The 72,089-nt window shown below is 46.9% G+C and overlaps 1 protein-coding gene across 2 annotated transcripts; it reads left to right on the plus strand.

Annotated features, from left to right (window-relative positions):
• Nucleotides 1–3,224: 3,224 nt before the first annotated feature.
• Nucleotides 3,225–50,358, plus strand: hira (histone cell cycle regulator a). 2 transcript variants are annotated; one of them, XM_031817043.1, is made up of 26 exons: nucleotides 3,246–3,496; nucleotides 4,023–4,085; nucleotides 4,299–4,409; nucleotides 4,874–4,964; nucleotides 5,239–5,333; nucleotides 9,162–9,257; nucleotides 9,339–9,499; nucleotides 10,368–10,535; nucleotides 11,872–11,985; nucleotides 12,750–12,820; nucleotides 13,291–13,396; nucleotides 13,735–13,944; nucleotides 15,957–16,042; nucleotides 24,398–24,556; nucleotides 24,760–24,939; nucleotides 25,868–25,970; nucleotides 26,016–26,171; nucleotides 33,763–33,864; nucleotides 33,993–34,141; nucleotides 38,123–38,284; nucleotides 41,291–41,349; nucleotides 45,672–45,777; nucleotides 45,911–46,033; nucleotides 47,924–48,087; nucleotides 48,463–48,551; nucleotides 49,423–50,358. In XM_031817043.1, exons 1-26 carry the CDS (start codon nucleotides 3,460–3,462, stop codon nucleotides 49,537–49,539), a joined length of 3,078 nt encoding a protein of 1,025 aa, XP_031672903.1. In that variant the 5' UTR covers nucleotides 3,246–3,459; the 3' UTR covers nucleotides 49,540–50,358. The 2 variants fall into 2 exon arrangements, with proteins under 2 accessions (XP_031672901.1, XP_031672903.1); XM_031817041.1 differs by having other exon boundaries at nucleotides 3,225–3,496; nucleotides 25,868–26,171.
• Nucleotides 50,359–72,089: the final 21,731 nt, after the last annotated feature.

Raw genomic sequence — 72,089 nt, forward strand, 5'->3', positions numbered from 1 at the left:
GTAGGCAAGCTGAGAACAAGTTCTCATTTACAATTGCGACCTGGCCAAGATAAAGCAAAGCAGTTCGACAGATAAAACGACACAGAGTTACACATGGAGTAAAAACAAACATACAGTCAATAATGCAGTATAAACAAGTCTATATACAATGTGAGCAAATGAGGTGAGAAGGGAGGTAAAGGCAAAAAAGGCCATGATGGCAAAGTAAATACAATATAGCAAGTAAAATACTGGAATGGTAGTTTTGCAATGGAAGAATGTGCAAAGTAGAAATAAAAAATAATGGGGTGCAAAGGAGCAAAATTAATTAATTAATTAAAATTAAATACAGTTGGGAAAGAGGTAGTTGTTTGGGCTAAATTATAGGTGGGCTATGTACAGGTGCAGTAATCTGTGAGCTGCTCTGACAGTTGGTGCTTAAAGCTAGTGAGGGAGATGTTTCCAGTTTCAGAGATTTTTGTAGTTCGTTCCAGTCATTGGCAGCAGAGAACTGGAAGGAGAGGCGGCCAAAGAAAGAATTGGTTTTGGGGGTGACTAGAGAGATATACCTGCTGGAGCGTGTGCTACAGGTGGGAGATGCTATGGTGACCAGCGAGCTGAGATAAGGGGGGACTTTACCTAGCAGGGTCTTGTAGATGACATGGAGCCAATTTTCATGGAAATTTTTACCCATGAGGAAGACAAGTAAAGAAAATCTCCCTTTTTTTCTGATTACAAGTATCAGCTGCTGAATGCAACTGACCAGTGTGATAGATGAACCACCAAACCTTCCCAATTTAACATATCCAGGTAGTAAACACAACCCATATGTTAGGCCGTACATTTAATTCCACATGGACTCTGGACCACCACCATTCTAAAACGGAGGTTCCTTCCTGCTGACAAACCGTTTATATTTCCAATATTTCATTTCTTCCCCTCTGTTTCTGGAATGACATTTATGACCATTAAAACACAATCATTAAAAAGTATTGTCTTGCATTATTGCCAGTGAATTCCCAGGGTCTTGTAGATGACATGGAGCCAGTGGGTTTGGCGACGAGTATGAAGCGAGGGCCAGCCAACGAGAGCGTACAGGTCGCAATGGAGGGTAGTATATGGGGCTTTGGTGATAAAACGGATTGCACTGTGATAGACTGCATCCAATTTGTTGAGTAGGGTATTGGAGGCTATTTTGTAAATGACATCGCCAAAGTCGAGGATTGGTAGGATGGTCAGTTTTACAAGGGTATGTTTGGCAGCATGAGTGAAGGATGCTTTGTTGCGAAATAGGAAGCCAATTATAGATTTAACTTTGGATTGGAGATGTTTGATATGGGTCTGGAAGGAGAGTTTACAGTCTAACCAGACACCTAAGTATTTGTAGTTGTCCACGTATTCTAAGTCAGAGCCGTCCAGAGTAGTGATGTTGGACAGGCGGGTAGGTGCAGGTAGCGATCGGTTGAAGAGCATGCATTTAGTTTTACTTGTATTTAAGAGCAATTGGAGGCCACGGAAGGAGAGTTGTATGGCATTGAAGCTTGCCTGGAGGGTTGTTAACACAGTGTCCAAAGAAGGGCCGGAAGTATACAGAATGGTGTCGTCTGCGTAGAGGTGGATCAGGGACTCACCAGCAGCAAGAGCGACCTCATTGATGTTACAATTACATAAGGACCTTAAGGGACATGCATATACTTACAACTCTAACAGATTTTTTGTTAGTAGAGCATTTAACCGTCTTAAAATACAGTTCAATTTATTTTTGTAGGGTACGAAAATGTGGATTTCTGTTTGTAAATTTACATATGTGTATATGAAATTTGGCCAAAAGAATAATGAAATGAATTACATAAAAATGTTTCAGCTTATTTATATTGTATGTAAAGAATCCAAACAGTACATCTCTCCACAATAGTGTAAAATCTTCATAAAGGTGTTCAATTATAAACCTACTGATGTCTTGCCACAGTTTTCTTACATGCATACAATGGCAAAAAAGATGCAACACTGTTTCTGGGTGGTCATTACAAAAGGAGCAATTTGAGTTGATGTTTTCCTTAAACTTCTTCATATAGTGGTTGGCAGGATAATATTTATGAATCATTTTAAAGGAAACTTCCTTAATTTTGTTAAGACCTTGTAAAGTGATAAGAATTATTTATGACTGAGTAAAAGACCCTCTGCATTTACCAGTTGGCTCACCAATAGGATATTATTTCGGAACCAATATTCTAAAAACAAAGAGGTATTTTTATACAATATATCCCGATTATTCCATATATAATATCTGTGTGGAGAAAAATTGTGTTTATAAATTAAGCACCATGACAAGAAAACCTGCCGATGAAAAGCAGAAAGTTTCACTGGAACTTTGTCAATATTATAATTGCAAAACAACATGAAGTTAAGGCCACCAAAAGTAGAGAAGACACGATGAGGAATAAAATTCCAGATAGAAGTGGGTCTTCTTAGGAATTGTTTTATCCAACTGATCTTAAAAGTATTATTTAAAGTAGTAAAGTCCAGAAAATTCAGTCCACCATTCTCGTAAGTGTTCATTACAACAGTTTTCCTAATGTAATGGGTACGGTTTCTCCACAGAAAGTTGAAAAGCATCTGGTCTATCTCCTTGCTTATTTTACGGTCAAGATATAAAGATAGAGCACCATATATTAGTCTAGAGATACCTTCAGCCTTGGTTATTAGGACTCTACCTTTTAAAGATAAGTCCCTCTGTAGCCATTGATTTAGTTTCTTCTGGGTTTTTTAAATAAGAGGGTTAAAATGTAGCAAGCCTCTAGACTTCTGATCCCTTGTACTAGGCAGGTCAGATAAGAACAAATTGGTATTTACAATGACGGCCTACCAAAAGGCCTCCTGCGGGAAATGGGATGATCTTGAAAAAATATATATATTACATTTATATAAGATAAATAATATAAGATGGAGCACATTGAGAAATGGCTGGAGCTTAAAGGAAAATTCAACCCAAAATGATTTCTGTGATGATTTGTGTTTTTAGTAATATTCTACAGACCCTACTGATCTAGCACTAGAATAATCGTGTTTTATGTAATGAATTGTAATGAAGTAATTTGCTTTGGAATATGTTTTAAAACCCAAATGTAATGCGAATGTCACTTAAATATGAAGCATTGTTAATGTTTAGATACATACATCATGTTTAGGACACTTTTCTACTATTACGTGGGAAACTTTTATTTAGAAAATGTGCGTGACCCGGAAGTACTTTTTTTTGTGTTGCCGAAGAGACGCTGAACTGTTTCTGCTTGGAGATTGGGGAGAATGCGAGATGTGCCAGAGGGTAGCAAGAGAAATGGAGTTCAATTAAAGTAACGGACGGACTTTGACACAAAAAGAAGGAGTACTTCAGATTCAAGGATAACTAACTAAACGCAAGAGACGGAGAGAAATCACGATTAGGTCAACATATTTTAATTCAAAGCCAACGCACTTGAAATGAAGCTATTGAAACCAAGTTGGGTCAGTCACAATGGTAAGCATTTGAATCGCGGTTGTTCTGGAATGAATAATAATAGTTGACCGAATCTTGACCCAAGACAAGTTGTGCTTCTGTTGTTGTGTTGGGGAAGAGGGGGTTAAGCAAGCTGACGTTACTCATTCTTTTATAAACTATAGCTACAAAGGAAAAGGCACAACGCTCTCTTGAATAAGCCATGAGCTAAGACGCTAATGTTAGCTAGTTAGCCATCTGTTTTTATTTGTTAAGGTTAGCACGTAAGCATATTCCACAAAGCAGTAAGTAGATAGCAGTTGTTGCAAAACACCCAATGCAGGCTGCAGTATTCATTTTAGACCGTGTCTACAGCTGGGTTGTATTTATTACTCGGATTCTGTTGCAAAACGTTTTGTAACAGAAATCCTTTATTCCAGACACTTTTCAACGTGCAACAGAATCTGCGTAATGAAAACACCCCTGGTGTTCTGAATCAAGCATTTTTAGCTATCTACAGCATGATGACATGCTTGTTAATACAATTTAAATCACGTCTGCTTCTCAGGGAAACCAATATTTTCTGTTGACATCCATCCCGATGGAACAAAGTTTGCCACGGGTGGCCAGGGTAAGGTCCTTCATTACTAAGCCTAATAACGGTATAACTGTTCGGGTTACATTTAAACAACACACCACACTAAACAGTACAAGCGTAATGTACAGTTTGACCATTTTCTCAAGCATACAATAATAATCAATACACTATGCACCATTGTTTTACACTTTAATAAGGAGATCAGTTCAATGGTACTGAGTTGTGTTTGTGTGCCATGTGTTGCAGGCGAGGACTCTGGGAAGGTTGTCATATGGAATATGGCTCCAGTGCTCCGAGAGGAGGACGAGAAGAACGTGAACATCCCCAAGATGCTCTGCCAGATGGACAATCACTTAGGTGATTCTTCTCTCACTGATGTTTGGTGTCTGCTGCTCAGATCTGACTGACAGTAGAGACAAACCATATGTCTGCTGCTCAGATCTGACTGACAATAGAGACAAACCATGTGTCTGCTGCTCAGATCTGACTGACAATAGAGACAAACCATATGTCTGCTGCTCAGATCTGACTGACAATAGAGACAAACCATATGTCTGCTGCTCAGATCTGACTGACAATAGAGACAAACCATATGTCTGCTGCTCAGATCTGACTGACAATAGAGACAAACCATATGTCTGCTGCTCAGATCTGACTGACAATCGAGACAAACCATATGTCTGCTGCTCAGATCTGACTGACAATAGAGACAAACCATATTCCGACGTGTTTTTAACCTGACAAAAAAAACGGCACACAAGAGGTTCTCTGGGGGTGAAGTTTCAAGTAAAACAGCTCCTGTGTTGATTTCATTTTTCTAGCCTGTGTGAACTGTGTCCGCTGGTCAAACACCGGGCTTTACCTGGCCTCCGGAGGAGATGACAAGTTGGTCATGGTGTGGAAGAGAGCTGCGTATGTAACACACACCCACCTAATCACATGCTGTGTTTGGTTGATATTTTCCTGTAATATTGTGCCATTGCAACTCACCATGTAAGTCACACACATCAAACTCATTCCCAGAGAGAGCCGGGTGTCTGCGGGTTTTCACTCCTCCCTTGTACTTAACGAATTATGGTCACTTATTAGTAAGGAAGGGGGGGAAAAAAAACTGCCGTCACTAGGCCCTCCGTGGAATGAGTTTGACACCCCTGATGTAAGTGATTTTCTGTTTTTACTTGAACAGCTTCATTGGACCGAGTACTGTCTTTGGGTCGAGCAGTAAATTGGCCAACGTGGAGCAGTGGCGTTGTGTGACCATACTGAGAAACCACACAGGGGGTAAGCTGTCTGCTCTATGGAAAGATGGACTGCTCACAGCTCAGACAATGCTCTACATTACATTGATGTATACTTAATGTCAATATGTCTTGTCCATTTCTGTTCTGGTTAGTGTTTATTGGCTTATTTCACTGTAGAGCCTCTAGTCCTGCTCACTATACCTTATCCAACCTATTAGTTCCACCACCCACACATGCAATGACATCTCCTGGTTTCAACGATGTTTCTAGAGACAATATCTCTCTCTTCATCACTCAATACCTAGGTTTACCTCTACTGTATTCACATCCTACCATACATTTGTCTGTACATTATACCTTGATGCTATTTTATCGCCCCCAGAAACCTCCTTTTACTCTTATGTTCCAGACGTTCTAGACGACCAATTCTCATAGCTTTTAGCCGTACCCTTATTCTACTCCTCCTATGTTCCTCTGGCGATGTAGAGGTGAATCCAGGCCCTGCAGTGCCTAGCTCCACTCCTATTCCCCAGGCGCTCTCTTTTGACGACTTCTGTAACCGTAATAGCCTTGGTTTCATGCATGTTAACATTAGAAGCCTCCTCCCTAAGTTTGTTCTATTCACTGCTTTAGCACACTCTGCCAACCCGGATGTTCTAGCTGTGTCTGAATCCTGGCTTAGGAAGACCACCAAAAACTCAGACATTTTAATTCCAAACTACAACATTTTCAGACAAGATAGAACTGCCAAAGGGGGCGGTGTTGCAATCTACTGCAAAGATAGCCTGCAGAGTTCTGTCCTACTATCCAGGTCTGTACCCAAACAATTTGAACTTCTACTTTTAAAAATCCACCTCTCTAAAAACAAGTCTCTCACCGTTGCCGCCTGCTATAGACCACCCTCTGCCCCCAGCTGTGCTCTGGACACCATATGTGAACTGATTGCCCCCCATCTATCTTCAGAGTTCGTGCTGCTAGGCGACCTAAACTGGAACATGCTTAACACCCCAGCCATCCTACAATCTAAACTTGATGCCCTCAATCTCACACAAATTATCAATGAACCTACCAGGTACCTCCCCAAAACCTTAAACACGGGCACCCTCATAGATATCATCCTAACCAACTTCCCCTCTAAATACACCTCTGCTGTCTTCAACCAAGATCTCAGCGATCACTGCCTCATTGCCTGCATCCGTAATGGGTCAGCGGTCAAACGACCGCCACTCATCACTGTAAAACGCTCCCTGAAACACTTCTGCGAGCAGGCCTTTCTAATCGACCTGGCCGGGGTATCCTGGAAGGATATTGATCTCATCCCGTCAGTAGAGGATGCCTGGATATTTTTTAAAAATGCCTTCCTAACCATCCTAAATAAACATGCCCCATTCAAGAAATTTAGAACCAGGAACAGATATAGCCCTTGGTTCTCCCCAGACCTGACTGCCCTTAACCAACACAAAAACATCCTATGGCGTTCTGCATTAGCATCGAACAGCCCCCGTGATATGCAGCTGTTCAGGGAAGCTAGAAATCATTATACACAGGTAGTTAGAAAAGCCAAGGCTAGCTTTTTCAAGCAGAAATTTGCTTCCTGCAACACTAACTCAAAAAAGTTCTGGGACACTGTAAAGTCCATGGAGAATAAGAACACCTCCTCCCAGCTGCCCACTGCACTGAAGATAGGAAACACTGTCACCACTGATAAATCCACCATAATTGAGAATTTCAATAAGCATTTTTCTACGGCTGGCCATGCTTTCCACCTGGCTACTCCTACCCCGGACAACAGCACTGCACCCCCAACAGCAACTCGCCCAAGCCTTCCCCATTTCTCCTTCTCCCAAATCCATTCAGCTGATGTTCTGAAAGAGCTGCAAAATCTGGACCCCTACAAATCAGCCGGGCTAGACAATCTGGACCCTTTCTTTCTAAAATTATCTGCCGAAATTGTTGCCACCCCTATTACTAGCCTGTTCAACCTCTCTTTCGTGTCGTCTGAGATTCCCAAAGATTGGAAAGCAGCTGCGGTCATCCCCCTCTTCAAAGGGGGGGACACTCTTGACCCAAACTGCTACAGACCTATATCTATCCTACCGTGCCTTTCTAAGGTCTTCGAAAGCCAAGTCAACAAACAGATTACCGACCATTTCGAATCTCACCATACCTTCTCTGCTATGCAATCTGGTTTCAGAGCTGGTCATGGGTGCACCTCAGCCACGCTCAAGGTCCTAAACGATATCTTAACCGCCATCGATAAGAAACATTACTGTGCAGCCGTATTCATTGATCTGGCCAAGGCTTTCGACTCTGTCAATCACCATATCCTCATCGGCAGACTCGACAGCCTTGGTTTCTCAAATGATTGCCTCGCCTGGTTCACCAACTACTTCTCTGATAGAGTTCAGTGTGTCAAATCGGAGGGTCTGCTGTCCGGACCTCTGGCAGTCTCTATGGGGGTGCCACAGGGTTCAATTCTTGGACCGACTCTCTTCTCTGTATACATCAATGAGGTCGCTCTTGCTGCTGGTGAGTCCCTGATCCACCTCTACGCAGACGACACCATTCTGTATACTTCCGGCCCTTCTCTGGACACTGTGTTAACAACCCTCCAGGCAAGCTTCAATGCCATACAACTCTCCTTCCGTGGCCTCCAATTGCTCTTGAATGCAAGTAAAACTAAATGCATGCTCTTCAACCGATCGCTGCCTGCACCTACCCGCCTGTCCAACATCACTACTCTGGACGGCTCTGACTTAGAATACGTGGACAACTACAAATACTTAGGTGTCTGGTTAGATTGTAAACTCTCCTTCCAGACCCATATCAAACATCTCCAATCCAAAGTTAAATCTAGAATTGGCTTCCTATTTCGCAACAAAGCATCCTTCACTCATGCTGCCAAACATACCCTTGTAAAACTGACCATCCTACCAATCCTCGACTTTGGCGATGTCATTTACAAAATAGCCTCCAATACCCTACTCAACAAATTGGATGCAGTCTATCACAGTGCAATCCGTTTTATCACCAAAGCCCCATATACTACCCACCATTGCGACCTGTACGCTCTCGTTGGCTGGCCCTCGCTTCATACTCGTCGCCAAACCCACTGGCTCCATGTCATCTACAAGACACTGCTAGGTGAAGTCCCCCTTATCTCAGCTCGCTGGTCACCATAGCATCTCCCACCTGTAGCACACGCTCCAGCAGGTATATCTCTCTAGTCACCCCCAAAACCAATTCTTTCTTTGGCCGCCTCTCCTTCCAGTTCTCTGCTGCCAATGACTGGAACGAACTACAAAAATCTCTGAAACTGGAAACACTTATCTCCCTCACTAGCTTTAAGCACCAACTGTCAGAGCAGCTCACAGATTACTGCACCTGTACATAGCCCACCTATAATTTAGCCCAAACAACTACCTCTTTCCCAACTGTATTTAATTTTAATTTATTTATTTATTTTGCTCCTTTGCACCCCATTATTTTTTTATTTCTACTTTGCACATTCTTCCATTGCAAAACTACCATTCCAGTATTTTACTTGCTATATTGTATTTACTTTGCCATCTTGGCCTTTTTTGCCTTTACCTCCCTTCTCACCTCATTTGCTCACATTGTATATAGACTTGTTTATACTGCATTATTGACTGTATGTTTGTTTTTACTCCATGTGTAACTCTGTGTCGTTTTATCTGTCGAACTGCTTTGCTTTATCTTGGCCAGGTCGCAATTGTAAATGAGAACTTGTTCTCAACTTGCCTACCTGGTTAAATAAAGGTAAAATAAAAAATAAAATAAATAAATAAATAAATAAAATAAAATTGACAGTCGTTTGCCTTTGGGCACATCCCGTCTCTGTTTTCAGATGTCATGGATGTGGCGTGGTCCCCTCACGACGTGTGGTTAGCCTCCTGCAGTGTGGACAACACCATTGTGATCTGGAATGCTCGCAAATTCCCAGGTGCGAGCCAAACGAGAACCATTTTTTTATTTTTTTATTTGTGAATTATTTCTCACACAACCTTGTTCATCTTCCCCCCAGAGATAGTGGCGTCGCTGAAGGGACACACAGGCCTGGTGAAGGGGCTGACGTGGGACCCTGTAGGGAAGTACATCGCCTCCCAGGCTGACGACCACAGCCTGAAGGTGTGGAGGACCATGGACTGGCAGCAGGAGACCAACATCACCAAGCCCTTCAACGAGGTGAGCTCCACTCTGCCAAGCTGACAACCCTCCACACAACACAGTTGGGGAGTATTCATCAGTGCCAACTTTAGCAAATCACTTTGCAACGACAAATGTTTTGAAACAAAAAATGAGATGGGCGCACGACTGTCAACATAACGGTCGCCGTCAATATTGGCTCGTCCCTGGCCGTGACCCCACTTTCCGAGGTTGTCTCGGGTGGAGTGGGATATACAGTGCTTCAAACATAAAGATATAAAACTGTATTTTTTTTGAAGAATCAACAACAAGTGGGACACAATCATGAAGTGGAACGACATTTATTGGATATTTCAAACTTTTTTAACAAATCAAAAACTGAAAAATTGGGCGTGCAAAATTATTCAGCCCCTTTACTTTCAGTGCAGCACACTCTCTCCAGAAGTTCAGTGAGGATCTCTGAATGATCCAATGTTGACCTAAATGACTAATGATGATAAATACAATCCACCTGTGTGTAATCAAGTCTCCGTATAAATGCACCTGCACTGTGATAGTCTCAGAGGTTTGAAGCCTGAAATGTGGCAAAAGGTCGCAAAGTTCAAGGGGGCCGAATACTTTCTCAAGGCACTGTACATAAAACAAATGTGAAATCCACGCATGTATATTACACACTTGTACATGTGTGAAATAGCACATATGTAAGCACCCACCATGTTGTTATTATTTTTATACTATTAGACAAAATCAGGTGTCACTTTTTGGCCCGTTTGCTTCTATTTAGTTCCTATTGAGGAGACCCCAGCTGTCACTCTCCCTTCTCTGGATTGATGTTTGTCATTTCTGTCGTCCCAATTCATTGACCACTAACTCCCTGTTCTCTGCTCCTCTCTGTGTTGTTGACCAGTGTGGGGGGACCACTCACGTGCTGCGCCTCAGCTGGTCTCCTGACGGACAGTACCTGGTGTCAGCCCACGCTATGAACAACTCAGGACCCACCGCTCAGATCATTGAGAGGGACGGCTGGAAGACCAACATGGACTTTGTGGGCCACCGCAAGGCTGTCACTGTTGTGGTGAGGGCCCGTGATCAATCAATCAAATGTATTTTATTACGTTCTTTTTACATTAGCACTTGTCACAAAGTGCTTTACAGATGTCCAGCTTAAAACCTACCTTAAAACCCCAAACAACAAGCAACGCAGAGCACAGTGGCTAGGAAAAAACTCTATGGAAGGCAGGAAGGAACCAGGCTGAGAGGGGTGGCCAGAGGCAGGAACCAAGGAAAAAACATAGGGAGGAACCAGGCTTAGGGGTGTCCAGAGACAGAAACCTAGAGAGGAACCAGGCTTAGGGGTGTCCAGAGACAGAAACCTAGAGAGGAACCAGGCTTAGGGGTGTCCAGAGACAGAAACCTAGAGAGGAACCAGGCTTAGGGGTGTCCAGAGACAGAAACCTAGAGAGGAACCAGGCTTAGGGGTGTCCAGAGGCAGAAACCTAGAGAGGAACCAGGCTTAGGGTGTGTTCAGAGACAGAAACCTAGAGAGGAACCAGGCTTAGGGGTGTCCAGAGACAGAAACCTAGAGAAGAACCAGGCTTAGGGGTGGCCAGAGGCAAAACCTAGAGAGGAACCAGGCTTAGGGGTGTCCAGAGGCAGAAACCTAGAGAGGAACCAGGCTTAGGGGTGTTCAGAGACAGAAACCTAGAGAGGAACCAGACTTAGGGGTGTCCAGAGACAGAAACCTAGAGAGGAACCAGGCTTAGGGGTGTCCAGAGGCAGAAACCTAGAGAGGAACCAGGCTTAGGGGTGTCCAGAGGCAGAAACCTAGAGAGGAACCAGGCTTAGGGGTGTCCAGAGACAGAAACCTAGAGAGGAACCAGGCTTAGGGGTGTCCAGAGACAGAAACCAAGAGAGGAACCAGGCTTAGGGGTGTCCAGAGACAGAAACCTAGAGAGGAACCAGGCTTAGGGGTGTCCAGAGACAGAAACCTAGAGAGGAACCAGGCTCAGAGGAGTGGTCCTCTTCTGTGGACTCTGAATAACATTAATGGATTCTTTCTTTTGGACTCCACCTGGAATCCCTTACAACATAGTATTGATTTGTATTTTTGTACATTGCCACGAGAACTTACATGTTAAGGATTTCTGGTGAACACACTTATTCTTGTAATGGTGATAGTGGATATTGACTAGGAATCGGAGTAATATTGCTTTATGTGCAAAACACTTTCCAAAGTGTGTTGTCACAGCAACACGCTATTATTAAACACGTTTGGAGGAAAGATCCTTCCACAAGCTTGCAGGCGCTGACATAAGCTTAGAGAGAGGACACAACTGGGATGGCATTTCAGCTCTAGAATCACTTATCCCTCAGGCTCCCAATCACCTCTCTCTCTCCTCTCTCTCTCTCAGAAATTCAACCCCAAAATCTTCAAAAAGAAACAAAGAAATGGGAGTTCTCCCAAGCCCAGCTGTCCCTACTGCTGCTGTGCTGTGGGAAGCAAAGACCGCTCCCTCTCCGTTTGGGTAAGAACCGTCGTTCTATGTCAGAGACATTTACAACCAGTAGATGGTGATAGCTTTGATGTCATTCACGTATTCCTACGGAAAACTCCCGATGGCGCATGAAGTAGTTGAATTTAAAGTGCAAGGATCATGGTCGATGTAGTCATTTTCATCAACCGGGAGCCTCCTCGTAGCCTGCTGGCATGTGATTGGTCTGTGTCAGTGTGTGGTCCTTGTATGATGACAAATGTAGTAGTCAGAATAGATCGCTATTTAATTAAATATCTTGATTCATAGCGAACTTTAAAATAATTAATGTGGGGATCGAACTTGATCAGAATCTATTCCTTTTAGAGCCCAAAACCAGGTTCCCTACAATTATTTGGTTTGGCCGTTCTTGCGATCAGAATTTACGTAGACTTTCTAGAGCAAACCAGGGCTTTTGGTAGAGCTAGGTTGCTACGCTTGTGACTTCACGCTCCAGGCTGGACACTAGGGTGCCTGGTCTGTGTACAGGATTTGTCATACCTCATTCAAACGGACATATCCACTAGCAAAACAAATCCGTTTTCTTGTTTTTGTTGTATTGATTGTTTTAATTGCATCTAATCTATTCACACATTTTAGACGGATAGTGAGACCCACCCTCCATCAATGTGTCTCGACAGCAGTATGTGTACATGTGAATGTCTCTGTAGAATCCCCAACAACATATTTGACAGATCTATTTTAATGAACTGTACCAACTCTGTTTTGTGTGTGGGCTGTTACCTCTCTGTTTTCAGCTGACGTCTCTGAAGCGCCCTCTAGTGGTCATCCACGACCTGTTCGATAAATCCATCATGGACATCTCATGGTGAGAGTACCCCCCCCCCCACCCTCACTGAGTTCATCTACTTTGACATATAATACATGTCTTTAGAGACTGATAGTCTGTTTCTTAGCCGGCGTGCCAGTCTGTTTCTTAGCCTGGGTGCCAGTCTGTTTCTTAGCCTGGGTGCCAGTCTGTTTCTTAGCCGGCGTGCCAGTCTGTTTCTTAGCCGGCGTGCCAGTCTGTTTCTTAGCCTGGGTGCCAGTCTGTTTCTTAGCCTGGGTGCCAGTCTGTTTCTTAGCCGGCGTGCCAGTCTGTTTCTTAGCCGGCGTGCCAGTCTGTTTCTTAGCCGGCGTGCCAGTCTGTTTCTTAGCCGGCGTGTCAGTCTGTTTCTTAGCCGGCGTGCCAGTCTGTTTCTTAGCCTGGGTTTGATGATATTAGTTTTCTTCAAAGTGTACGGTGGGAACGCTGTTAGTTACAGTGTGTGGTGGCGTTTTGCTCCCTGCTCCACTTAGGACCCTGAATGGGCTAGGTATCTTGGTGTGCTCCATGGACGGTACAGTGGCATACCTCAACTTCTCTCAGGACGAGCTCGGGGACCCCCTCAACGAGGACGAGAAGGTCAGTCAACTGCTAATGTCCTTTGACGTGACCCAACCAGTTGGGGTCAATACCACAACTTCAATTCCCTCTTTCTGTACACTCTCTGTAAATATAAAGTTTCCCCCGAAAGCGTTACAGCGAAGGTGGCAATTATATGTCTCACAACAACCCAGAACACCTGTAGAACAGCAAAGTGCTTAGTTTAGAAAATTTCAGTTCACATATACTTTTTCTGCCCCTGCTGTGGCACTAGGCCGTCACGTTAGCTTTCAAGAAACCCCCCCCCCAGATCTATAAGACATTTGTCTAGTGGACTATGAGATGATCTTCTAGCTAGCTAACACTCCTCCATCCAGAATGCCATCCACCAGAACATCTATGGTAAGAGCCTGGCCATCACCACCGAGGCCCAACTCTCCACCACCATCATCGAGAACCCGGAGATGCTCAAGTACCAGCAGGAGAGGCAGCGTGCGGAGCAGGCCAACCACAGGATGACCCACGAGGCCCAGGCCCACAAACTCACCAGTGTGGTCAACGGAGAGTCCCTGGAGGACATCCGCAAGGTAGGATGGGCCAGCTAGTTTCCCCTAGGTACAGATCTAGGATCAGCTCCCACAATCCTAACTGTTAGTGGGGAATCTGCAAAACTGACCCAAGATCAGCATCTAGGGCAGGGGTGACATCCGCAAGGTAGGACAGGCCGGTATGAGGGTTTGGGGCAATTCGAGAAAATTCAAATAGTAGACTGAAATTACAATTCTCTTCAATGCTTTTCAGGTACTTTTGGAATTGACTGGAATTTAAATGGAATTGACCCCAACCCTGATAAGTACAGATCTAGGATCAGCTTACCCTCCCCAATCCTAACCTTACCCATTAGTGGGGAATCTGCTAAATGGACCCTAGATCAGCGTGTAGGGGCATCTTCACCCTACTCTGCACGGCAACAATGCACCTCAGAGCAGGACCAGTACAGCACTACAGTCTGATTAACACTATAAAGCCTGGCCCAGCCAAGTCTGATTAACACTATAAAGCCTGGCCCAGCCAAGTCTGATTAACACTATAAAGCCTGACCCAGCCAAGCATAACCAGGCCAGCCCTTTACAGCTTGGTTCAGCTTGGTTTGGCATCTTGAGTAGTTGCTGGAACGGAACATGAATGTGAAAAGAAAATATCCAAGCCAGAACCGTATGGTTCCGGTCGGTCCAATAATATGAGTCAGGCACACATGCTCAGCCCAATATAGCTGTCACTTAGTTCTCCATGTTGCAGGTGTTCGGTTCTCTCCGCTGTTTCATTTACAATGACATTTATTGTATTTTTTGTCATATCCCTACATGTTGAATCCATTGGCTTCATTGAGGGGATGTAATGAAATGATACGCATGTAGGACATCAATAAACATATTTATGTCAACAATTAACACCAATGCATAACATTGACCCACAGCTCCCTGTATGGTTCTGTTTAGGGTTGGAATGTTCCGGAAACATTCTCAATACCAGTTTTAAAGAAATCCTGGTTGTAAGATTCCTGGAATTACGAGGAAATCTGAGAAATCCTGCAATTGAAATTTCTGGGGGAAAAAACGGAAATTTGCAACCCTAGTTCTGTCTTCATTTTGTTTTGTCACCTTTGTCCATGCATTGTCTCGACAGACTTGCTCTCCCTGAAAGGCAGATATCAGGGCCTGTATTCATTAGAGATGTTCCAGTAATTTGACATATATTTAGATATTAGTTTCCTTACTTTGAAAGCTGTCTATGGACAAGGATTAGCAACATTTGCAGATACATTTCCACATGTAAATCAATCTCCCTCTTAGCATGTATCAAATATCATGCTGAACTGTCCCTTTTTAAACGTCTCAGACATTTATATAATCTGTCCTTATAGTCGTATTCATCGTGATCTAAAAGGATAACCTGATCCCAAATCAGCACTCCGGCTTTTAGGCACTTGATACACCTGGCACAAGATCTAGGATCACATTTGTCCTTCTTGATTTTAATGATCCTAGATCAGCACTTCTGCTTTGTAAATACAGGCCCAGATCCGATATAACCGAAGGAATAAAACATGTGGGGGGGGGGGGGGAGACTGAAGGAACCGTAAAATATGAGAACAGATCAAATCAAATCAAATTTATTTATAAAGCCCTTCGTACATCAGCTGATATCTCAAAGTGCTGTACAGAAACCCAGCCTAAAACCCCAAACAGCAAGCAATGCAGGTGTAGAAGCACAGTGGCTAGGAAAAACTCCCTAGAAAGGCCAAAACCTAGGAAGAAACCTAGAGAGGCACCAGGCTATGTGGGGTGGCCAGTCCTCTTCTGGCTGTGCCGGGTGGAGATTATAACAGAACATGGCCAAGATGTTCAAATGTTCATAAATGACCAGCATGGTCGTATAATAATAAGGCAGAACAGTTGAAACTGGAGCAGCTCTCATTTGTTAACAAGACAAATGGACATAAGAGTTGAGATGAGTTGGTATTATGTTGTCGTGCATTCTGTGGTCTTGCACATGTTTTAATGGTCTCTTACCATGGATATTTGTTTTCTTCTCCTAGAACCTGTTGAAGAAACAGGTTGAGACGAGGACCGCGGACGGCAGGAGGAGGATTACTCCTCTCTGCATCGCCCAGCTCGACACAGGGTAACTCATACACCTCTGATACACCTTGTTCATTTATTCTATTCCAGAAATGACAATGAGCCCTTCCTCCATCAAACAAAGCAGTTATACTATAGAACTCATTTTTAAAGCGGCTTCATTCTATTTTCGTTTTAATACGTTTTTTTGCGGGATTAATTTTTGTTCTCCGATGTTAGACATGCAAATACATTTTGTTAAAACCAAATGACATACAGTTTCATACGTATGTTACGTTCCCCAGCTAGAAACGCAAATAATGTCGCTCGAACAGTCAATGACAATCAACCAAACAGGTGGGGTTTTATAAGGGGTTCTGAAAGACACTCATGGGGGTGTCCACAGAAAGTTGACTAGCAACAACAACCAGGACCTAAAAGACACCCATTAAATTTGCCCACGAAGAGGTAAACAAAAGAAAAAACCCACATAAAGACAGGAAGCAAACTTAAAACAACAAAATCAGACTACGGAATGTTTTTCTAGAAATCAACTAGGGAGAGCAAACTAAAGGTTAACCCCTCCACATCTATCAAGACAACTGAAGAACTGGACCAGCCACACTTAAATAGCACCTTGGCCAGCACAGGTCAAACACCTTCCCACTAACGAGATGGAAACCAGCACAAGTGTAACCCATACTGACTAACGAGGTGACACCAATCGTTGTGCGCTAATGAGCTATATGCGCTAATGAGCTATATGCGCTAATGAGCTATATGCGCTAATGAGCTATATGCGCTAATGAGCTATATGCGCTAATGAGCTATATGCGCTAATGAGCTATATGCGCTAATGAGCTATATGCGCTAATGAGCTATATGCGCTAATGAGCTATATGCGCTAATGAGCTATATGCGCTAATGAGCTATATGCGCTAATGAGCTATATGCGCTAATGAGCTATATGCGCTAATGAGCTATATGCGCTAATGAGCTATATGCGCTAATGAGCTATATGCGCTAATGAGCTATATGCGCTAATGAGCTATATGCGCTAATGAGCTATATGCGCTAATGAGCTATATGCGCTAATGAGCTATATGCGCTAATGAGCTATATGCGCTAATGAGCTATATGCGCTAATGAGCTATATGCGCTAATGAGCTATATGCGCTAATGAGCTATATGCGCTAATGAGCTATATGCGCTAATGAGCTATATGCGCTAATGAGCTATATGCGATGCGCTAATGAGCTATATGCGCTAATGAGCTATATGCGCTAATGAGCTATATGCGCTAATGAGCTATATGCGCTAATGAGCTATATGCGCTAATGAGCTATATGCGCTAATGAGCTATATGCGCTAATGAGCTATATGCGCTAATGAGCTATATGCGCTAATGAGCTATATGCGCTAATGAGCTATATGCGCTAATGAGCTATATGCGCTAATGAGCTATATGCGCTAATGAGCTATATGCGCTAATGAGCTATATGCGCTAATGAGCTATATGCGCTAATGAGCTATATGCGCTAATGAGCTATATGCGCTAATGAGCTATATGCGCTAATGAGCTATATGCGCTAATGAGCTATATGCGCTAATGAGCTATATGCGCTAATGAGCTATATGCGCTAATGAGCTATATGCGCTAATGAGCTATATGCGCTAATGAGCTATATGCGCTAATGAGCTATATGCGCTAATGAGCTATATGCGCTAATGAGCTATATGCGCTAATGAGCTATATGCGCTAAAGTCCAACCTCAAAACATAAATGAAAAAAAAAACTGGGCCTGTAACACCTTCCCCTTTAAGACAACAAATATATCCTATATCTTTGTTGGACAGGCTTGCTCAGTAAAGCTCTCAACATAGACTTCAAAGTCTGATGAAATCTCTCAAGAGCACCTTGATACTCTTGGTGGAAGGCACTAGAGGGGCTGTGGGTTAAACCCAACTGTTGTAGCATTTGCTGGAAGACCTTTGACATGAAATTCAAACCTTGCCCCCCGCGCACCCTGCAGAAGTCCAAACGTTGAGCATCGTTTCACCGGGGCCTTAAAAAAATACTGTGAGCCGAGATTATCCTCAGTGGAATAGCCTCAGGCGAATGAGTGGCAGCACACATTAAGGTTAAGTGGTTCCAACTCTTGGCTTTGGGCAAAGGACCAACACAGTCCACCAAAGCCCTGTCGAAAGGTTCGTCAAAAGCAGGAATAGGCTGCAAAGATGCAACCGGTACAGCTTGTTTCGGTTTACCCATCCGCTGCCAAATACGACAGGATTTACAGTAAGCAACAACATCCTGTTTCAGACCAGAAGAAGTTCCCCAAATACCTCAGTATCTCTTGTCGAAGCGTAACTGGATCGACAATTTTGAGATACACCGAGCCAATCGTCTTTCCCAGAAGTGGCGCGAGAACGCCATTTCCTCATTAGAACACCATCTCTGTCAAAGTAACCCACACAAACTTCATCCAACTCCTCTGGACATATCTCAGCAAAAAGAGGGGAGAGGGAAACATCTTTACTATTCCGTAATCAGCTGCTGCTTCCTAAAACAAAGTGTCAACTGAAGGGAACCCTCTCTTCCCTCAGCGGTCCTACGAACTCGCTCACCTTTTGGGCTTTTCAAAGGAGAGGTCAACTCAGGAGGTTTAGTGAAATCAGGATCCCCTATAAATGTCTGGGACAGATTGAATATAGTGGGATCGCTGACGTCCTCCTCCACACCAGACTTGTTCCCAGTGACATTCTTAGACATAGCATGTGTAACGGAACACGCTGGGAATATTCTAGGGTACTTTTCTGATAACCCATCAGGTTCCTCTCATCTGGGTTACTTTGAAACGACAGGATTTAGCACAACCTTTCCCACAAGAACACCTTGGAGGAGCAGTGACCAAATACCATGCGCACTTTCTTCTTGTTCTAGTCTGGCTGTGCATTCTTATTGTTTGGCTGGACGCTCATCTTGTCTTTCCTTGTCCTCCAACTCTAATTTCTGTTACCATGTTGCCTTTAGCACTACCTCAATTGTATGTCTATGTGGTGTACGCTACCAAGCGTAAAAATAAAAAAATACATTTTCACCGTCCTCCCTCAATGGGGTTTACTCTACCACCCGTAAGACCCTTTTCATCATCCTCCCTCAATGGGGTTTACTCTACCACCCGTAAGACCCTTTTCATCATCCTCCCTCAATGGGGTTTACTCTACCACCCGTAAGACCCTTTTCATCATCCTCCCTCAATGGGGTTTACTCTACCACCCGTAAGACCCTTTTCATCATCCTCCCTCAATGGGGTTTACTCTACCACCCGTAAGACCCTTTTCATCATCCTCCCTCAATGGGGTTTACTCTACCACCCGTAAGACCCTTTTCATCATCCTCCCTCAATGGGGTTTACTCTACCACCCGTAAGACCCTTTTCATCATCCTCCCTCAATGGGGTTTACTCTACCGTCCGTAATACCCTTTTCTTCATCCTCCCTCAATGGGGTTTACTCTACCACCCGTAAGACCCTTTTCATCATCCTCCCTCAATGGGGTTTCCTCTACCACCCGTAAGACCCTTTTCATCATCCTCCCTCAATGGGGTTTACTCTACCACCCGTAAGACCCTTTTCATCATCCTCCCTCAATGGGGTTTACTCTACCACCCGGAAGACCCTTTTCACTCTCCTCCCTCAATGGGGTTTACTCTACCACCCGTAAGACCCTTTTCTTCAGCCTCCCTCAATGGGGTTTACTCTACTACCCGTAAGACCCTTTTCACCATCCTCCCTCAATGGGGTTTACTCTACCACCCGTAAGACCCTTTTCATCATCCTCCCTCAATGGGGTTTACTCTACCACCCGTAAGACCCTTTTCATCATCCTCCCTCAATGGGGTTTACTCTACCACCCGTAAGACCCTTTTCATCATCCTCCCTCAATGGGGTTTACTCTAGCACCCGTAAGACCCTTTTCACCGTCCTCCCTCAATGGGGTTTACTCTACCACCCGTAAGACCCTTTTCATCATCCTCCCTCAATGGGGTTTACTCTACCACCCGTAAGACCCTTTTCATCATCCTCCCTCAATGGGGTTTACTCTACCACCCGTAAGACCCTTTTCTTCATCCTCCCTCAATGGGGTTTACTCTACCACCCGTAAGACCCTTTTCTTCATCCTCCCTCAATGGGGTTTACTCTACTACCCGTAAGACCCTTTTCACCATCCTCCCTCAATGGGGTTTACTCTACCACCCGTAAGACCCTTTTCATCATCCTCCCTCAATGGGGTTTACTCTACCACCCGTAAGACCCTTTTCATCATCCTCCCTCAATGGGGTTTACTCTACCACCCGTAAGACCCTTTTCTTCATCCTCCCTCAATGGGGTTTACTCTACTACCCGTAAGACCCTTTTCACCATCCTCCCTCAATGGGGTTTACTCTACCACCCGTAAGACCCTTTTCTTCATCCTACCTCAATGGGGTTTACTCTACCACCCGTAAGACCCTTTTCATCATCCTCCCTCAATGGGGTTTACTCTACCACCCGTAAGACCCTTTTCATCATCCTCCCTCAATGGGGTTTACTCTACCACCCGTAAGACCCTTTTCATCATCCTCCCTCAATGGGGTTTACTCTACCACCCGTAAGACCCTTTTCTTCATCCTCCCTCAATGGGGTTTACTCTACTACCCGTAAGACCCTTTTCACCATCCTCCCTCAATGGGGTTTACTCTACCACCCGTAAGACCCTTTTCTTCATCCTACCTCAATGGGGTTTACTCTACCACCCGTAAGACCCTTTTCATCATCCTCCCTCAATGGGGTTTACTCTACCACCCGTAAGACCCTTTTCATCATCCTCCCTCAATGGGGTTTACTCTACCACCCGTAAGACCCTTTTCATCATCCTCCCTCAATGGGGTTTCCTCTACCACCCGTAAGACCCTTTTCATCATCCTCCCTCAATGGGGTTTACTCTACCACCCGTAAGACCCTTTTCATCATCCTCCCTCAATGGGGTTTACTCTACCACCCGGAAGACCCTTTTCACTCTCCTCCCTCAATGGGGTTTACTCTACCACCCGTAAGACCTTTTTCTTCATCCTCCCTCAATGGGGTTTACTCTACCACCCATAAGACCCTTTTCACTGTCCTCAATGGGGTTTACTCTACGACCCGTAAGACCCTTTTCATCATCCTCCCTCAATGGGGTTTACTCTACCACCCGTAAGACCCTTTTCATCATCCTCCCTCAATGGGGTTTACTCTAGCACCCGTAAGACCCTTTTCACTGTCCTCCCTCAATGGGGTTTACTCTACCACCCGTAAGACCCTTTTCTTCATCCTCCCTCAATGGGCTTTACTCTACTACCCGTAAGACCCTTTTCACCATCCTCCCTCAATGGGGTTAACTCTACCACCCGTAAGACCCTTTTCTTCATCCTCCCTCAATGGGGTTTACTCTACTACCCGTAAGACCCTTTTCACCATCCTCCCTCAATGGGGTTTACTCTACCACCCGTAAGACCCTTTTCTTCATCCTACCTCAATGAGGTTTACTCTACCACCCGTAAGACCCTTTTCATCATCCTCCCTCAATGGGGTTTACTCTACCACCCGTAAGACCCTTTTCATCATCCTCCCTCAATGGGGTTTACTCTACCACCCGTAAGACCCTTTTCACCATCCTCCCTCAATGGGGTTTACTCTACCACCCGTAAGACCCTTTTCTTCATCCTACCTCAATGGGGTTTACTCTACCACCCGTAAGACCCTTTTCATCATCCTCCCTCAATGGGGTTTACTCTACCACCCGTAATACCCTTTTCATCATCCTCCCTCATTGGGGTTTACTCTACCACCCATAAGACCCTTTTCACTGTCCTCCCTCAATGGGGTTTACTCTACCACCCGTAAGACCCTTTTCTTCATCCTCCCTCAATGGGGTTTACTCTACTACCCGTAAGACCCTTTTCTTCATCCTCCCTCAATGGGGTTTACTCTACCACCCGTAAGACCCTTTTCATCATCCTCCCTCAATGGGGTTTACTCTACCACCCGTAAGACCCTTTTCATCATCCTCCCTCAATGGGGTTTACTCTACCACCCATAAGACCCTTTTCTTCATCCTCCCTCAATGGGGTTTACTCTACCACCCATAAGACCCTTTTCTTCATCCTCCCTCAATGGGGTTTACTCTACCACCCATAAGACCCTTTTCTTCATCCTCCCTCAATGGGGTTTACTCTACCACCCATAAGACCCTTTTCTTCATCCTCCCTCAATGGGGTTTACTCTACCACCCATAAGACCCTTTTCTTCATCCTCCCTCAATGGGGTTTACTCTACCACCCATAAGACCCTTTTCTTCATCCTCCCTCAATGGGGTTTACTCTACCACCCGTAAGACCCTTTTCTTCATCCTCCCTCAATGGGGTTTACTCTACCACCCATAAGACCCTTTTCACTGTCCTCAATGGGGTTTACTCTACGACCCGTAAGACCCTTTTCATCATCCTCCCTCAATGGGGTTTACTCTACCACCCGTAAGACCCTTTTCATCATCCTCCCTCAATGGGGTTTACTCTAGCACCCGTAAGACCCTTTTCATCATCCTCCCTCAATGGGGTTTACTCTACCACCCATAAGACCCTTTTCACTGTCCTCCCTCAATGGGGTTTACTCTACCACCCGTAAGACCCTTTTCTTCATCCTCCCTCAATGGGCTTTACTCTACTACCCGTAAGACCATCCTCCCTCAATGGGGTTTACTCTACCACCCGTAAGACCCTTTTCATCATCCTCCCTCGATGGGGTTTACGCTACCACCCGTAAGACCCTTTTCATCATCCTCCCTCAATGGGGTTTACTCTACCACCCATAATACCCTTTTCTTCATCCTCCCTCAATGGGGTTTACTCTACCACCCGTAAGACCCTTTTCATCATCCTCCTTCAATGGGGTTTACTCTACCACCCGTAAGACCCTTTTCATCATCCTCCCTCAATGGGGTTTACTCTACCACCCGTAAGACCCTTTTCTTCATCCTCCCTCAATGGGGTTTACTCTACCACCCGTAAGACCCTTTTCACTGTCCTCCCTCAATGGGGTTTACTGTACCACCCGTAAGACCCTTTTCTTCATCCTCCCTCAATGGGGTTTACTCTACCACCCGTAAGACCCTTTTCACTGTCCTCCCTCAATGGGGTTTACTCCACCACCCGTAAGACCCTTTTCACTGTCCTCCCTCAATGGGGTTTACTCTACCACCCATAAGACCCTTTTCACTGTCCTCCCTCAATGGGGTTTACTCTACCACCCATAAGACCCTTTTCATCATCCTCCCTCAATGGGGTTTACTCTACCACCCGTAAGACCCTTTTCATCAGATTTCTTCCTCCACTAAATCACTATAGACTTTTTGACTACTGCTTTTGAGTCTGCATGTGCAGCTTTGATATCATAATGCTTTGCTATGACGAGCAGATTCGCTGCCTTCGTACATTTTCGATAGCGTCTCCCATGTAGGGTTTACTGCAAATGCTCGACAAACTTAGTCTGTGGCTTTATTTTTTATAAACCTGTGTTTATGCAACTTTCTAAATTATTCCGGCGATCTTATAAATCCCCCCCCCACACCCCCCAGGGTGGATTCCAGTGACACAAACTTTACCACAAAAGTGTATTTTAAACACTAAAATATCTGGACCCCCACAGAGCTTCAGAGTAGGTGACTACCATGCTCGTGAGAAACAGGATCCCGGACAAGCCGCCATTTTGTTATGTTCCCACAAGACAAACTCAAAATGTCGCTCACAACAAATGGAACTAACAAAGAACATCACTGACGAACAAAACAAAATTTGTTCTGAAAGGTACCCATGTGGGTGCAAACTGAAAATGGGAAAAGCAACTAGTAAGGGGTTATAAAAGACCCATCATGGATGCCCACTAGGTTTGCCCCAGATTTTTTTCAAAACACAATTTAGGCTGGGGGGGGGGGAAAGAAATGGAGAAAAACAAACAGGGGAAAACATAACAGATCAGGCTTCTTTCAAACTTAAAAGTTTGAGCTTAAAAATCACACCTCAGCTGATGTGAAGTGTAGCTCTCCCAACATCTCTCACGCTCAACTGGAGCACTGGCCCAGCCAATCTTAAATATCACCTATGCTAACGCGGGTGAAACACCTTCCGACTAACAAGATGGACAAGCCATTACAGGTGTAACGCAGTTACTAACGAGGTGACACCAATCGATGCTCCCTATGTGCTAACACGTTACCTTCGAAATAGATAAACTAAACCTGTTACACATTTGACAAATAATTGTCAATATATTACATTACCACGGGTATAGTCTTGTTTCTGTTAGTTTGAAGTCTCACTGTTTTTGTTTGAATCCTCAGGGATTTCTCCCCAGCCCTCTTCAACAGCGTACCCATCCTCCCTGGGTCGGCCAGCCAGCTCACCTCCCAGCTTTCCTCAGACTCCAACACGGCCACCTCCAATTTGGACCCCCTATCCACCCCACTGGGGAGCAAGGCCCCAGATGACGCCAAAGACAGGTCAGTTGTCCTGTCTAGTCTTCTCTGCCATTCTCTCCTGCTCTGCTTCCACCCCACTGGGGGGCAAGGCCCCAGATGACGCCAAAGACAGGTCAGTTGTCCTGTCTAGTCTTCTCTGCCATTCTCTCCTGCTCTGCTTCCACCCCCTCTTACCGGCCTGTTCATTTAGTATTTTGCTCTCCCCCTCTTTCCATTCCTGACAGTGTTTCCGGTGCCACGGCCCAGGCCTCGTCTCTTAACACCACAGCCATGAAGTCCAACCTGCTCCTAACCACCTCCACCAAGATGGAGCCGATGAAAGCCCTTGACTCCAGGTTCACCGAGAGGTCAAAGGTCATGCCCGGGGTCACCATCTCCATGGCGGGACTCACCCCGCTAGACAGGTAAGGGAACAGAACCATCAAGCTTATCCCAATAGTCTTTATGATCAGGCAACAGTTGCTGATTTGAGGCATACAATGCTGGAACGTTATTGGTCGTTTCCACATCTGATATTCTTGTTATCTGAACACGGGAAAAATAAATCAGTTTAGGACGTACATATGTTCCTATGAACACAACAAAAACAACAGATTGAATGCTAGCCTTGTTTTTAACGGAGCAATCCACTTTTGATTGACACTTCTTGGAATAGATGTTAAGTGATGACCAGTTTCTTTAAAAAAATCTATATATATATATTCACTGAACTAGATTGATCTGTTTTTGTTCTTTCCTTGTTGACTGGGACTTGGAGGTTGTCTCTTCGAAATATAATTACTAGAAAGGGCATCTTCATTCAGGTCAATGAGGCCATAATGGGTGGACAAGTGAACAGGAAGTACAGCTGGAAGTGTCCCTGTTAACCTGGAAATAGAGCACGAAGTGTCCCTGTTAACCTGGAAATAGAGCACGAAGTGTCCCTGTTAACCTGGAAATAGAGCACGAAGTGTCCCTGTTAACCTGGAAATAGAGCACGAAGTGTCCCCGTTAACCTGGAAATAGAGCACGAAGTGTCCCTGTTAACCTGGAAATAGAGCACGAAGTGTCCCTGTTAACCTGGAAATAGAGCACGAAGTGTCCCTGTTAACCTGGAAATAGAGCACGAAGTGTCCCTGTTAACCTGGAAATAGAGCACAAAGTACATCGTTCAAATTGGGCTCAACACACAACTCAACCCTCCTTACAAAAAAGTTCATGAAAATTCAATATTTTCCAAGCATTGCTTCACCTATGATCATATATGAGGAAACACTACTAAGGCGATCGGGTTAATGGGTTAATGGAACACGTGGTGAGTCTATTTCTGTGGTTGTTGTCCTCCTGTTGTAGAGTGAAAGACAGCAGCACTTTAAAGGAGATCAAGGATGAGACGAGCAGCGACAGCGAGGACAAGATGGTTGTGGTGAAGTCCCCCTCCTTCACCAAGAGGAAGGCCCTAGACGTGGACGGAGGGGACAACCAGTTGGAGAAGAGGAAGGCCCTAGACGTGGACGGAGGGGACAACCAGTTGGAGAAGAGGAAGGCCCTAGACGTGGACGGAGGGGACAACCAGGTAGAGAAGAGGAAAAAGGGACGGCCCAGGAAAATGGACGCGAAAATGATGATGCCCGTATCCCACCAAACCTTCCAGCAGGTAAGGCCAGTGCCAGTTGATTTCACGTAATCTCATGACTTTACTTATTTTTTCTGAAGGAAGATATGATAATATTCAAGATATGCTTGTCTTTGAATGTAATGGTCTTGATTGGATATGGGATCAACAAGCTGATTGGCTGTGTACGAAGTGACACACACTTATTCCTATAGTGTAGGAATATTCAACCGGGGGTCCGCTGTGGTACGGCACGGGTCAACAGTGAAGAGGCGACTCCGGGATGCTGGCCTTCTAGGCAGAGTTCCTCTGTCCAGTCTCAACGTCAACAGTGAAGAGGCGACTCAGGGATGCTGGCCTTCTAGATGAAAGTTGCAAAGAAAAAGCCATATCTCAGACTGGCCAATAAAAATAAAAGATTAAGATGGACAAAATAACACAGACACTGGACAGAGGAACTCTGCCTAGAAGGCCAGCATCCCGGAGTCGCCTCTTCACTGTTGACGTTGAGACTGGACAGAGGAACTCTGCCAAGAAGGCCAGCATCCCGGAGTCGCCTCTTCACTGTTGACGTTGAGACTGGACAGAGGAACTCTGCCAAGAAGGCCAGCATCCCGGAGTCGCCTCTTCACTGTTGACGTTGAGACTGGTGTTTTGCTGGTACTGTTTAATGAAGGTGCCAGTTGAGGACTTGTGAGTTGTCTGTTTCTCAAACTAGACATTCTAATGTAATTGTCCTCTTGCTCAGTTGTGTACCGGGGCCTCCCAGTCTTTCTATTCTGGTTTGAGCCAGCTTGAGCTGTTTTATGAAGGGAGTAGTACACAGCGTTGTACGAGATCTTTAGTTTCTTGGCAATTTCTCGCATGGAATAGCCTTCATTTCTCAGAACAAGAGTAGACTGATGAGTTTCAGTAGAAAGTTCTTTGTTTCTGGCCATTTTGAGCCTGTAATTTGAACCCACAAATGCTGATGATCCAGATACTCAACTAGTCTAAAGAAGGCCAGATTTATTGCTTCTTTAATCAGTACAACAGTTTTCAGCTGTGCTAGCATAATTGCACCATGGTTTTCTAATGAACAATTAGCCTTTTAAAATGATAAACTTGGATTAGCTAACATAACGTGCCATTGGAACACAGGAGTGATGGTTGCTGATAATGGGCCTCTGCAAGCCTATGTAGATATTCCATAAAGAATCTGTCATTTCCAGCTACGATAGTCATTTACAACATTAACAATGTCGACACTGTATACATTTTATATTATTTGAATCGACAAAAACAAGGACATTTCTAAGTGACCCTAAACTTTTGAATGGTAGTGTATGTCTGCATACACACATAAATACATACATACATAAATACATGTACCAGATTTGCCAGTTCTTGCTGTGAGATGTAACCCCCTTTTCCACCAAGGCACCGGCAAGTTCCCGGACAATTCTGGGGGGGAATGGCCCTAGCCCTTACCCTCCGATCCAATAGGTCGCAGATGTGCTCAATGGGATTGAGATCCGGGCTCTTCGCTGGCCATGGCAGAACACTGACATTTCTGTCTTGCAGGAAATCACACAGAGAACGAGCAGTATGGCTGGTGGCATTGTCATGTCAGGATGAGGGAGGAGGATGTCTTCCCTGTAACGCACACGTTGAGATTTCCTGCAATGACAACAAGCTCAGTCCGATGATGGTGTGACACACCGCCCCAGACCATGACGGATCCTCCACCTATAAATCGATCCCTCTCCAGAGTACAGGCCTCGGTGTAACGCTCATTCCTTCGACGATAAACGCGAATCCGACCATCACCCCTGGTGAGACAAAACCGTGACTCGTTAGTGAAGAGCACTTTTTGCCAGTCCTGTCTGGTCCAGCGATGGTGGGTTTATGCCCATAGGTGACGTTGTTGCCGGTGATGTCTGGTGAGGACCTGCCTTACAACAGGCCTACAGGCCCTCGCTCCAGCCTCTCTCAGCCTATTGCGGAAAGTCTGAGCACTGATGGAGGGATTGTGCATTCCTGGTGTAACTCGGGCAGTTGTTGTTGCCATCCTGTACCTGTCCCACAGGTGTGATGTTCGGATGTACCGATCCTGTGCAGGTGTTGTTACACGTGGTCTGCCACTGCGAGGACAACGTGGTCTGCCACTGTGAGGACAATCAGTTGTCCGTCCTGTCTCCCTGTAGCGCTGTCTTAGGCGTCTCACAGTACGGAGATTGCAATTCATTGTTCTGGCCACAACTGCAGTCCTCATGCCTCCTTGCAGCATGCCTAAGGCATGTTCACGCAGATGAGCAGGGACCCTGGGCATCTTTCTTTTGGTGTTTTTCAGAGTCAGTAGAAAGGCCTCTTTAGTGTCCTGAGTTTTCATAACTGACCTTAATTGCCAACTGTCTGTAAGCTGTTAGTGTCTTAACGACCGTTCCACAGGTGCATGTTCATTCATTGTTTATGGTTCATTGAACAAGCATGGGAACCAGTGTTTAAACCCTTGACAATGAAGATCTACAGCACCAGTCGAAAGTTTGGACACCTACTCATTCAAGGGTTTTTCTACATTGTAGAATAGTAGTGAAGACATCAAAGTTTTAAACAAATCAAAGTATTCACCCTTTGCCTTGATGACAACTTTTGGTGTTCTCTCAACCAGCTTCACGAGGAATGCTTTTCCAACACTCTTGGAATTCCCAAATATGCTGAGCACTTGTTGGTTGCTTTTTCTTCGCTCTGTGGTCCAACTCATCCCAAACCATCTCAATTGGGTTGAGTTCGGGGGATTGTGGAGGCCAGGTCATCTGATGCAGCACTCCATTAATCTCTGTCTTGGTCAAATAGCTCTTACACAGCCTGGGGGTGTGTTGGGCCATTGTCCTTTTGAAACAAATGATAGTCCCACTAAGCGCAAACCAGATTGGGATGGTGCAGAATTATGTGGTAGCCATGCTGGGTAAGTGTGCCTTGAATTCTAAATAAATCACAATGTCACGAGCAAAGAAACCCCATACCATCACACCTCTTCCATGCTTCCTGGTGGGAACCACACACGCGGAGAACATCCGGTCACCTACTCTGTGTCTCACAATGACACAGCGGTTGGAACCAACATTTTACAATTTGGACTCATCAGACCAAACGACAGATTTCTATCGGTCTAATGTCCATTGTGCGTGTTTCTTGGCCCAAGCAAGTCTCTTCTTCTTATTGGTGTCCTTTAGTAGTGGTTTCTTTGCAGCGAAATCGACCATGAATGGTGTCGACAGATAGGCAGCTCTGCTTCTAGCTCCTAAGCAACTTTGCAGTATTTTAGTTTTTTTTGTGTGTTATTTCTTCCTTTATCAGCCCAGAATGTTTTTTTGTGTTATTACATACAGCCGGAAATAACTTTCTGGATATCAGAGCGGCGGTATCTCACCAGCATTAAGACCAGAAATATGACTTTCCCGAATTGGATCCTTAGTTTGTACCTCCCAGGGCGATTGAACTTACCCCAGAGGCTGCTCCAAGATGCTGCCGGAGGAGAAGAGGTTTTCGGAGTGGACTTCTAGTCCGACTCAGGAGACGGGCGCAACATCCACCCCTTCCGAGTATATTACTTGCTAATGTTCAGTCTCCGGACAATAAAGTAGACAAGCTCAGGGAGAGAGGGTCTCCTTCCAGAGAGACATCAGGGACTGTAATGTACTCTGTATCACAGAATCATGGCTCTCTCTAGATATACTGTCCCTGTTCATACAGCCAGCTGTGTTCTCAGTTCATCGTGCAGACAGGCATAAAGAACTCTCCGGGAAGAAGAAAGGCAGGGGTGTTGAATGACTCCTGGTGTGATTGTGGTAACATACAGAAACTCAAGTCCTTTTGTTCACCCGACCTAGAATACCAATCAAATGCCAACGTATTACGTCCAAAGAGAATTCTCTTCGATTATATTCACAGCCGTGAATACAAAGGGAAAAACAGCCACTTCGCAGACAGACTTCTTGCTCCCGAACAAGCTAAACACCTTCTTCTCCCGCTTTGAGGATAACACAGTACCACCGGCGCAGCCTGCTCCCCACTTGCTTCAAGATGTCCACCACTGTTCCTGTACCCAAGAAAGAAAAGGTAACTGAACAAAATAACTATTGCCCCGTAGCACCTCACTTCTGTCAGCATGAAGTGCTTTGAAAGGCTAGCTAAGGATCATATCACCTCCACCTTACTTGACACCCTGGACCCACCACAGACAATGCAATCGCCATCACTCTGCACACTGTCCTATCCCATTTGTAGAAGAGGAATACCTATCTAAGACTGCTGTTCATTGACTATAGTTCAGCATTCAACACCATAGTTCCCTCCAAGCTCATCATTAAGCTCAGGGCCCTGGGTCTGAACCCTGCACTGTGCAACTGGATCCTGGACTTCTAGACGAGCCGCCCCCAGGTGGTGAAGGCAGGAAACACCTCCACTTCGGTGATCCTCAACACAGGGGCCCCACAAGGGTGCGTGCTCAGCACCCTCATGTACTCCCTGTTCACCCATGACTGCATGGCCACGCATACCTCCAACTCGGTCATCAAGTTTGACGGAAAACACAGTTGTTGGCCTGATTATCAACAACGACGAGACAGTCTACAGGGAGGAGGTGAGGGCCCTGGCGGAGTGGTGCCAGGAAAAGAACCTCTCTCTCAACGTCAACAAAACGATGGGGCTGATCGTGGACTTCAGGAAACGGCAGTGTGAGCACGCCCCTATCCACATCGACGGGACCGCAGTGGAGAAGATGAAAAGCTTCAAGTTCCTCTGTGTACACATCACTGATGATCTGAAAAGGTGCAACAGTGCCTCTTCAACCTCAGGAGGCTGAAGAAATTTGGCTTGGCCCCTAAGACCCGCACAAACTTTTACAGATACACAATTAAGAGCGTCCTGTCATGCTGTATCACTGCCTGGTACGGAAACTGCACTGCCCACAACCACAGGGTTCATTAGAGGGTGGTGCGGTCTGCCCATCGAATCACCGTCTTTGACCAAATAGGGTTATCTTCTGTATACCACCCACATACCATGTCACAACACAACTGATTGGCTCAAACGCATTATGTAAAATAAATTCCACAAATTAACTTTTAACAAGACACACCTGTTCATTGAAATGCATTCCAGTTGACTACTTCATGAAGCAGGTTGAGAGAATGCCAAGTGTGTGCAAAGCTGTCATCAAGGCAAAGGGTGGCTACTTTGAAGAATCTTTAAATATAAAATATATTTTGATTTGTTTAACAATTTTTATGGTTACTACATGATCCCATGTGTGTTATTTCATAGTTTTGATGTCTTCACTATTATTATACAACCCTTGAATGAGTAGGTGTGTCCAAACATTTGACTGGTTAATATCTCTAGCAACAACTGAATAAACACATTTTTGCACGTGGTTTTGAGGTCAGACCAATTCTTATTATTCAACCAAGAAGATTTTCGCTAGCTTGATAAGCTTGCTAATATCGCAAATAATGAAGTTAGCTTGCTTAACTCTGACGATATGATTAGACTATCTATATTATCCCCATTGATGAGTTTATAATTGTCAATAATGAATGTTTGCAACTTTTGGTTAAAAAGGTGAAAGGTCGTTGGTGAAATGTCGTAACTAGGGTAACAAAAATTTATCCTGGATTCCCTCTTGTAGTTATGAGTTGGATGATGCCTAACCACGTTTCCATCCACATTGCGTAGAAAAATAAATCACGACGGCTGTGATGGAAACAGGAAGTGTCGTTTAGTATTTAAGAAATGTCGACAGACGGTTTGTTCGTTAGACTTGGTGGGATATTTTTTGTGTCTGTAAAATGTGTTCTGTGACAAATTGCAGTGGAAATGATTTATTGCCCAACATTTTTTCTAGAATAACCATGTCGGGGGTAAATTTGCAGTTACGAAATGCTATGTTCACTGGGCGTCCCACTACGACTTGAAAATGTAATGCAGAGTTTATTTAAGCAATAATGCACAAGGGGGTGTGGTATATGGCCAATATACCACGGCTAAGGGCTGTTCTTATGCACAACGCGGAGTGCCTGGACACAGCCCTTAGCCGTGGTATATTGGCCATATACCACAAACCCCCGAGGTCCCTTATTGCTGTTACAAACTGGTCACCCATGTAATTAGAGCAGTAAATGAGCAATAAATGTTTTGTCTTACCCGTGGTATACGGCTGTCAGCCAATCAGCATTCAGGGCTCGAACCATCCAGTTTTATAATAGGCTATAAGTTGTGATGAAGTTCGCATTGAGATGAAAGTGCACGGTGATGAGCTTGATTCTCTTTTCCAATAAATATTGAGGGTCTTAAGTTAAATGCAATGACGATCGGTGCTTAGCTGCCAATGAACAAATAAAAATGATCTTTCTCTTATCCATTTCATAATACACTGAACAAAAATATAAAATGTAACATGTAAAGTGTTGGTCCCATGTTTCATGAGCTGAAATAAAAGTTCTGTACGCACAAAAATATTATTTCTCTAAAATGTTGTTCACAAATTTGTTTACAATCCATCCACCTGACAGGTGTGGCGTATCAAGAAGCTGATTAAACAGCTCATTACACAGCTGCACCTTGTGCTGGGGACAATAAAAGGCCACACAATGTTCACCAGAGCTGTTGCCAGTTAAGTGAATGTTCATTTCTCTACCATAAGCCACCTCCTATGTCGTTTTTAGAGAATTTGGCCTCACAACTGCAGACCACGTGTATGGCGTTGTGTGGGAAAGCGGTTAGCGGATGCCAACGTTGTGAACCGAGTGCCCCGTAGTGGTGGTGGGCTGATGGTATGAGCAGGCATAAGCTACGGACTACGAACACAATTGCATTTTATCGATGGCAATTTGAATGCACAAAAATACCATGACGAGATCCTGAGGCCCGCTGTGAGGCCCAGTCATCTGAAATCCTTTAGGGCCTCATTAATCCATTTCAAGTGACTGATTTCCTCATATGAATTGTAACGCCGTAAAATCATTGAAATTGTTGCGTTTTTATATTTTTTATCAGTATAATAACTGAACCTGTCTACTTTATCAGCCAGCTATGGTCTTGAGATCATGAGCTAAAACACATTACATTTGTGTGTTTTTTGTTGTTGTTGTTGTTGTTGGTACGTGAGAACTGATGCGCAAAAGTGTTTTATTGTATGTGCATTACGTCATCAGGCACTGCCTTGTAAACACGAGTCAGTTTGATGGAAACTTCTGTTGGGAAAAGGTGTTGTTTTTTTTTTAATGCAAATTTGAAGGAAACCTAGCTATTGAAGTGAAATTTCCCACTCGGAACTTCTGATAACTCCAATAGCATGTGAACTCCCCATTTGCACTCATTGGTGCTAATAACGCTTACATAGTATCTAACAGGCTTTGAAAAGACATTGGTTAGTACCAGTTTAGTATCGCTAGCTGCTGGTACGCTTTCTTGACTTGGACATACATTTTTGCCAACCTTTTGTTTAAACCGCTGCTATTAGTTTAACGTGTGTTTGGAGTCACCTTTCTATCTTACAGGCTATGTTAGAGTTTTCTCTTCCAATTATAAGGTGGGGACTTTTTACCAGGGACATTTTCTTTTTCTTCTTTCCCCAACTGCACACTTGCAGGCTACCCCTTCATCAGAGAAGGAGCCTTGTTGCGTCGTTGCTATCCCCGTGGCTGTCCTCAAACTGCCCACTCCCACACCGCAGAAAGCATTTACTCTTCAGGTATGCTATTACATCACTCTTCAGTTGTGGCTAAAACAACCCACATGGTCATAGACGGAGTCATGATGAGTACAATGGATGCTAGTCGGGGATGTGTTCTCTTTCCGCCATATTGTGTATGTTTGTAGGTCAGTACGGAGCCCCCGGTGTACCTGGAGGTGGAGAACGATGTCTCTGCGGTGTCCGGAGCCAAACTCAGCCAGCTCCGCTGTTCCAGGGAGGGCAGGGAGTGGGACACGTTGCTGCCCAGCCGAGTCATCACTGCAGCGGGCAGCAGGTAAGCAGTAGGGGGAGGGAGGTTCTACACGTCTAGTAGTATTAATGGTAGTTATCTGTTGTCTTAATACTTTACACTTGTAGGAATTGGCCTAATGTGGATAGAGCTAAATTGAGGTGTTTCTTCCAGAATAAATATGAAAAGCATAAACAACCAATTGAAAGGGAACAGTTTGAAGATTGAGAAAAGCATTAGACCAAAGTTGAGGACACAACAGTTCACCTGACACACGACTAAATCCAAACATTACACTGTTGATCTTATGTGTATTTGACATTGACTGTACTTTTCACCCCATTTGTTGACAACGAAATCTGAAAATAATCTGGATACATTCAGTAACGTGATAATAATATTGGGGTAGGTGCAACTCGAGACAAAAAAAAAAGACCTGTGTTTGAGTGAGAGGACTAACTGGTCTCTCCAAGAGGCCACACACCTCTCCAAGAGGCCACACACCTCTCCAAGAGGCCACACACCTCTCCAAGAGGCCACACACCTCTCCAAGAGGCCACACACCTCTCCATGTGGACACACACCTCTACAAAGTGTGCACAAGTCCTAAGTCCTTTCAATGCACTTTTATGACTCAAGGAACAGTCTTCAACTATAAGCTGTTTTTTTTAAACTCTCCTAGCTGTGCCGTTGAGGAACTAAGAGCACACTTGCATTTGTTTTGTTTGGAACACAGCTCTGCGTCCCCCTCAATCACACAGCTACGGTTGTTTCCAGAAAGGTCCCGTTTTATAAATCGCTATCTGGTTCAGGTGGGTGTCATTTGAAAGCTTTGTTCTATTGCCAACATGACTCGTTATAAAATATTATCTTCTTGTTAGGCTTTCACAATGCGTACGGATCATAATTTTGGTGCACATAGAAAATAATCATGGGTGTGTATTCAGGCGCCTTGTTCCGCAGCGATTTTTCTTCACAATAGCCAAACGGGCTCATTTTGTTCAAAACAGCCCAGGGTATGACGCCATGTCATCTTGTAACTATACATCAAACAAAGTGATCATAAACGGTGACACTGTATATATTAGTTTTATGATATGGAAATGTGAAGTGCACATTTGGACTCACAGGTGTTTGGCTTGTATCACATCAGTGGTATTTATTCTAATCCTCAATGTCTCATCTTTGAAAATAAATAGAGTCCTCTTAATTTACAGCATTTCCCTCAGACAACAGAAAAGGCAGAAGTTGCCAAATTAGTGGGAGAGATGGTGACCACTTCTTGTCGCTTGAGGTGCTCAAGTTCAAAACGTCAGTCAAAACCCATACAGAGCTGTGAAGCGCAGAGCCTGAGCTATGATGTCATTTATAGCATGTTACTGTAAGGTCACTGAGCTATGATGTCATTTATAGCATGTTACTGTACAGCAACTGAGCTATGATGTCATGTATAGCATGTTACTGTAAGGTCACTGAGCTATGATGTCATGTATAGCATGTTACTGTAAGGTCACTGAGCTCTGACATCACCTATAGCATGTTACTGTACAGTCACTGAGCTCTGATGTCATGTATAGCATTTTACTGTACAGCCACTACGTTTTGATTTCGGAGCTTATTAGTGCCCAAATCTGTCATTTTCAACCTGTATACAGGTACGAGTGTGAAGGGTAAAAGCTGGAATCCGTAGCAATGAAACTGCTATATCCGTTTGCGTTATTACTACAACAAAGACTTTACTTCAAACAAATATTTTTGGGGGGGACGTCATTGCACTTGTGATTGAACAGCAGATTTTATAGCTCCTCTTCTCTGTTTAACCTCCTCGAGTCGATGTCCGTGCCCCTGCGGAAATCTATACTGAACAAAAATATAAACGCAACATGCAATCATTTCAACAAATTTACTGAGTTGCAGTTCATATAAGCAAATCAATCAATTGAAATAAATAAATGAGGCTCTAATCTATGGATTTCATATGACACGGGGTGGGAGTGCAGACATGGGTGGGCCTGGGAGGGCATAGGCCCACCCACTGGGGAGCCAGGCCAGCCAATCAGGCCCACCCACTGGGGAGCCAGGCCAGCCAATCGGGCCCACCCACTGGGGAGCCAGGCCAACCAATCGGGCCCACCCACTGGGGAGCCAGGCCAGCCAATCAGGCCCACCCACTGGGGAGCCAGGCCAGCCAATCAGGCCCACCCACTGGGGAGCCAGGCCAGCCAATCAGGCCTACCCACTGGGGAGCCAGGACAGCCAATCAGGCCCACCCACTGGGGAGCCAGGCCAGCCAATCAGGCCCACCCACTGGGGAGCCAGGCCAGCCAATCAGGCCCACCCACTGGGGAGCCAGGCCAGCCAATCAGGCCCACCCACTGGGGAGCCAGGCCAGCCAATCAGGCCTACCCACTGGGGAGCCAGGCCAGCCAATCAGGCCCACCCACTGGGGAGCCAGGCCAGCCAATCAGGCCCACCCACTGGGGAGCCAGGACAGCCACAAAAGAGCTTCATTACAGACAGAAATACTCCTCAGTTTCATCAGTTGTCTGGGTGGCTGGTCTCAGACGATCCCGTCGGTGAAGAAGCCGGCTGTGGAGGTCCTGGGCTGGCGTGGTTACACGTGGTCTGCGGTTGCGAGGTCGGTTGGATGTACTGCCAAATTCTTTAAAACGACATTGGAGGTGGCTTATGGTAGAGAAATGAACACGTAATTCTCTAGCAACATCTCGGGTGGACATTCCTACAGTCAGCATGCCCATTGCACACTCCCTCAACTTGAGACATCTGTGGCATTGTGTTGTGTGACAACTGGCCTTTTATTGTCCCCCCAGCACGAGGTGCACCTGTGTAATGATCATGCTGTTTAATCAGCTTGTTGATACGCCACTCCTGTTCAGTATAATTAGCATCGTAAAAACATCCGCCGACGTTGCACTTCCGTATCTGCGGTGAAAAGTGACAGAGCTAGAGGCGGTGTATGTCTGACCGTGAGACGTAAAGAAATACAGTATATGATGGTTGAACTATTATTCAACAGCACTGCTGAATAACCAATAACATAATAGCTAGTAACGCTGTCCACCAGCTTAGTAAAGGGACTGGTGGAGTTCCAACCATGAGACAAAGGCATCCAAACGGTTTGGCCTAAACTATTACGACCCCTCTATGAAAAGATGAGACTCTCAAGGTCAATGGTGTTCCCCCCCCCCCCCCCCCCCCCTCCCCCCCACAAGAGTCTTAGGACTCGTCTGAAGTTGGTACAGCCAATCTGACAACTTCTGTCTGTAGGGAACAGTTTGGGCCTCTGTGGAAAGGTGAGACTGTCACAAACTGATACATGTTTTGCTCTAGTTGAAAAAATGAATGGAAGTAGATATGGAGACTGTTTAGCCCCAAATAAGAGGTTAAATACCTGTAAATATATATATATATATATATGTTTCCTGATCTTTCTTATATTGCTCACATATAGGACCAACACTTCAGAACAAACTTCCTTTCAATTCGTTTTTTTGTTGGTGGGGGGGATTATCTATTGTTCCATGTAGTGAATCTGTTTTTCAATGCGTTTGTACGGGCTAATATCAGTAAGGTCAAAGAAACTAAATAAACATTTTCTTCAAATCATTTTTTGTTTGTGTTTGTTATCCTTCAAGGGGTCTTAAAATTCTAAATCAAATAACAACATGATCCTTGGTATGACCTTCTTAAAAAAAAAAAAAATGATAATCCATATAGCTTACTAGAAACAAATGTTTGCTGATCTTATCTCAGATATAGGAGAGGCACTTGAGAACAGACTTCCTTTCGACGGGGGCTTCGACTGTAATGGGTTAACAAAGTAAACCATAACAATATGCCTGGGGCTGCCGGTGGTGCTGCTTCCGCTAATGCGGTTTGGAGTTGACTGGGCTGTTTTTATAGGGGGATTTAGCGTCCATTCCAACTGTGGTAATGAGCAACTGTTAAAGCTTTATTTACACCGTAGTAAACAAGGCGTGTCTCTCTCCTCCTCTCCTCTCCCAGTGATGTGGTGGCAGTGGCGTGCGAGGACCGCATGTTGTCTGTGTTTTCGGCGTGTGGCCGCCGCCTACTACCCGCCATCCTGCTGCCCGCGCCCATGTCTGCCCTGCACTGCGCAGGCTTCTACGTCATGGCCTTGACCGCCTGCGCCACCCTGTCTGTCTGGTGAGAGAGAGCCCCGTGACACACACACACACCCCCCCGTATTGACGTGACAAAACCTATTGAGATGCACCATCTAGGCTGCTGCTCTGATGGGAAGTTTCCCCTAGGTGCTCTGGCCATGCTCTGGTCATGCTCTGGTCATGTTCTGGCCATGCTCTGGCCATGCTCTGGTCATGCTCTGGCCATGCTCTGGTCATGCTCTGGTCATGCTCTGCCCAGCATTTTTCACTTCCTTCATCACTGTTCTTTTAATTAGACCTATTGTTGTATTTATTCAGCCTACCACCCCACCACCCCACTACCCCACCACACCACCACCCCACTACCCCAACACACCACCACCCCACTACCCCACCACACCACTACCCCACCCCACCACCACACCACCACCCCACCACACCACCACCCCACTACCCCACTATCCCACCACCCCACTACCCCACCACACCACCACCCCACTACCCCACCACACCACTACCCCACCCCACCACCACCCCAACACCCCACCACACCACTACCCCACCACCCCAACACCACACCACTACCCCACCACACCACTACCCCACCACCACATCACTACCCCACCACCACCCCACTACCCCACCACCCACTACCCCAACACACCACCACCCCACCACCCACTACCCCAACACACCACCACACCAACACACCACCACCCCACTACCCCACCCCACCACTACCCCACCACACCACTACCCCACCACCACCCCAACACACCACCACCACACCCCCACCCCACCCCAACACACCACCACCCCACCACACCACTACCCCACCACCCCATCACCCCACCACCCCACTACCCCACCACTAATGTGCAGAGGTGTTGAATATGAGTCAAACAAGAAATAGGTCACCACCTGTGTTAATTGATGACAAGACAACCAATGAGCCCACGCAGCAGCATCAGAGACGTTTGGGATTCTATATAGGCTGTTGTTTAAAAAAAGAGGAGTGCTAAAGTTGTCAATGAACTGTTAAGATGTGAGAGCAACAGGGCCACAGTTATATTTAAAGCATCTGATCATCAATGGATTAGAGATAAAAGCTGTTTGTTTTATCGCAGCGGCCACATAGCCTTATCACCTAGGTAGGCCACATAGCCTTATCACCTAGGTAGGCCACATAGCCTTATCACCTAGGTAGGCCACATAGCCTTATCACCCAGGTAGGCCACATAGCCTTATCACCCAGGTAGGCCACATAGCCGTATCACCCAGGTAGGCCACATAGGTAGGCCACATAGCCTTATCACCCAGGTAGGCCACATAGCCTTATCACCCAGGTAGGCCACATAGCCTTATCACCCAGGTAGGCCACATAGCCTTATCACCCAGGTAGGCCACATAGCCTTATCACCCAGGTAGGCCACATAGGTAGGCCACATAGCCTTATCACCTAGGTAGGCCACATAGCCTTATCACCTAGGTAGGCCACATAGCCTTATCACCTAGGTAGGCCACATAGCCTTATCACCCAGGTAGGCCACATAGCCTTATCACCTAGGTAGGCCACATAGCCTTATCACCTAGGTAGGCCACATAGCCTTATCACCTAGGTAGGCCACATAGCCTTATCACCCAGGTAGGCCACATAGCCTTATCACCCAGGTAGGCCACATAGCCTTATCACCTAGGTAGGCCACATAGCCTTATCACCCAGGTAGGCCACATAGCCTTATCACCTAGGTAGGCCACATAGCCTTATCACCTAGGTAGGCCACATAGCCTTATCACCCAGGTAGGCCACATAGCCTTATCACCTAGGTAGGCCACATAGGTAGGCCACATAGCCTTATCACCTAGGTAGGCCACATAGCCTTATCACCTAGGTAGGCCACATAGGTAGGCCACATAGCCTTATCGCCCAGGTAGGCCACATAGCCTTATCACCCAGGTAGGCCACATAGCCTTATCACCTAGGTAGGCCACATAGCCTTATCACCTAGGTAGGCCACATAGCCTTATCACCTAGGTAGGCCACATAGCCTTATCACCTAGGTAGGCCACATAGCCTTATCACCTAGGTAGGCCACATAGCCTTATCACCTAGGTAGGCCACATAGCCTTATCACCTAGGTAGGCCACATAGCCTTATCACCTAGGTAGGCCACATAGCCTTATCACCCAGGTAGGCCACATAGCCTTATCACCCAGGTAGGCCACATAGCCTTATCACCCAGGTAGGCCACATAGCCTTATCACCCAGGTAGGCCACATAGCCTTATCACCCAGGTAGGCCACATAGCCTTATCACCCAGGTAGGCCACATAGCCTTATCACCCAGGTAGGCCACATAGCCTTATCACCCAGGTAGGCCACATAGCCTTATCACCCAGGTAGGCCACATAGCCTTATCACCCAGGTAGGCCACATAGCCTTATCACCTAGGTGAGCGATGAGTGTGGGATTTCCGACTGCTTAACACGACTCCCATACTCTGGGGTGCACTAGCGACGGCGATCACTCCTGACTCGCCACACCTTGTATTTTAGACTAGAGACAACCCCTAGTCCCTTGACACTTTTAATTTGTGTGAAGTGTGAACATTTGACATTTTTTGGTTTAGCAGGTTCTCTTCTCCACAGAGACTTACTGGAGCAGTTAAGTGAATCGCACGTCGTCACCTTGTCACCTCGTCCGCTCGGGGATTCAAACCAGCTACCTTTCGGTTACTGGCTCAACGCTCTTAACGGCTAGGCTACCTACCGCAGCAATATGGTGATATCTCAGACTTGCTCTCTGATAGGCTAGGAAGAATGACACATTGCTTACACCTATCAAATCCTGTCAGATCTCCTCAAGTGTCTAGGGTGTTTAGAGGCTAGGGGCTGTTTGTTTCTGGACAGGGCCATACATTGAGTACATCATTGTAAATAAGAATTTTGTTCTTAACTGACTTGCCTAGTTAAATAAAATAAAATAAAATGTTAATGAAAAATAATTGAGACGTGTTCTGTCCTCTCCACCTTGTTCTTCTCTACAGGGATGTCCAAAAACAGAGTGCCGTGGTGAAGAATGAATCTTTGCAGACCATTTTATCAGGTGAGAGGAGTTCTACTTCAAGCCTTTCAGACCGTCAGTACGGTTGAAAGTATGGATTATATCCCAGCGCAGGTTGAGTAACAACAACAGGGTCCTGCCGGTTACGTGACAGCGTGGGGGGGGGGGGGGGGGCTCATATACACGTCAGAACACTGTCTTATTACTTCTCCCAAAGTTAGCATATCATATCACGCAAATGGACTGGTCCACTGCTCCTGTTTTTCAGTTTGCATCTTCCCAAGTCCCACAGTATGGTAAACTAAACTCTGTGTGAGTTGTGTGTCCTGTCAGTCTGTGACCAACAGCCTGAGACCTGTGGATCAGAGCGTGAAATTCGCCCTCCAAGGCTGTGTGACAGCTCTCCCCAACCTATCCCTTTTTATCTGAGGATTTCGGGCTTCCTTGTCTTGTGTTGATTTAGCCCACCAGCTAGTGTGTGTCTTGGCCACCATACTCCGGTGCTAATCTTGTCAAGATATCCTCCACTGCTGTGCTCGTTATCAAGGCCACCGGGCACTAACGTTAGTCATCCTTCAACTACAGTCGTGCACAAAAGTTTTGAGAATGACACAAATATTTATTTTCACAAAGTTTGCTGCTTCAAGTGTCTTTAGATAGTTTTGTCAGCTGTTACTATGGATACTGAAGTATAATGAATTAATAAGCATTTCATAAGTGTCAAAGGATTTTATTGGCAATTACATGAAGTTGATGCAAAGAGTCAATATTTGTGGTGTTGACCCTTCTTTCTCAAGATCTCTGCAATCCTCCCTGGCATGCTGTCAATTTACTTCTGGGCAACATCCTGTTGCCTGATGGCAGCCCATTCCTGCATAATCAATGCTTGGAGTTTGTCAGAATTTGTGGGTTTTTGTTTGTCCACCTGCCTCTTGAGGTTTGACCACAAGTTCTCAATGGGATTAAGGTCTGGGGAGTTTCCTGGCCATGGACCCAAAATATCGATGTTTTGTTCCCCGAGCCACTTAGTCATCACTTTTGCCTTATGGCAAGGTGCTCCATCATGCTGGAAATGGCATTGTTCGTCACCAAACTGTTCCTGGATGGTTGGGAGAAGTTGCTCTCGGAGAATGTGTTGGTACCATTCTTTATTCATGGCTGTGTTCTTAGGCAAAATTGTGAGTGGGCCCAGTCCCTTGGCTGAGAAGCAACCCCACACATGAATGGTCTCAGGATGCTTTAATGTTGGCATGACACAGGACTGATGGTAGCGCTCACCTTGTCTTCTCAGGACAAGCTTTTTTCCGAATGCCCCAAACAATCGGAAAAGAGATTCATCAGAGAAAATGACTTTACCCCTGTCCTCAGCAGTCCAATCCCTGTACCTTTTACAGAATATCAGTCTGTCCCTGATGTTTTTCCTGGAGAGAAGTGGCTTCTTTGCTGCCCTTCTTGACACCAGGCCATCCTCCAAAAGTCTTCACCTCACTGTGCGTGCAGGTACTCTCACACCTGCCTGCTCCCATTCCTGAGCAAGCTCTGTACTGGTGGTGCCCCGATCCCGCAACTGAATCAACTTTAGGAGACGGTTCTGGCGCTTGCTGGACTTTCTTGGGTGCCCTGAAGCCTTCTTCACAACAATTGAACCGCTCTCCTTGAAGTTCTTGATGATCCGATAAATGGTTGATTTAGGTGCAATCTTACTGGCAGCAATATCCTTGCCTGTGAAGCCCTTTTTGTGCAAAGCAATGATGACGGCACGTGTTTCCTTGCAGGTAACCATGGTTGACAGAAGAACAAAGATTCCAAGCACCACCCTCCTTTTGAAGCTTCCAGTCTGTTATTCAAACTCAATCAGCATGTCAGAGTGATCTCCAGATTATTGTAGCGCTCTACCCTTCCTGTGTGTTGTGGTAGCTGTTGCAATACAGTCTTCGGTTACTATTATATTAGTTAATTTGATGAATCAGTGTATTGTATAAGAAATGTATATTTTATGATGTATTTTGTTTACATTCTGAGCTCTGAGAACACCGCATCACCGTGATGCTGGGTATGCATGGCTGCTCCTCTTGTGGAGCTGAACTACAGGTTAAAGACGGTCATGATCCGTTTGCCATCTGTCTGACTATATTTTTAAAATAAAAGCCTCAAACAGAAGGCCGATTCCTTCTCTTCTAAGAAGGAGCTACTAAAAACGCTTTTGCGTTCCTTCAAGCCCCCGAGTCGGGCCCCCTCTTGCACACTGCCGTACAGGGGATGCAACAGAGGACTCAGATAGCTGAGATGATGATCTGCTGTCCACTTGGGCATCCAACCAGCACTGTAGTGACCAGGATGACGACACGCCCAACATGATGAGGGAGGTGCCAACCACTGTGGATCTATTCAGTCTCAATGCCAAAGGAGGAGGAGTCCTAAGGAAGCTCAGTAGGACGCTATCTGCCAAGCGCGACGCAAAACAACATGGGCTGGACCATATGCCTAAGGTGGATGAATGCATAGCAGAGCTAATGCTCTCTCCAGATGAAGCCCTGAAAGATGTGATGTCTGCCCCAGATCTCAGGCTCCCTGTCCCAGAAGGTGTGAGATGCCACTTGACCAGAAGTGTCACCACATCCTGGGCTACGCTGAGAGGCGTCCCTCTGAAATGAGATATACGCAGCTGCTACCTGGTTGTTGCCCTGCGCGTTGTCAAGATTTTACAAGGTCGATGTCGCATCCTGCCACACCATGGGCTCTACCATTCTTCCAGTGGCACTGGTGCATTAATCAGAGGTTGGTGCTATTCCTCGGAGGTTGGTGCTATTCCTCGGAGGTTGGTGCTATTCCTCGGAGGTTGGTGCTATTCCTCGGAGGTTGGTGCTATTCCTCGGAGGTTGGTGCTATTCCTCGGAGGTTGGTGCTATTCCTCGGAGGTTGGTGCTATTGCTCGTGACCTTGTTGGTAGACGTCGTCCATGCCTTCAACTGCACTGACGGTCTGAAAGGTGCATTAGTAACTTCTGTTCTACGTTATAACTATGGTTCTATGAATACCTGGAAGACTGTCAGTACTTTCCTGTCACTCAATCTTTTGGGGTGAGAAGATTTTCTGAGACAGTGCGTGGTCTGACATACTTTTAAATATGAACCGTGGGGGGGGGCACGTCCTCCCACGCTGTCATGTCACCTGCTTGACTTTGTTATTATTACTCAAACCTGTGCAGAGCGCGTGGGATATAATCTATACTTTCAACCGTACTGACGGTCTAAAATGTTTTTAAAGCTTAGTATTTCTTCCCTGTATTCATCCTCTCCTGTCTCTCCTCCCTCGTATTCATCCTCTCCTGTCTCTCCTCCCTCGTATTCATCCTCTCCTGTCTCTCTTCCCTCGTATTCATCCTCTCCTGTCTCTCTTCCCTCGTATTCATCCTCTCCTGTCTCTCTTCCCTATATTCATCCTCTCCTGTCTCTCTTCCCTCGTATTCATCCTCTCCTGTCTCTCTTCCCTCGTATTCATCCTCTCCTGTCTCTCTTCCCTCGTATTCATCCACTCCTGTCTCTCTTCCCTCGTATTCATCCTCTCCTGTCTCTCTTCCCTCGTATTCATCCTCTCCTGTCTCTCTTCCCTCGTATTCATCCTCTCCTGTCTCTCTTCCCTCGTATTCATCCACTCCTGTCTCTCTTCCCTCGTATTCATCCTCTCCTGTCTCTCTTCCCTCGTATTCATCCTCTCCTGTCTCTCTTCCCTCGTATTCATCCTCTCCTGTCTCTCTTCCCTCGTATTCATCCTCTCCTGTCTCTCTTCCCTCGTATTCATCCTCTCCTGTCTCTCTTCCCTCGTATTCATCCTCTCCTGTCTCTCTTCCCTCGTATTCATCCTCTCCTGTCTCTCTTCCCTCGTATTCATCCTCTCCTGTCTCTCTTCCCTCGTATTCATCCTCTCCTGTCTCTCTTCCCTCGTATTCATCCTCTCCTGTCTCTCTTCCCTCGTATTCATCCTCTCCTGTCTCTCTTCCCTCGTATTCATCCTCTCCTGTCTCTCTTCCCTCGTATTCATCCTCTCCTGTCTCTCTTCCCTCGTATTCATCCTCTCCTGTCTCTCTTCCCTCGTATTCATCCTCTCCTGTCTCTCTTCCCTCGTATTCATCCTCTCCTGTCTCTCTTCCCTCGTATTCATCCTCTCCTGTCTCTCTTCCCTCGTATTCATCCTCTCCTGTCTCTCTTCCCTCGTATTCATCCACTCCTGTCTCTCTTCCCTCGTATTCATCCACTCTTGTCTCTCTTCCCTCGTATTCATCCTCTCTTGTCTCTCTTCCCTCGTATTCATCCTCTCCTGTCTCTCTTCCCTTGTATTCATCCTCTCCTTGTCTCCTCTCCTAGGCACAGAATGCACTGTGTCCCAGTCTTTACTGACACAGCAGGGGGTCCCAGTCATTGGTCTCTCCAATGGGAAGTCTTACTGCTTCAACTCCTCCCTGGAGACATGGTAAGACACACACACACACACACACACACACACACACACACACACACACACACACACACACACACATACTTTAAATAAATCATGAAAGTCACACATTCTATATTACCCTTGTAATTATCTTGTGGTGTGTCAGGAACCTAATAGCAGATAAACAGGACTCCCTGGTGCAGTGTGCCGACTTCAAGAACTGCATCTCCTCCCAGGATGCACCTGTGTCACAGGGACCCCTGGCTCTCACACAGGGACACAACCTCAAGTGAGTCTTGACTGTTAACGATGATCTAGGATCAACTTATCATAACATTATCCATTAGTGGGGACAATGCTAAACTGACCCAGGATCAGAGTGTAGGGAAACACCTACACAGACTGATACACACTCACCACATTTACTCATGATTAAGACCAGGGGCTGAAGGTCTCTGATTAAGAGCTGAACGGTTCAGATGTAGATGTCATGTTAATGGTGAACAGCAGGGTCGTGTTCAGAAACCAGACTAAAACAGGGGGAGGTACTATCCGAATTCGTCCAATAAGAAAAGGCTTGTTTTTCCTTTTCTGTCTCAAAATGTTCTCAGACATTTTCACATGTTGTGTCATATTGACAGTAATGTCTATCTGTAGACTGCAGTTACTGCAGGAACGGTATCACACAAAACGATCATGAGCATTGCCTCGCTGCATGCCACGCCCACTGCCGTTGAAGGCTGCACGCCACGCCCACTGCCGTTGAAGGCTGCACGCCACGCCCACTGCCGTTGAAGGCTGCACGCCACGCCCACTGCCGTTGAAGGCTGCACGCCACGCCCACTGCCGTTGAAGGCTGCACGCCGCGCCCACTGCCGTTGAAGGCTGCACGCCGCGGGCCCACTGCCGTTGAAGGCTGCACGCTGCGGGCCCACTGCCGTTGAAGGCTGCACGCCGCGGGCCCACTGCCATTGAAGGCTGCACGCCGCGGGCCCACTGCCGTTGAAGGCTGCACGCCACGCCCACTGCCGTTGAAGGCTGCACGCCACGCCCACTGCCGTTGAAGGCTGCACGCCACGCCCACTGCCGTTGAAGACTGCACGCCGCGGGCCCACTGCCGTTGAAGGATGCGCGCCGCGGGCCCACTGCCGTTGAAGGCTGCGCGCCGTGGGCCCACTGCCGTTGAAGGCTGCGGGCCCACTGCCGTTGAAGGCTGCGCGCCGCGGGCCCACTGCCGTTGAAGGCTGCACGCCGCGCCCACTGCCGTTGAAGGCTGCACGCCGCGCCCACTGCCGTTGAAGGCTGCACGCCGCGCCCACTGCCGTTGAAGGCTGCACGCCGCGCCCACTGCCGTTGAAGGCTGCACGCCGCGCCCACTGCCGTTGAAGGCTGCACGCCACGCCCACTGCCGTTGAAGGCTGCACGCCACGGGCCCACTGCCTTTGAAGGCTGCACGCCACGCCCGCTGCCTTTGAAGGCTGCACGCCACGCCCGCTGCCTTTGAAGGCTGCACGCCGGGCCCACTGCCTTTGAAGGCTGCACGCCACGCCCGCTGCCTTTGAAGGCTGCACGCCACGCCCACTGCCGTTGAAGGCTGCACGCCACACCCATTTGAACAGACATTTGAACAGATATTAAATAGCGGCCACTAGTTAACAAGTGCTGTTTATTTCAATGGGCGAAGTAGCCTGTAATATTGATCACCATGTCAACTAGCGTTACTGTATGGAGGTGTTGTGTTGACCTGAGGTGTTCCCCACTGTCGTCTCCAGCGATAACATGGCCAGACGTTTTCCTCCAAGGTTTAGCGATGTTCATGACGTTGGTCACTATTTGGAAGTCACGGGATACAGTCTACTCGGTGGAGAGTGCACGTTTGGTGTTTCACAACACAGCTACACTGTGACCTTCGACACCCCCCCCCCCCCCCCCCCCCCCCCCCCCCCCGCACGCGCCTGCTGAGTTAACAGTTCTGTTAACGTTCCGACGAGGGAAGTAGCTAGTTAGTGTCGTCAAGGTGACTGTTAATGCACAGATACAGTCGTTGCTTGGTTTTACTGATTTTTACTGTGGCATTAACTTTCTATCCAAAAATTATGAAACTATGTTAATCCAGAAAACGTTGCCAAACCTTTTCCTATTTTTCCAATGTTTTAATGTGGTTGTTTTCCTCTCCCAGTGCGGGTCGCCTGGCCTCCAGACTGTCGTCCACCCCCCACCACCTGCAGCATGGCATGACCCTGGTTTTCCTGGAGAACCAGCTGGCCTCCGCCCTCACCCTGCGCTCCAGCACAGAGTACCACTACTGGCTGCTCATCTATGCACGCTTCCTGGTCACTGAGGGTGAGCCCAGACTGTGTCCCACATGACAACCTATGCCCTTCTACTTTAGACCAGGGCCCATAGAGGAAGTGGATGGAATGCAAGTGAATGGGGCATGTGTGACAAAATTAACTGAAATCAACTCTGTATTTGGTCATGTAATTTGGCAGTTTTATTTTTTAACATGCATACGTGTCCCTTCCATTGATTGTTAGCTGGTAGTGGCCAAACTAAGTTAAAGATTGTAGTAGCTGAAAAAGGAACCATGGGTTATAGTTTCTCATGGCCCATAGACTTGTTTCAGGATGAGGAAACCATCTAAGTTGTAAAATCCGGAACTTTCCTTTTACTTTACGTTTATTTCTTGCTGTCTAACCTTTGTGTTTGGTCCGGCAGGCTCTGATTATCGGCTACGTGAGCTCTGTAAAGACTTACTGGGACCAGTGCACAAGTCTGCCGGCAGTGCCTGGGAGCCAACAACCCTGGTAGGTGCCTACAAGGCAGCACGGCTAGGGCCGAATGAATCTTGCCCCCGGCCTCAATTGCTACAGCATTTAGCCTGCGTTTAAACGAGCTGCCCAATTAAGTATTTTTTTTAAATATTTTTTTTGACTAATTGGTATTTTTAACCAATCAGGTCAGCTCTTACCAGTAATTGGACAGAAGAACAGAATGGGGCTTCCTGTGAAAACACAAGCATAGATCCTGTAAATACTTAGCAACAGAATTGGATTTAAAACAGGTGTGGCTGAAATGTGAGACAGCCACCTTCAGCTGTTTTTAATCATCCTGCGAGTACTCTGAAATCATTTAATGAGAGTACTCGAACAGTGAAATCATTTAATGAGAGTACTCGAACAGTGAAATCATTTAATGAGAGTACTCGAACATTGAAATCATTTTAATGAGAGTACTCGAAACAGTGAAATCATTTTAATGAGAGTACTCGAAACAGTGAAATCATTTTAATGAGAGTACTCGAACAGTGAAATCATTTTAATGAGAGTACTCGAACAGTGAAATCATTTTAATGAGAGTACTCGAACAGTGAAATCAATTTAATGAGAGTACTCGAACAGTGAAATCATTTTAATGAGAGTACTCGAACAGTGAAATCATTTCAAATACCCATCCCTAATCCCAAATGAAATAGCAATGATAATTGAGAGAACAGTGATTTATGGGATTGGGTCAATCCCAGAGAGGGTCCCAAACAGCATTGGTTACAGGAACACTCCTCGTGATGGGAGGTCGAGGCTCAATAAGAATAGGAGTTCCAGTAATGAGCTCCAATCCAAACACAGTGAAATGATCATGTGGTGTGACTTGCCCTTTGACGTGTATGTCTGTCCCCAGGGCCTGCGGAAGAGGGACCTCTTGAGAGAGCTGCTGCCTGTCATAGGACAGAACTTGCGTTTCCAGAGGCTCTTCACAGAGTACCAGGACCAGCTGGAGCTGCTCGGCAACAAATAGCACTTCTCAAGTAACTCACTTACTAACCCCACTATCCTATCCAGCCCAGCTCCACCCTGGCTGCTGACCGACAATTCTCTCCTCCAGATCTGGCTCTATCCAGGCCTCGCTCCGCTCTGCTCCGTCTAACCAAGCCTGAAGGAAGCTCTCTGTCCCTGGGTGGAGAACCACTGGCACCCGGGTTGCAGAATGCTGAAAACAGCACTGAATAATGACTGATTATGCATTGTCACCAAGTATCCATTAATAATTGATTGATTTAATTATGTTGATAACGACAATGATAATTATGTTGTAACTGTTTTCGACGAATGAAATCCGAGTCCTGCTAGAACTGTCAGGAGGATTCTCTTTCCGGGAAGATGGAGAAAAACGTATACCTGGTTTTGGATGGGTCACTAGAAGCACAACAGTCCCGTCCCCCTTAACCTCCACCGACTCCCTCACCGGACCCCTGCTATGTGTGGCTGCTGCCCACCAAGCCTGGCTATGGGTCGTACCTGTCCTCTCCTGCCCTGGGGTGCAACTATACAGGGTCATTTGGGGTCACATGCTTAAGGGTCAATGTAATGAAAAAAGAATAGCTACAGTAGGATAGAGGAACTGTGTTCTACCATGAATCACCCTCTTCTGAGCTTAACCCCTCTCCTATCTTTACAGAATGTGTACAGACTCTTTTCTGTTAGTCATTTTTAAATGTTTGTACAAGGCAACTTCTTTTCCATTTTCTAAAAAAAAGAAGAAAATAAATGAGAGAGAAATAATACAAACAGGCAACACTTGTGTTTTGAAATTAAATAAAACAATCAACCAATGCTGTTTGGCGAATCTTCTTGTCCACGGTTGTTTCTGTCTCCTACCTGTCTGGAGCCTCGGGCCTGGCCTGGCCTGTCTGGAGCCTCGGGCCTGGCCTGGCCTGTCTGGAGCCTCGGGCTTGGCCTGGCCTGTCTGGAGCCTCGGGCCTGGCCTGGCCTGGCCTGTCTGGAGCCTCTGGCCTGGCCTGTCTGGAGCCTCGGGCCTGGCCTGGCCTGGCCTGTCTGGAGCCTCGGGCCTGGCCTGGCCTGTCTGGAGCCTCGGGCCTGGCCTGGCCTGGCCTGTCTGGAGCCTCGGGCCTGGCCTGGCCTGGCCTGTCTGGAGCCTCGGGCCTGGCCTGGCCTGGCCTGTCTGGAGCCTCGGGCCTGGCCTGGCCTGGCCTGTCTGGAGCCTCGGGCCTGGCCTGGCCTGTCTGGGGCCTGGCCTGGCCTGTCTGGATAAATGAATGCTGATCTATTCAGGATGGCATGGTTGTTTTTCTTTCAATAAGCTAGTTAGTTAGCAGAGTAAGGATGTGTGCCAATAAACTCTCCTAATGTGTGCACATGATCACTTCCTTTCATGGATTAGAATGGAAATTACTAGTATAAGTGATGTGTTGGAAACTCCACCTAGCCCGTGCCTTCATCAATCCAATGACTTGATTTGGGGGAGATACAGAACGAGTGCAGGGAATATTATTGAGGGGGAAATGAGGACTTGGCTGTTGTTCCATAGTTGACCACAGGGGGGTAGTAGAGACTCACAGTACACAGTTCAGAGCGTTGTAGAGACCAACAGTACATGGTTCAGAGTGTTGTAGTGGAGACCCACAGTACACGGTTCAGAGCGTTGTAGAGACCCACAGTACACGGTTCAGAGTGTTGTAGTGGAGACCCACAGTACACGGTTCAGAGCGTTGTAGAGACCCACAGTACACGGTTCAGAGTGTTGTAGTGGAGACCCACAGTACACGGTTCAGAATGTTGTAGAGACCCACAGTACACGGTTCAGAGCATTGTAGAGACCCACAGTACACGGTTCAGAGCGTTGTAGTAGAGACCCACCGTACACGGTTCAGAACATTGTAGAGACCCACAGTACACGGTTCAGAGCATTGTAGAGACCCACAGTACACGGTTCAGAGCGTTGTAGTAGAGACCCACAGTAAACGGTTCAGAGCATTGTAGAGACCCACAGTACACGGTTCAGAACATTGTAGAGACCCACAGTACACGGTTCAGAACATTGTAGAGACCCACATTACACGGTTCAGAGCGTTGTAGTAGAGACCCACAGTACACGGTTCAGAGTATTGTAGAGACCCACAGTACATGGGTCAGAGCGTTGTAGAGACCCACAGTACATGGTTCAGAGCGTTGTAGAGACCCACAGTACACGGTTCAGAGCATTGTAGAGACCCACAGTACACAGTTCAGAGCGTTGTAGAGACCCACAGTACACGGTTCAGAGTGTTGTAGTGGAGACCCACAGTACACGGTTCAGAGCGTTGTAGAGACCCACAGTACACGGTTCAGAGTGTTGTAGTGGAGACCCACAGTACACGGTTCAGAATGTTGTAGAGACCCACAGTACACGGTTCAGAGCATTGTAGAGACCCACAGTACACGGTTCAGAGCGTTGTAGTAGAGACCCACCGTACACGGTTCAGAACATTGTAGAGACCCACAGTACACGGTTCAGAGCATTGTAGAGACCCACAGTACACGGTTCAGAGCGTTGTAGTAGAGACCCACAGTAAACGGTTCAGAGCATTGTAGAGACCCACAGTACACGGTTCAGAACATTGTAGAGACCCACAGTACACGGTTCAGAACATTGTAGAGACCCACATTACACGGTTCAGAGCGTTGTAGTAGAGACCCACAGTACACGGTTCAGAGTATTGTAGAGACCCACAGTACATGGGTCAGAGCGTTGTAGAGACCCACAGTACATGGTTCAGAGCGTTGTAGAGACCCACAGTACACGGTTCAGAGCATTGTAGAGACCCACAGTACACAGTTCAGAGCGTTGTAGAGACCCACAGTACACGGTTCAGAACATTGTAGAGACCCACAGTACATGGTTCAGAGCGTTGTAGAGACCCACAGTACACGGTTCAGAGCATTGTAGAGACCCACAGTACACGGTTCAGAGCATTGTAGAGACCCACAGTACACAGTTCAGAGCGTTGTAGAGACCCACAGTACACGGTTCAGAACATTGTAGAGACCCACAGTACACGGTTCAGAGCGTTGTAGAGACCCACAGTACACGGTTCAGAGCGTTGTAGTAGAGACCCACAGTACACGGTTCAGAACATTGTAGAGACCCACAGTACACGGTTCAGAGTGTTGTAGTGGAGACCCACAGTACACGGTTCAGAACATTGTAGAGACCCACAGTACACGGTTCAGAACATTGTAGAGACCCACAGTACACGGTTCAGAACATTGTAGAGACCCACAGTACACGGTTCAGAGCGTTGTAGTAGAGACCCACAGTACACGGTTCGGAACGTTGTAGTAGAGACCCACAGTAAGCGGTTCAGAGCGTTGTTGAGACCCACAGTACACGGGTCAGAACGTTGTAGTAGAGACCCACAGTAAGCGGTTCAGAGCGTTGTAGAGACCCACAGTACACGGGTCAGAACGTTGTAGTAGAGACCCACAGTAAGCGGTTCAGAACGTTGTAGTAGAGACCCACAGTACACGGGTCAGAGCGTTGCCAGGCACCACAAAGGGAAGGTCTTCATGACAAGGTCAGTCAGCACCTGTCCAATATGTTCAGTGTGTGGACAGCATGCTGTTTGTGACTGGCATTCTGTAAATAATTCATGCCATTCACTGAAACATGCCCAAAATAGCCATATGCAGAAATTAGCCAAATACTGCTTCCCTTGAGGAATATCAATGACACACAGCTTGTGCCCCAAATGACACCCTATTCCATACATAGGGCTCTGGTCAAAAGTAGTGCACTATGTGGTAGTGCACTATATCAGGTAAAGGATCCCATTTGGGACACAGACAGCAATCAAACAGCCGGAATAGAGAGAATGCTAATCTCTAATGCTGATTAACCCAGAAAGGGTTTCCCCTTCCTGCCACGGGGTTAGTGGTGATTGTAAAAGGTTTTGCAACAGAAATCAGCATTTCTTATTGAGGCCTGTTTGCTTAAGTTTGGTTCCTAGTCAATACACCCTTTTTAGTATTTTATCCTTGTCTCAGGTTGGTGACAGTGGTCCTTCCTTTCATTTTTATTTAACTAGGCATGTCAGTTAAGAACACATTCTTATTTTCAATGTCTGCCTAGGAACAGTGGGTTAACTGCCTGTTCAGGGGCAGAATGACAGATTTGTACCTTGTCAGCTCGGGGATTTGAACTTGCAACCTTCCAGTTACTAGTCCAACGCTCTAACCACTAGGCTACCCTGCCACCTCCACACTCTAACCACCAGGCTACCCTGCCGCCTCTACACTCTAACCACTAGGCTACCATGCCGCCTCTACACTCTAACCACTAGGCTACCCTGCCGCCTCTACACTCTAACCACTAGGCTACCATGCCTTCCTCCGTCATGGGAAGGTCACAACAGGAACAGCTGGCTCAAAGTAACAAGTAACCGTGTTCCTTCCTTCCCAGCACCACAGGACTAACACCTGAGAATCATCCACCCAGTAGATTTAAGGCCCCCTAGACCTACACACTCACCTCGTCTACCTTCTGACTTGTGAATCCTATTCACTTGAATGATTGAATCAGAAGTTTTAGAAAGACAACCCCGGGCATCCAGATGACGCCTCTTTCTCCCAATAACATTCCCCTCCACTGAGGACGCTTCAATGTTTTACCGTCTGAGTAGTTCACTCCACACAGTGGGTTTCACCTCATTATGTACCGGAGGTGTTTAGACAAATTTGTCCCAAATAGCATCCTATTCCCTATGTAGTGCACTACTTTAGACCAAGGGGGTTTGATGAAAAAGTAATGTATTGTAAAGGGAATAGGATGCCATTTGGCATAGAATCCTCACTGAGATGTTCTTTCAGTACTGATGGGCTAACACACGGGCCCATTAACAACCCTGTCTGTCTATAGACACACATTTTAGAGCGAGAGGTGTGAATGGCAGTTTGAAAAGAGGCCGCAGAGAACTCTTCAAAGTACTGTAAAGGACTGGAGAAAAGGGTTACGGAGTGGTACCCCTGCTAGGGTGTACCATGTGGGATGTCCCAAGGCTTTTTACAGAGCAGAACATTCACACACCTGAGATCTCTCCCCGAGCCACTTTCACCACACTTTTTTGTTTTTGGTGTTTTTCCAAACTAAAGTTGTTGAAGTCCTTGATCGACTTATGTCAAGGGGGCGAGTTGTGGTGCATAGCCCACGGATGTGGAATCAAGAAGCAAAAGGGATGGAATCAGTAGAATTATTGCAGCTACACTGAGGGAACAAATTGGCTTAGTTTTACTGACTGTGTGTTGTTCAAATATGTACAGTATCTTGGCATTTCTCACTATTGGAACAAGATACTTGCTGTACCCCACTGGCCCGCTGGTAGATCCAATAGAACTGTCTCCCTTTTTAATATGCATGGGCGGATACCGGAGGCTATAGATTACTGGGTAATAATTTGGACTGCTTTTCCTCATGTTGAGTGTGAGCTATCATCACACTGCTTGTTATCTTCAACTGCCTTCGGCACGGTAAGTTTACTTCATACCCATGTACTCTGTCATTTTCACTTTAATAACCAGCCCTGCTTCCTCTTCCTAAAGAAGTTTGTTTGGGGCTCACTGTGGGCCACATTTCTTATTGGGACCTTTGACCTTCAATCGGGCGAAAATATCAAATTGAGTGATAAATATGACATGTTTTAAGTGGGTCAAACAAACACACGCACACGCACACACACACACACACACACACACACACACACACACACTGGCTCAAAGGGGAATATTAAATTAAAGCTGTTGGTATTATGTAATGTCAATGCAATGCATTTGTAATTCATAGTAAAATCAACTGTATTCGGTTTGATGTCACCTCAGACGTCTTTGAGACGAGGAGTGAGTCTTACCTCACCTGTCTGCTTAATTACTCCTGAGTTACAGAACACAGAACACGTGTTCCGAGATGCTACCATGCATAGGAATATATATACACACACAGACCCCACTGTGCCTCTCTCACAAACATCTACAACACAGTACACAGAGAGTGAGCCGAACACTGTCATCCTTCCCCTTACACTTCCTCTAGGTTGATGGAGAACAGCATTTTGACCTACAGTTCATTCGGAAAGTATTCAGACCCCTTGACTTTTTCCACATTTTGTTATGTTACAGCCTTCTTCTAAAATGGATGAAATGTTTTTTTTTCATCATCAATCTACACACAATACCCCATAATGACAAAGCAAAAACACGTTTTTTAGAAATGTTAGCAAATGTTATTTAAAAAAAATACTTTTACAAAAGTTTTCAGACCCTTTACTCAGTACTTTGTTGAAGCACCTTTGGAAGCGATTGCAGCCTTGAGTCTTCTTGGGTATGATGCTTTCAAGCTTGGCACACCTGTATTTGGGGAGTTTCTCCCATTCTTCTCTGCAGATCCTCTCAAAGTCTGTCAGGTTGGATGGGGAGCGTCACTGCACAGCTATTTTCAGGTTTCTTCATAGATGGTCAATCGGGTTCAAGTCAGGGCTCTGGCTGGGCCACTCAAGGACTTTCAGAGACTTGTCCCGAAGCCACTCCTGCGTTGTCTTGGCTCTGTGTTTTGGATCGTTGTCCTGTTGGAAGGGGAACCTTTGCCCCAGTCTGAGGTCCTGAGCGCTCTGGAGCAGGTTTTCCTCATGGATCTCACTGTACTTTGCTCCGTTCATCTTTCCCTCGATCCTGACTAGTCTCCCAGTCCCTGCCACTGAAAACATCCCCACAGCATGATACATCAATCACCATGCTTCACTGTATGGATGGTGCCAGGTTTCCTCCAGACGTGACGCTTGGCATTCAGGCCATAGAGTTCAATCTTGGTTTCATCAGACCAGAGAATCTTGTTTCTCATGGTCTGAGAGACTTCAGGTGCCTTTTGGCAAACTCCAAGAGTGATGTCATGTGCCTTTTACTGAGGAGTGGTTTCCGTCTGGCCACTTTACCAGAAAGTGCTGCAGAGATGGTTGTCCTTCTGGAATTTTCTCCCATTTCCACAGAGGAGCTCTGTCAGAGTGACCATCGTGTGCTTAGTCGACTCCCTGACCAAGGCCCTTCTCCCCCGATTGCTCAGTTTGGCCGGGCAGACAGCTCTAGTAAGTGTCTTGGTGGTTCCAAACTTCTTCCATTCAAGAATGATGGAGGACACTGTGTTCTTGGGGACATCTCAAGGAGGATCAATGGAAACAAAATGCACCTGAGCTCAAATTCGAGTCTCATAACAAAGGACCTGAATAGTTACATAAATAAGGACCTGAATAGTTATATGAATAAGGACCTGAATAGTTACATAAATAAGGACCTGAATAGTTATATAAATAAGGACCTGAATAGTTATATAAATAAGGACCTGAATAGTTACATAAATAAGGACCTGAATAGTTATATAAATAAGGACCTGAATAGTTATATAAATAAGGACCTGAATAGTTATATAAATAAGGACCTGAATAGTTATATGAATAAGGACCTGAATAGTTACATAAATAAGGACCTGAATAGTTATATAAATAAGGACCTGAATAGTTACATAAATAAGGACCTGAATAGTTATATAAATAAGGACCTGAATAGTTACATAAATAAGGACCTGAATAGTTATATAAATAAGGACCTGAATAGTTATATGAATAAGGTATTTTTTTATTTATTTTTATTTTATACATTTGCTAAAATGTCTAAACATGTTTTCGCCTTGATATTATGGGGACATCATTGTGATGTCCTTACGGGTTATTGTGTATAGATTGACGAGGGAAGAAAACAATTGTATCAATTTTAGAATAAGGCTATAATGTAACAAAATCTTTAGAAAATGGAAGGGGTCTGAATACTCCCCCCCCCCCCCCCCCCCCCCCCCCCCAGCATCACTATAAAATTGCAAAGGAGTGAAAGTTTGGAGACACAAGGGGTCCAAAGATTCAGTGCTATACTGGTTAATTTATTGTCTGACTTGGCCTCCCTGGAGAGATTTACCATCAAACTAAATAACAAACTGAAAGATTATAATGACATTTTGGAAACCATTCGTATCTTGTATTGCCCCTAAGCAACCCCAGACAGCATTTAATATGTCGCCTCCTCCTAATTCACAGCTCTATGGTAACCGGCTTATATATTAGTCTTGTACTTTCCAGTCCTGTCTTGTCCTGTCTTGGACTTTCCAGTCTTGTCCTGTCTTGGAATTTCCAGTCTTGTCCTGTCTTGGACATTCCAGTCTTGTCCTGTCTTGGACTTTCCGGTCTTGTCCTGTCTTGGACTTTCCAGTCTTGTCCTGTCTTGGACATTCCAGTCTTGTCCTGTCTTGGACTTTCCAGTCTTGTCCTGTCTTGGACATTCCAGTCTTGTCCTGTCTTGGACTTTCCAGTCTTGTCCTGTCTTGGAATTTCCAGTCTTGTCCTGTCTTGGACTTTCCACTCTTGGACTTTCCAGTCTTATCCTGTCTTGGACTTTCCAGTCCTGTCTTGTATGTTTCTGTCCTGTCTTGGACTTTCCAGTCTTGTCCTGTCTTGTACTTTCCAGTCTTGTCCGGTCTTGTACTTTCCAGTCCTGTCTTGTATGTTTCTGTCCTGTCTTGTATGTTTCTGTCCTGTCTTGGACTTTCCAGTCTTGTCCTGTCTTGTACTTTCCAGTCTTGTCCGGTCTTGTACTTTCCAGTCCTGTCTTGTATGTTTCTGTCCTGTCTTGTATGTTTCTGTCCTGTCTTGGACTTTCCAGTCTTGTCCTGTCTTGTATGTTTCTGTCCCGTCTTGTATGTTTCTGTCCCGTCTTCTATGTTTCTGTCCTGTCTTCTATGTTTCTGTCCTGTCTTCTATGTTTCTGTCCTGTCTTGCCCATTACTCTATTATTTTGTGTTTTGACTCTTTCATTTGTTTTCTCCCTTTCAATTTTTAATTTTTTGTTATTCTTTTCCTTTTGGTCGTAGTGTCACCAGTAACGCCAGTGCCGTTACCAAGGTCAACAGTAACGCCAGTGCCGTTACCAAGGTCAACAGTAACGCCAGTGCCGTTACCAAGGTCACCGGTAACGCCAGTGTCATTACCAAGGTCACCAGTAACGCCAGTGCCGTTACCAAGGTCAACAGTAACGCCAGTGCCGTTACCAAGGTCACCGGTAACGCCAGTGTCGTTACCAAGGTCAACAGTAACGCCAGTGCCGTTACCAAGGTCACCGGTAATGCTAGTGTCGTTACCAAGGTCACCGGTAACGCCAGTGTCGTTACCAAGGTCAACAGTAACGCCAGTGCCGTTACCAAGGTCACCGGTAACGCCAGTGCCGTTACCAAGGTCAACAGTAATGCCAGTGCCGTTACCAAGGTCACCAGTAACGCCAGTGTCGTTACCAAGGTCAACAGTAACGCCAGTGCCGTTACCAAGGTCACCGGTAACGCCACTGCCGTTACCAAGGTCACCGGTAACGCCAGTGCCGTTACCAAGGTCACCAGTAATGCTAGTGCTGTTACCAAGGTCACCAGTAATGCCAGTGCAGTTAGCAAGGTCACCAGCTGGCATTGCATGGTCTCCAAGAACAACCTCCTATGTTTAACCCGGATGCAGAATTTGTCAAACAACATGGCGTCAGGAAACAGTCACTTCTGTGAACATTCCAAAACGCTCACCAAACAGAAAGAAAACAGTAGGTAGTAGCACAATAAGGATATGTTCAAAGTGAAGATACTAGAATACCTCCTCCGTTTAAAAAAGTTATCTCAAAACACTGCTAGCTTCAACTGCCTTAGGAAAAAATAACGTAGCTCGTACCCCTGTACTCTAATTTCATACTTATTATAACCAGTTTAGCCTTTTTGATCATTATGAATGAGAGTATGGATGGGACGGGGGATGGTGGTGATCCCAGATCAGCACTCCTATTCTGAGACTCTTTGTGATACAGGCCCTGATGTCCTTTTGTTCATCCTGTTGTGAGACAAACTGTGTCCTGGTTTTGTCTTGGATTCAGCCAGCGTATTGAGGGAGTAGGCAGCATGGTGACACAGAACAGCCAGGGTATTGAGGGAGTAGGCAACATGATGACACAGAACAGCCAGGGTATTGAGGGAGTAGGCAACATGATGACACAGAACAGCCAGGGTATTGAGGGAGTAGGCAGCATGGTGACACAGAACAGCAACCACTCATAACATAATTCGCCTCATGAAGATTCAGAGCTTTACTCAGTAAATCTCTTCATCCCCTCCTCTCTTTACTCTCTACATCTTTCTGTCCTCCTACCACTTCCTTCCTTCACTGTGATCTTCAAGCTTGGAGATACACTGCCCAAAATCAGCACAATCTTCTTCTACACATGCTGCACTTGTTGTATGTGGGTTTACAGCAACAGTATGGTGTCTTCAATGCCTGCAAAGTACCCTGAAGCACATTTTTCCCATAATGCCGGTGACACAAGGCGATGAATCAGGGTTAAAACTATGGCCTACTGGATGTCAGTCAAGCCACAGTTCTGAAATGGCTGTTATATACACGCCGTTCTTTTCACAGCTCGCTAGGCTTGTAGGATGCAATGACATCCTTCTCAAGGTTGATGCCTGCGAAGGCCCCTGTATTGTCACTGGCTGTGTAAATTCACCCAGGGACAAGACTTATGGTAAGATAGATGACAGACCCTGTCCCCTTGCTTGCCAGAGACGATGCTATCGCCCACCAAGCGTGTCCTCTTGGCTCTCTGATTGAACAACATGGCAAAGGAACACAACAAAATGGGATTATTTCATTTCAAATGATTAAGATTGCAGTGTGGATGTTGTTGTTGAGAAAGAATTCAGCCAATACCCTTTTCAGCTTCAAATTATTTGGAGAGATGTTTGTTTGTTGTACATCTTGTATTTTAGAGATCTGAATGGCACTTGTTGGCTCAGTACCTCAACTTGAATCCGACTGCCAAGGCTGAACAATTCTATCTCCTGCTTACTTTCATTGTGATGTAGATTTGGCGACACAGACACTAAAATCTATTTTCTAGAACACAACAGAACAGAGCAGCACACCAAAGCCCTAGTTCTGGCAGTGGGTGGAGGCTGGGTACAGGGAGTGGGGGCGGTGGTGGCTGTGGTGGGCATGCACAATCCCTACAGACTTGTGGGTATAAATACAGAATGGCAAGCACCACGGCAAGCCCGTCTGTTAGCCTGTCTGTCAGAATCAAGCCAAATCTCCCATCCTTGCATGCGACAATCTGTTGCTATCAGTTCACCAGCTAAGTTTATTTCTGGATATGGCAACATTAACATGCTGGCCTCAGTTTAGCAGACTCCTGTCATTCACATGTTTACAGGTTCAGAGTCCCTCCTCCCTCCTGCACTCTTAGAATTTGTTTTTTCCCCGTCTGGGTTTTAAAAGGGTTCTTTGGCTGTCCCCTTTGAAGAACCCTTTTTGGTTCAAGGTAGAACCCTTTTAGTTCCAAGTAGAACTGTTTTGTGTTCCATGTAGAACCCTTTCCACAGAGGGTGGAACCCAAAACAGTTCTACCTGGAACCAAAATGTGGACATACAAAGAACCTTCCGAAACACGTTTATCTAAGATACTATGTCTCCTATGACAAGATGCTGAACCTAGTTATTTTATCTGCCTTGATTATAAATGTTATTTTTTTTGTTGCCTAAGTAGAGCTTCAGAATAACTAGATAGGATTTTTGTCACTTACACCAGATAGGTGCAGTGAAATGTGTTGTTTTACAGAGTCAGCCATATTAGTAGAGCGCCAATGCAGCAAGTTAGGGTTAGGGGTTAGGGTTAGGGTTGAGGTTAGGGGTTGTGGTTACGGTTAGGGTTCGGGGTTAGGGTTAAGGTTAGGGTTAAGGTTAGGTTTAGCGGTTAGGGTTAAGGTTAAGGTTAGGGGTTAAGGTTAGGGGTTATGGTTAAGGTTAGGGTTAGGGTTAGGGTTAGGGTTAACGTTAGGGGTTAGGGTTAAGGTTAGGGGTTAGGGTTAAGGTTAAGGTTAGGGTTAAGGTTAAGATTAAGGTTAGGGGTTAGGGGTTAGGGGTTAGGGTTAGGGGTTAAGGTTAGGGGTTAGGGTTAAGGTTATGGGTTAGGGTTAAGGTTAGGGGTTAAGGTTAGGGTTAGAGTTAGGGTTAAGGTTAGTGTTACAGTTAGGGTTAGGGTTAAGGTTAGGGTTAAGGTTAGGGATTAAGTTAAGTTCCTTGCTCAAGGACACAGACAGATGTTCCACCTTGATGACTCAGGTATTCAAACAAGCAACAGTTACTGGACCAAAGCTTTAACCGCGAGGCTACCTACCTAGGCTACAAATGAAATGTATTATTGCTATTTATTAATATTCTGTCTTGCTGGACAGGCAAGAGTGCGTGGCAGGGGAGAACGTCCTCAAGCAATTAAGGATAATAATTTGTTCACATACTGTGCAATGTCCATGTGAGAAGCCAATTGGTATAAATACAAGAAATGACACATACTCACCAAAATACATGTTATGAGTTGCCAAAAAATGTGCCAGAAGCATTTTGTCCTTATAGGTCACAACCCCTTGCTGAGACTCATCTCTCCATGTGCCAGCAGCAAGTGAGAGGCTGTGTCTGAAATGGTTCCCTATGTACTGCACTACTTTTGACGAGGGCCCATAGGGCTGTAGTGCACTACTTTTGACGAGGGCCCATAGGGCTGTAGTGCACAATTTTTGACGAGGGCCCATAGGGCTGTAGTGCACTACTTTTGACGAGAGCCCATAGGGCTGTAGTGCACTATTTTTGACAAGGGCCCATAGGGCTGTAGTGCACTATATAGGGAACCATTTCAGACACAGCCAGAGATTATGAGATGAAGGCTTTACTCTTGTCTGTCTTGCAAAAAAATGACTTTTGATTTTCTTTCGCTATTAGAACAGGATATTACAGATTACAGTTACGCTAGGTAAAAAGTGTGTAGCTTTTGTAGTTTTATTTACCTGATCATATGCAGAATCTTCAGGAGATTGTTGAACCACTCTTTTTGCCATGCTTTTCCGCCCCTTTGCATAAAGCCGATATAGGCGAGCTAACAAGCCATTTGGAGTCAATCGCTTAAAATTGTATTCATCCTTTATTTAACCAGAGAAATCACATTGAGGTTTACATCTTTTGTTCAAGTGGGCCCTGGACAAGAGAGCAGAATACATAGTTACACATGGCACAACACTACATTAAATATAACAATGGATGGATGTTATAACAGTGGAAAGTGCATCTAATCACATACGCAATATTCATAACGACCAGTCATTCTCCGGGTTCCACTACGACTGCCAAATCTCCTTTTAATCCCATTTGCATTCAAGAAATATTTAGAAATCATTCACATTCTTGTGTGACTGGAATCATAATCGACATGCCCCAGTTCAGAACTGAAGGCTTTCTGAATCGATCCCAATTGAGGGATTTGTTATTGTGCAAGAGAACAGAAGCAATGCAAATAAGATTTATTAACATGGACTCTAAGCCAAATAAATACACACGGAATCTAACAAGCACTGTTTTACAGTGAAAGAAATGGGTACAGTTACTGGCATTTACCGACTTCCTGCGTCTTATCTTCTGTAGTTAATAATAAGTAACGACATTAAGCGGACTTGGTATCCAAATGCAATCACACGTAATTATGCGCAGCGCCAGGTTTGCAGGGACTTGCTGATGAGCCAATGACACTGGCAGCCAACAACAAACAAACAGCATCAGTCTGACAAAGTCTGCAGCCTGCCATGGGGGAATTCAGCTCCCAGACACCATGACACCCTGTCTGTCATCAACATTCAGGATCATTGGTCACATCTCAAATGGCACCCTACTCCCTACATAAAATAGCGCACTACTTTTTTACCAGAGGCCTATGGGCTACTGTATAGGGTGTATGGTGACTTTTTTACCAGAGGCCTATGGGCTACTGTATAGGGTGTATGGTGACTTTTTTACCAGAGGCCCTATGGGCTACTGTACAGTGCCTTGCGAAAGTATTCGGCCCCCTTGAACTTTGAGACCTTTTGCCACATTTCAGGCTTCAAAACTTTTTTTGTGAAGAATCAACAACAAATGGGACACAATCATGAAGTGGAACGACATTTATTGGATATTTCAAACTTTTTTAACAAATCAAAAACGGAAAAATTGGGCGTGCAAAATTATTCAGCCCCCTTAATTTAATACTTTGTAGCGCCACCTTTTGCTGCGATTACAGCTGTAAGTCGCTTGGGGTATGTCTCTATCAGTTTTGCACATCGAGAGACTGACATTTTTTCCCATTCCTCCTTGCAAAACAGCTCGAGCTCAGTGAGGTTGGATGGAGAGCATTTGTGAACAGTAGTTTTCAGTTCTTTCCACAGATTCTCGATTGGATTCAGGTCTGGACTTTGACTTGGCCATTCTAACACCTGGATATGTTTATTTTTGAACCATTCCATTGTAGATTTTGCTTTATGTTTTGGATCATTGTCTTGTTGGGAGACAAATCTCCGTCCCAGTCTCAGGTCTTTTGCAGACTCCATCAGGTTTTCTTCCAGAATGGTCCTGTATTTGGCTCCATCCATCTTCCCATCAATTTTAACCATCTTCCCTGTCCCTGCTGAAGAAAAGCAGGCCCAAACCATGATGCTGCCACCACCATGTTTGACAGTGGGGATGGTGTGTTCAGGGTGATGAGCTGTGTTGCTTTTACGCCAAACATAACGTTTTGCATTCAATTTTGGTTTCATCTGACCAGAGCACCTTCTTCCACATGTTTGGTGTGTCTCCCAGGTGGCTTGTGGCAAACTTTAAACGACACGTTTTATGGATATCTTTAAGAAATGGCATTCTTCTTGCCACTCTTCCATAAAGGCCAGATTTGTGCAATATACGACTGATTGTTGTCCTATGGACAGAGTCTCCCACCTCAGCTGTAGATCTCTGCAGTTCATCCAGAGTGATCATGGGCCTCTTGGCTGCATCTCTGATCAGTCTTCTCCTTGTATGAGCTGAAAGTTTAGAGGGACGTCCAGGTCTTGGTAGATTTGCAGTGGTCTGATACTCCTTCCATTTCAATATTATCGCTTGCACAGTGCTCCTTGGGATGTTAAAAGCTTGGGAAATCTTTTTGTATCCAAATCCGGCTTTAAACTTCTTCACAACAGTATCTCGGACCTGCCTGGTGTGTTCCTTGTTCTTCATGATGCTCTCTGCGCTTTTAACGGACCTCTGAGACTATCACAGTGCAGGTGCATTTATACAGAGACTTGATTACACACAGGTGGATTGTATTTATCATCATTAGTCATTTAGGTCAACATTGGATCATTCAGAGATCCTCACTGAACCTCTGGAGAGAGTTTGCTGCACTGAAAGTAAAGGGGCTGAATAATTTTGCACGCCCAATTTTTCAGTTTTTGATTTGTTAAAAAAGTTTGAAATAGCCAATAAATGTCGTTCCACTTCATGATTGTGTCCCACTTGTTGTTGATTCTTCACAAAAAAATACAGTTTTATATCTTTATGTTTGAAGCCTGAAATGTGGCAAAAGGTCGCATTGGAGTTTAGGACCCTAGCTGCTGGTGCTGGGTGGAATGACAGGGCCCTGATGGACCATTACCGGTGTAGTCTCCGGGAGGACGTCCGCCGGGAGCTAGCTTGCAGGGACACAACTCTCTCCCTGGATGAACTAATAGACATGTCTATTCGATTGGACAACCTGCTAGCTGCCCGCGGGCGTTCAGAAGGGGTCCTGTTAATTCCACCTTCCAGCTCTTAACATGTTTTTGTTAATTTTTTTTCCTGCGTTTTTCCCCTCTCTTCAGCATAAGGCGCTAGTCGATTCAGGCGCAGCTGGGAGTTTTATGGATCGTGGACTCGCCCGTAAATTGGGTATTACGTTAGTACAGATAGACCCACCTGTCCCCGTGCACTCCTTAGATAGCCGACCGTTAGGGTCAGGGTTGGTCAGGGAGGCCACGATTCCGCTGGACATGGTAACGCAGGGGAATCATAGGGAGAGGATCAGTTTCTACCTTATTGATTCACCTGGGTTTCCGGTGGTGTTGGGGGTTCCCTGGCTGGCTATTCACAATCCCCTTATTTCCTGGAAACAGGGGGCTCTTAAGGGGTGGTCAGACGAGTGTTCAGAGAGGTGTATAGGAGTTTCCATCGGTGCCACGACGGTGGAGAGTCCAGACCAGGTTTCCACCGTGCGCATTCCCCCAGAATATGCCGATTTGGCTATCGCTTTTAGTAAGAAGAGGGCGACCAAATTACCACCTCATCGACGGTGGGATTGCGTGATAAACCTCCAGGAGAACGCTGCACTTCCCCGGAGTCATGTGTACCCGCTGTCACAGGAGGAGACGGTGGCTATGGAAACATATGTCATGGAAGCTCTGAGACAGGGGTACATTCGGCCCTCCATGTCACCCGTCTCCTCAAGTTTCTTTTTTGTGAGGAAAAAGGAGGGAGGTCTGCGTCCGTGCATTGATTATCGAGGTCTCAATTCGATCACAGTGGGTTTTAGTTATCCGCTACCTCTCATCGCTACGGCGGTGGAATCATTCCACGGAGCGCGTTTCTTCACAAAACTGGACCTCAGGAGCGCGTATAATCTGGTGCGTATTCGGGGAGGAGACGAGTGGAATAAGCGTTTAGTACCACATCAGGCCACTATGAGTACCTCGTCATGCCGTATGGGTTGATGAATGCTCCAGCCGTCTTCCAATCCTTTCTAGATGAGATTCTCAGGGACTTGCACGGGCAGGGTGTGGTAGTGTATATTGATGACATCTTGATTTATTCTGCCACACGCGCCGCGCATGTTTCCCTGGTGCGCAGGGTTCTTGGGCGACTGCTGGAGCATGACCTATACGTAAAGGCTGAGAAATGTGTGTTCTCCAAACCAGCCGTTTCCTTCCTGGGTTATCGCATTTCCAGCTCGGGGATGATGATGGAGTGTGACCGCGTTAACGCCGTGCGTAATTGGCCGACTCCGACCACGGTAAAGGAGGTGCAGCGATTTTTAGGGTTTGCCAATTACTACCGGAGGTTTATCCGGGGTTTTGGCCAAGTAGCGGCGCCCATTACCTCACTGCTAAAGGGGGGGCCGGTGCGTCTGCAGTGGTCAGCAGAGGCTGATGGAGCCTTCAACCAGTTGAAGGCACTGTTCACTGGGGCTCCCGTGTTGGCGCATCCGGACCCTTCGTTAGCATTCATAGTGGAGGTGGATGCGTCCGAGGCTGGGGTTGGAGCCGTGCTGTCTCAGCGCTCGGGTACGCCACCGAAGCTCCGTCCCTGCGCTTTCTTTTCTAAGAAGCTGGGTCCGGCGGAGCGGAACTATGATGTGGGGGACCGGGAGTTACTAGCTATGGTAAAAGCCCTGAAGGTGTGGAGACACTGGCTAGAGGGGGCTAAACACCCTTTTCTCATCTGGACTGACCACTGTAATCTGGAGTATATTCGAGCAGCGAGGAGACTGAATCCGCGTCAGGCTAGGTGGGCCATGTTCTTTACACGTTTTAGATTTACGATCTCTTACAGACCAGGTTCCCTCAACACTAAGGCCGACGCGCTGTCCCGTCTCTATGACACCGAGGACCGGGCCATCGAACCCACTCCCATCCTTCCAGCCTCTCGGCTGGTGGCCCCAGTGGTATGGGAGGTGGACGCGGACATCGAGCGAGCGTTGAGGGTTGAACCTGCGCCTACACAGTGTCCGACTGGTAGAAGTTACGTACCGCTTGGTGTCCGTGATAAGTTGATTCGGTGGGCCCACACACTACCGTCTACGGGTCATCCGGGGATTGATAGGACAGTGCGGGGTCTTAGGGGGAAATACTGGTGGCCCACCTTAGCTAGGGATGTGAGGCTCTATGTCTCTTCCTGTTCGGTATGCGCCCAGAGTAAGGCTCCTAGGCACCTTCCTCGAGGGAAGTTACAGCCCCTCCCGGTTCCACAACGGCCATGGTCCCATCTCTCGGTAGATTTCCTTACTGATCTTCCCCCATCTCAGGGGAACACTACCGTTCTGGTCGTTGTGGATCGGTTCTCTAAGTCCTGCCGTCTCCTCCCATTGCCTGGTCTCCCTACGGCCCTACAGACTGCAGAGACCCTATTTATCCACGTCTTCCGGCACTATGGGGTTCCAGAGGATATCGTCTCCGATCGGGGTCCCCAGTTCACGTCTCGGGTTTGGAAGGCGTTTATGGAGCGTCTGGGGATCTCGGTCAGCCTTACCTCTGGTTATCACCCCGAAAGTAATGGGCAGGTGGAGAGAGTAAACCAGGAAGTGGGCAGGTTTCTGAGGTCGTATTGCCAGGACCGGCCAGGAGAATGGGCGAGGTACGTCCCGTGGGCAGAGTTGGCCCAGAACTCTCTTCGACATTCGTCCACGAATATGTCGCCATTCGAATGCGTACTGGGCTACCAGCCGGTCCTGGCTCCGTGGCATCAGAGTCAGACCGAGGCTCCTGCGGTGGAGGAGTGGGTACAGCGCTCTAGAGAGACCTGGCGGGCAGTCCAGGATTCTCTCAGGCAGGCCAGTGAACGGCAGAAGAGAGACGCTGACCGCCACCGCAGCGAGGCCCCGGTGTTCGCACCAGGGGACAGGGTCTGGCTCTCGACCCGAAACCTGCCCCTCCGCCTGCCCTGCCGGAAGCTGGGGCCGCAGTGTGTGGGGCCATTTAAAGTCCTGAGGAGGATAAACGAGGTGTGTTATAGATTGCAACTTCCCTCTTATTATCGTATTAACCCCTCGTTTCATGTGTCTCTCCTCAGGCCGGTGGTAGCTGGTCCCCTACAAGACAGTGAGGTACCGGAGGTCCCTCCACCCCCTCTGGACATCGAGGGGTCCCCGGCGTACACAGTACGAGCTATTCTGGACTCGAGACGCCGGGTGAGGGGCCTGCAGTACCTCGTGGACTGGGAGGGGTACGGTCCGGAGGAGAGGTGCTGGGTACCGGGGAGGGACATTTTAGATCCTTCCCTCTTGAGGGATTTCCATCGCCTCCACCCGGATCGCCCTGCGCCTCGTCCTCCGGGTCGTCCTCGAGGCCGGGGTCGGCGCGCTGCGGGAGCCGCGCGTCAGGGGGGGGGTACTGTCACGAACCTTGCCGAAGACGGTGCCTCTTCCTGTTCGGGCGGTGCTCGGCGGTCGTCGTCGCCGGCCTATTAGCTGCCATCGATTTCCTTTCCGTTTGTTTTTGGTTATTGGGTAATTGGGTACACCTGTTTTGTATTAGGGTTTGTTTGTATGGTATTTAATGGCACTAGGCCTGCTGGGTATTTGTGCGGGCTTGTTTGTGTTACTCTGTGTTTGATGGTGTGAGTTATTTGTACATTTATTCTCCGGACTATTTTGTCCTGTTGTTTGGACCGGCAACCTATTGTGTGTTGGCGTGACTGTTTTGTTGCACTGGGGAATAAATTTTAAGGAAAGACTGAACCCTGCTCTCTGCGCCTGATTCCACCCACCACCACTCCTAATTGATCGTAACAGGGGCCGAATACTTTCGCAAGGCACTGTATAGGGTCTATGGTGCCAGGCCTCTGTCTCATGGGAGGCGATGGTGTAAAGTACTTAAGGAAAAGTACTTTAAAGTACTACTTAAGTCGTTGTTTTGCAGTATCTTTCATTTACTATTTTATATTTTTTGACAATTTTTACTTTTAGTTTACTAAGTATATTTAAAAACAAATAATGTTAGACTTTTACTGTAGTATTATTTTACTGGGTGACTCTCACTTTTTACTTGAGTCATTTTCTATGAAGGTATCTTTACTTTTCCTCCAGTATGAGAATTGAGTACTTTATCCACCACTTGGGAATGGGTGGATAACTACCACCCCCATGAAGGCAGTTGACTTATTAATAGATCCAGCCATAGGATAACACAGTAGCACCTGATTCACTCAACCAGGCCATGAATTTGAGCAATGGAAGGGAATGAGAAAAGATTCCAAGATTCTGCCAACAGACCATCTTACAGTATAATGTACCTGCTCACCTCAACGAATCCCAGCGGTTTAAGTAGTCACCTGAACTAACGTTGCCTTTTTAAGCTTGTGCCTCTACTAGCAGGCACATTCAGCATTCTCTCAGTGCAGCCTCGCCAGGCCTTTTAGCAGATGTTGAGACAAATTGCTCTATTAGCTACTGGATGTGCAGGGAGAATAATCAAGCTTTGATCTTCTCTTGCTCCCTGCCTCCCACCTGTTTTACATCGCTCCCAATGGGGCTGTTTCAACCATACATTTCCCACCCTCACTCTGTTTGAGAATGAGCGTTTGTCTTCGTCCTATTTCTGTATGGTTGGGGGAGGGGGAGGGGGGGGGGAATAGTGTGGCAGGGATAGCTGATCTGAAACCAGTGCTTAGCGATGTTTCTACTTTCCTGCACTTGTTCCCCTCTGAATGAATATCTCATTTGTTCCGTAATGAGTGTAGACACCGTATACTGTGCAAAGTAAAGGAGCTTCCATTCAAATAGCCCCCTGATTGAGCTACAGGGAGAGGTGTTAATGAATTTCTCCTAGCTCCACTCTCCACTGTGCTCAGGGACGAGGATAAAGGGATGATGGGTGAATGGGTTCATCCTCTGTCCACTAACTTCAACACGTCTACTGAGCTCCAATCCAACACAGAAGACATTGACATAGTTTTATTGTTAGGTGGCTATATAATTATTTCTTCATCTCTTCTTCTTCAGTGTCATCATGTGCAATAGTGCTCGTTCTGTGGAATAAATCATTAGTGGACCAATAGCCTCTGTTTTCCACCTCATGGATAAAACAATAGGTGATGCTGGGCCTGGTGGAGGTGCTGGGCATGGTGGAGGGGCCTGGTGGTGGTGGTGGACCTGGTGGAGGGGCCTGGTGGTGTTTGTAGGCCTGGTGGAGGGGCCTGGTGGTGGTCGTAGGCCTGGTGGAGGGGCCTGGTGGAGGTGCTGGACCTGGTGGAGGGGCCTGGTGGTGGTCGTAGGCCTGGTGGAGGTGCTGGACCTGGTGGAGGTGGTGCTGGGCCTGGTGGAGGGGCCTGGTGGTGGTGCTGGGCCTGGTGGAGGGGCCTGGTGGTGGTCGTAGGCCTGGTGGAGGGGCCTGGTGGTGGTGCTGGGCCTGGTGGAGGGGCCTGGTGGTGGTCGTAGGCCTGGTGGTGGTGGGCCTGGTGGTGGTGCTGGGCCTGGTGGAGGGGCCTGGTGGTGGTCGTAGGCCTGGTGGTGGGGCCTGGTGGAGGTGCTGGGCCTGGTGGAGGGGCCTGGTGGTGATGCTGGGCCTGGTGGAGGGGCCTGGTGGTGGTGCTGGGCCTGGTGGAGGTGCTGGACCTGGTGGAGGGGCCTGGTGGTGGTCGTAGGCCTGGTGGAGGGGCCTGGTGGAGGTGCTGGGCCTGGTGGAGGGGCCTGGTGGTGGTGCTGGGCCTGGTGGAGGTGCTGGGCCTGGTGGAGGTGCTGGGCCTGGTGGAGGGGCCTGGTGGTGGTGCTGGGCCTGGTGGAGGTGCTGGGCCTGGTGGAGGGGCCTGGTGGTGGTCGTAGGCCTGGTGGAGGGGCCTGGTGGAGGTGCTGGGCCTGGTGGAGGGGCCTGGTGGTGGTCGTAGGCCTGGTGGTGGTGGGCCTGGTGGTGGTGCTGGGTCTGGTGGTGGTGCTGGGTCTGGTGGAGGTGCTGGGCCTGGTGGAGGGGCCTGGTGGTGGTCGTAGGCCTGGTGGAGGGGCCTGGTGGTGGTGCTGGGCCTGGTGGAGGGGCCTGGTGGTGGTCGTAGGCCTGGTGGAGGTGCTGGACCTGGTGGAGGTGGTGCTGGGCCTGGTGGAGGGGCCTGGTGGTGGTGCAGGGCCTGGTGGAGGGGCCTGGTGGTGGTCGTAGGCCTGGTGGAGGGGCCTGGTGGTGGTGCTGGGCCTGGTGGAGGGGCCTGGTGGTGGTCGTAGGCCTGGTGGTGGTGGGCCTGGTGGTGGTGCTGGGCCTGGTGGAGGGGCCTTGTGGTGGTCGTAGGCCTGGTGGTGGGGCCTGGTGGAGGTGCTGGGCCTGGTGGAGGGGCCTGGTGGTGGTGCTGGGCCTGGTGGAGGGGCCTGGTGGTGGTGCTGGGCCTGGTGGAGGTGCTGGACCTGGTGGAGGGGCCTGGTGGTGGTCGTAGGCCTGGTGGAGGGGCCTGGTGGAGGTGCTGGGCCTGGTGGAGGGGCCTGGTGGTGGTGCTGGGCCTGGTGGAGGTGCTGGGCCTGGTGGAGGTGCTGGGCCTGGTGGAGGGGCCTGGTGGTGGTGCTGGGCCTGGTGGAGGTGCTGGGCCTGGTGGAGGGGCCTGGTGGTGGTCGTAGGCCTGGTGGAGGGGCCTGGTGGAGGGGCCTGGTGGTGGTCGTAGGCCTGGTGGTGGTGGGCCTGGTGGTGGTGCTGGGCCTGGTGGTGGTGCTGGGTCTGGTGGTGGTGCTGGGTCTGGTGGAGGTGCTGGGCCTGGTGGAGGGGCCTGGTGGTGGTCGTAGGCCTGGTGGAGGGGCCTGGTGGTGGTGCTGGGCCTGGTGGAGGGGCCTGGTGGTGGTCGTAGGCCTGGTGGTGGTGGGCCTGGTGGTGGTGCTGGGCCTGGTGGGGGTGCTGGACCTGGTGGAGGT

Source organism: Oncorhynchus kisutch, linkage group LG3 (genome assembly GCF_002021735.2).
Source record: "Oncorhynchus kisutch isolate 150728-3 linkage group LG3, Okis_V2, whole genome shotgun sequence".
NCBI lineage: Eukaryota > Metazoa > Chordata > Actinopteri > Salmoniformes > Salmonidae > Oncorhynchus > Oncorhynchus kisutch.

Coding starts and splice junctions, on each gene's coding strand:
- hira (XM_031817041.1), top strand. CDS start 3,460: ATGAAGCTATTGAAACCAAGTTGGGTCAGTCACAATG. Junction 4,410..4,873: donor CCAGATGGACAATCACTTAG/GTGATTCTTCTC, acceptor TCATTTTTCTAG/CCTGTGTGAACTGTGTCCGC. Junction 9,258..9,338: donor GAATGCTCGCAAATTCCCAG/GTGCGAGCCAAA, acceptor TCTTCCCCCCAG/AGATAGTGGCGTCGCTGAAG.